Source organism: Scardinius erythrophthalmus (genome assembly GCF_964197995.2).
Source record: "Scardinius erythrophthalmus genome assembly, chromosome: 4".
NCBI classification, from domain to species: domain Eukaryota; kingdom Metazoa; phylum Chordata; class Actinopteri; order Cypriniformes; family Leuciscidae; genus Scardinius; species Scardinius erythrophthalmus.
This window is the reverse complement of record NC_138224.1, coordinates 19266705-19338793: the sequence shown is the minus strand read 5'-3', so window position 1 is coordinate 19338793 and position 72089 is coordinate 19266705. Positions and strand designations below refer to the sequence as shown.

The 72089-nt window shown below is 40.7% G+C and overlaps 2 protein-coding genes and 1 pseudogene across 5 annotated transcripts in view; all 3 read right to left on the bottom strand.

The window, feature by feature from the left end:
• The window catches only part of lamb1b (laminin, beta 1b), a 38598-nt gene extending 32635 nt beyond the window's left edge, over positions 1-5963 (bottom strand). The window contains exons 1-3 of the mRNA XM_081364091.1: positions 5825-5963; positions 4561-4733; positions 2497-2632 (exon numbers count right to left, since the gene is read on the bottom strand). Of these exons, the coding sequence (XP_081220217.1) occupies positions 2497-2632; positions 4561-4733; positions 5825-5858 (343 nt within the window). The 5' untranslated portion in view covers positions 5859-5963. The remainder of the gene's footprint in view (positions 1-2496; positions 2633-4560; positions 4734-5824) is intronic.
• A 701-nt stretch (positions 5964-6664) lies between these two features.
• On the bottom strand, positions 6665-18446 carry LOC308689058 (peroxisomal succinyl-coenzyme A thioesterase-like). Of its 3 annotated transcripts, none has more exons than XM_081362609.1 (12): positions 18335-18446; positions 15482-15585; positions 14503-14705; positions 13393-13492; positions 12927-13117; positions 11821-11984; positions 11531-11650; positions 11359-11441; positions 10878-10974; positions 10682-10762; positions 7483-7624; positions 6665-7375 (listed from the first exon to the last, which is right to left on the bottom strand). In XM_081362609.1, the coding sequence occupies exons 2-12, from the start codon at positions 15496-15498 to the stop codon at positions 7248-7250; spliced, it is 1326 nt and encodes a 441-aa protein (XP_081218735.1). In that variant the 5' UTR covers positions 15499-15585; positions 18335-18446; the 3' UTR covers positions 6665-7247. The 3 variants fall into 3 exon arrangements, with proteins under 3 accessions (XP_081218735.1, XP_081218733.1, XP_081218734.1); XM_081362607.1 differs by lacking the exon at positions 18335-18446 and adding an exon at positions 16213-16447; XM_081362608.1 differs by lacking the exon at positions 18335-18446 and adding an exon at positions 15822-16122.
• Positions 18447-39756: 21310 nt separating this feature from the next.
• LOC308689261 (peroxisomal succinyl-coenzyme A thioesterase-like) lies at positions 39757-71281 on the bottom strand (annotated as a pseudogene). The gene is made up of 11 exons: positions 71260-71281; positions 71181-71206; positions 70983-71057; positions 67637-67849; positions 67195-67214; positions 65552-65755; positions 48452-48535; positions 47208-47398; positions 46842-47005; positions 40138-40257; positions 39757-39843 (listed from the first exon to the last, which is right to left on the bottom strand). The product of its transcript is annotated as a peroxisomal succinyl-coenzyme A thioesterase-like (transcript).
• Positions 71282-72089: the final 808 nt, after the last annotated feature.

Here is a 72089-nt window from a genome sequence, read left to right as displayed (position 1 = left end):
GTCCGCCGTCCAGCAGAGGGCGGGCAAAGGTGTGTCGCTATCGCCTGTTCCACCGGCGGCAGAGAGAGGTAGCCTCGGTCTTTGGCATTATCCAGCGAGGAAAATGCAGGCGACACAGATGAGCGCGTCCGCGCAGAGTAGGGCGCGTTCCAGGCCTTCGCAACTTCTTCATGTAGCTCAGGAAGAAAAGGAGCGGGCTTTGATTCTGGAGAAGAGCGCTCACCGGGGAGGAAGCTACCATCTAGCCGGGTGCGAGAGGGGGGCTCCGGTGCAGACCACTCGAGGCCGAGGCTCGTCGCGGCCAGCGCGAGTATCCGCATGAGCTCCGTCTCGATGCTGGCTCTCACCGAGGGCTTTTGGGCAGGAGGCGCGGGATCCTCAGAGACCGCCCAATCCTCGCTGTCCGAAGCCAGGAGAGAACAGGAATCCTTATCCGCCGACGCGGCCTCTGAAACGGCTCCCTCAGATGAAGCGGCGGCAGACTGCGGGCGCTGAGCATCGGGGAGTGATTCGAGCGAGGCCGGTGAAGCTAGCGGGCGAACCGGCGAGCTAAGTCGGGCTGGAGCGGGTTCCGGGATCCGCTGCGAGCGCCGTTTCTTCCGGCGCGGCATCGCGGCGGTGAATGCAGGCTTCGCGAAGGATGCCAGGCGGGTCCTCAGAGCCACCATCGGCAAAAGCTCGCAGTGAGGGCAGCCGCCGTCAGCGAGCGCGAGCGCTGCATGGTCTTCACCGAGGCAGGAAACACAGATGAGGTGGTTGTCTCCCTCGGCGAGTGGGGCTCTGCACGAGCCGCAAGAAGGCATCTTGAAAAAGACGCAGCTCTTTTAGGGGGTGAGTGTACTGAAACACCACACGCACACACAGAAAAACAGAGCAATAATGAAAAGGATATGATGCGTCGGAAAGCGCAGTAGGTACGGCTGTAGAAGGCGGCGTTGGCCAGCAGCTTCGAGGGCACGTCCCGCTGAGATGCTTGCTTCGACGACGCTTGCTTCCGTGATCCAGCGATGCGTGTGCTCCGCTGAAGAGAACAAAATTGAGTGAATCAGCCTTTTCGAGCTCCTTTTATAGGGATAAGCCACGCCCGTTTCGGCGGGAAGTGACGAGAAGGGCGCGAAGCGCCCTCATTGGCCTGATGTTGCATCAGCCTGCGCTCGATAGGCTTATGCAGTTGCCGCAGAGCAGCCAATGAGCAGACAAGCCGTCTTGCTTCAGCTGTCTGCTGCTGCCGCAACGCGTTTTACATATATGAAAATTAAGGATAATTTTTTGCTTCAGTGTTTTCGCGAAAAGAGACTTTTCCCATAGCGTTTTTAGCAAAACGCAGTACGAGAGAACTCTCGTAAGAGAACTTGACTTACAAGTGGTCCATTAATAAACTATCGCCACTGTTAACCAAAAAAACATTCATTGCTTTTAAATTTAAAATCACAACAAACATCCTTGAAACAGTTCACATTCTCAATCTCAGTCTCACATTCGTTCAAAAAAATCACATTTTCTTTTTTACATTTACAGGGAACAAGGGCGTAACAAAAGTGCAGCACTATGCCAAATAAAGCATCCAAAATCATAAATTCCCTAAATTAGTGATGCCACGCCACACCCATGGATTGAGTCTGGTAGCGTGAGTGTTGTGGAAGCCAGTCGCTAGGGAGAGAGCAGGCCAGCTGTTTCCCACGCCCAGCGGTTGCATTCATCCCAGCTCTCACTTTCTCATTCCCACTATTTCCTGTCAGTTGAACTTTCTTTTCCTTTTTCTCCATTCCTCTCTCTATTTGTCAACCCAAATTCCTGCCATGAGACACAGTAGGTTCTTTTGGGACCAATGATATGAGAATGAGAATTGTGACAGTTTTCAGAATTTTTGAGTGACAGTTGAAAATGTTATTGATCCTTGATAGCCCAGGAGATTTATGTTTCATTTATCAAATTAATGATCATTTACTCACACTAATGTCATTCCAAATCTTTATGCATTTCTTTCTTCTTTGGAACACAAAAGAATACATTTTGGTAACATTATGGTAATATTTTGGAAGAATGTTGGTAAGGAAACAATTTTGGTGACCATTGACTACATGTTCAAAAAACACAGACATTTCTCAAAATATCTATATAGATATAGAATAGAATTTTCATTTTTGGGTGAACTATCCCTTAAAGTATCAACTTGGTCTCAGGAGTGTCCTCCTAAAATTCCTGATAAAAATACACACAATTAAGACAACTGCTGACATACTAGTCAGAATACAGAGCCAAAGCTCAGTTAATTTGGCCTTGGAAGAATTTGAAGAGAAATATTTGCTTTCTTATGAGATCTAACTTTTGAATGCAACTATCTTTGTACATCTGAGCTTAGTTTGAGACATTGTTGAAATCACTTCTAAATGTCTAAAAGAGGCATATGAAAATCTGAGGAATCTGTGTAGGAGAAAGAACTGAAATACCGATGAGATTATTTGTGATTGTTCTTATTGTTGTGCGAGAACTCACCGTTCTCGGACTGCCACCAGGTTTTGAGGCGGTTGGGAGTGAAGGCAGTCACCACATTCTCAATGGTGTGGCTGTTGGGGGAGGTGAACTCATTGTACATCCGTCGGGAATCGCATTCAAAACATTTCTTCTCCTCCTGACAATGGACAGAGATCGAGATGCAGATGTTATTGGGGCATATGAGACATATACAGTCTTTTGGGGGTTGGCGGAATGAAAAGCACATTCATGCGGACAGCAGGAATCCAGATGTTCTGGATGTGCACCTGTTTTTATCACCCTCTCATGCGCATGACTCACCAACATAAACACATGTATACACAGTAAAACTTACACAGGCTAAATCTAACTAACTTGGTCAAGCAAAACAACATAAATATAAAAAGTAGTCATTTTCCTACATTTTTTTCCCTACAATGAAAGTGAATAGACACTAGTGCTGCACAGCTCCAAAACAGACAAAAACACACTATAAAAGCAGTCTAAATTAATATGTTTGCTATTTAATGAACTGTATTCTAGTTTTTAAAGTCATTCAACCATGTCTGGATTTTGCTGTAATATTGATACCACCCACTGAAGATGTGAAATATTATTCATAATTATGACAAGTGCCATTGGTTCTCTTAAGTCCGTTTGCAAGTTTGAATGTAAATGAGATTTGAAATCAATGGCAAGAGGGCAAGATTTTGACTTAAATCTGGGTTCTTTCCTCGCAAAAACCTATATTGTATGACTATAAAAGAAATATAGTGCATGAATGGACTAATTAATGATACTTTGGATACTTTACATTTTCACTAAAAGAGCAACCAGGGCAATACATCTCCTTCTGCACACAGAAGAAAGAAAGTCGTAAGGATTTGTAATGTCATAAAGCTAAGTAGAATTTTTCTTTTTGTGTAAACTAGTTCCTAAATTTTAAGGTTTGATAGCATCTCATATTTACAAATCCAGATAACCAAAATTGCATATGCTAGATGTGTTGGACGGTTGAGTTCCAGATCCTATCTAGCCTACACATAGTTCAAATCACAAGCATATCACTTGTTGGCATTTACAGTCAGACTTTTATTCTGATGGCCACACAGATAGTGTAAAGAGCAAAACAGTGGCCTAAAGGGGTCTGGAACATCTGACAGGGTCCTTCATCCTCCCACCACATACTCTTCACACAGTGATCCGATTGTTCATCAGACAGTGAATGTGGGAAGACAAACCGAATGCTGTGTTACCCACCCAACAACATATATAAAGATTATGATCAAATCACACAGATGGTTTTGGGTTATATACGGCATGTGTACGACATATATATATATATATATATATATATATATATATATATATATATATATATATATAAATATATATGAAGAGTTCAGATGCAAAAACCTCTAAGTGCCATCTGAAATTTTCTTCTAGAATGATCATTTTTATCAAGCTTGTATATTTAAGTTAAGTAATTTCACTTAAATGGCAATTAATAGGTCATTTTCATTGAAATTTAAGTGAAATTACTGAACTTAAATATACGAGCTTGATAAAAATTATCATTCTAGAAGAAAATTTCAGATGGCACTTAGAGGCGTTTGCATCTGAACTCTTCATATATATATATATATATATATATATATATATATATATATATATATATATATATATATATACACAGTACTGTGCAAAAGTCTTAGGCATGTTAATATTCCCAATCATTACTGCAATGCGTTTGGATGTGTTTTTCTCATTATTTTCAATTGTTTTCAATCATTTATATTTATTATAATAACATTTTTGTAAATAAGTCATGTACAATAGACAGAAAAATAACTTAAGAAAACAAATATATTTATATAAAAAAGTCTGGTTGTATATTACAGAAAAGTTTAAGTGTTACTTTATTTCACGTTATTATTCACATTAGAATTATATTGTGCATTTAAATAAATAAATATCGTTTTTCATTAGTGTTTTGTGTTAAAACCAATTTAACATATCATCGGTGTGTGATATATTGGCATGTTTGACTTTTATAGTACATGACGTAGCTTTGTTGCATTATACCTGCAAATGGCTCACGATGCAGAATTCCTCCGGTCCGTCCAGTCCGCAGGTGGAGGAAGCAGTGAGCCGATGTGCTCTCCCTATCAGCAAATCACCCGTAGAGGGGTAACAGCTCCCCTCTGCGCACTTGTCATTGTGATCAGGTAATTGTGCCAGGGTGTGCAAAACAAAGGCTAGGGGAATCATATAGATATTATCACATTATGCTAAAATACAGTACAATGAAAGTTCATTTATAGGGGAGACTTGAGGTCAGTTGTCACACATATTGCCTCATATTTCTGTGGGTGTTTTTTTTTTTAGTTTACATAGTCACTTACATTAAAGTCTAGATAGATAGATAGATAGAGAGATAGATAGATAGATAGATAGATAGATAGATAGATAGATAGATAGATAGATAGATAGATAGATAGATAGATAGATAGATAGATAGATAGATAGATAGATAGATAGATAGATAGATAGATAGATAGATAGATAGATAGAACAGAAAGATAGTTATGTAACTCATCCATTCTATTTCATTTTAATGTGTAAACTATTACAACACTGAAACATTGTGTGAACTATGCATGGTTAATCATTTTGGCTTCTGGTTACAGTAGAGTCTGTTCCTAATTATTGAAATGAATATCACATGGGAACGCTTATTGACCTGATGGAGAGTTAAATGTGGCATGCAGAAAACCGGATGAGATGCACATTAACCTTTAAACACTAAACCTGACACTATATAAATACATTCATAATGGATGTTGATTTTGGACCAAATAAAATTTCACAAATGCATACTGAACCATTCTTCCTCAACTATTATACTTAAAATTAGAAATAATAAGAAAAACAAAGTTTCAAATTAGAACTATAAATAGTTTGAAAACTTGAAGACATCAAACTTGGCTCTATGCAACAACAAACCTAAAAAAGTTTACATTGAATGCTGATTTTGGACCACACATTTTATAAATACTGCATACTGGACCTTTCTTCCCCTACTTTTATACTTGAAAATAATGAGTGAGATTAAGTTTCAGGTTACAACTAAAATTTGTTTTGAATCCTGTTAAGAACTTGTAAGCACCGTAAGCAACTTTGTAGGCTACTCCATGTACTGGTACCTTACAGAACCCAAAACATCTGGTAATGTTAAAAACAATAGTAAATCATGGACACCATCAAACTCTTAGTCAAACATAAGCTGTATCAAATGAAAACCAGTGGCAGTTGTATTTATGGAAGAATACTGATAAACAAAACTTACATATCATAAGAGCTGTAGTCTGGAAAGTCCACATTGTTGCTCTTGTTCTCGAGCAGTGTTTTCCAGAGCGTTGGAATAACTGTGTGTGAGTGTGTGTAGCGTGGGAGAAGCGAAGCTCCCGCCCATTATATTAAACAACGCTGATTTACGCGAGTAGTGCTGCTGCTACAAACCCAGTATTACGCCAAACACACTGGCGGTGTCTCAAACCATTGTGAGTCAAAACAATAACGCATTTGGGGAAAGAATGTCTTGGGATAAACGTGAATCTTAAGGCGCGAGCAGCATTTTTTTTTTTGGCATCATAGGCGCGGTTCCAAACAACACACAGGATGCGTTCTTGCATTTTAAAAACAGCTATAGAATGAAACAAAACATGTACACTTTTAGGCTATGCTTTTCACACAATTCTTAAAACTGTTATGACCATAAATCCTCTTAGCTAAAATAGCGACGTTACTACAGGTAGCCTAATGTCAATACAGTAGCCTAAAACTAGTTATTAGCTACGAAGTCGTTACATTGGTATATCTATGTTTTAGCCTACTCTAAAAAAAAAAAAAAAAGTCAGCATACATCTTTAAAAACTGAACAAATTTAAAATTACTTAAACCGTTTTTAAAACTTAAAATAATTTCAAATACACATTACAATTATGTTGCTCTGCTTTTTAGACAGTTAAACTAAAAAAAATTCTCTTACACATTTTACATTACCATTTCATATTGTCAGTACCACCAAAGCCAATATTACAGTATGTGACATCTCTGGATTTTATGGAGAGAAAAAAACAACTCACAACTAAAGATACTTCAAACGCAAACACTGCACTCTTTCAAACTTGTTAAATGAAAATGATTTTAATATAGTATATTTATTCATCCACAACTGATCCGTGAATAAAAAAAAACAAGTGATGTAAAATTCATTTTTTACAGAATCACAAAAATATTTTAAAACCTTAAGGCTTTTGCATCAATTCTTTTGTTTAAAATACTGACCATCATAATTATGTAATAATTATGTCATTCACTTTAGAAAATAGAAATCATTCTTTTTAATCAAAAGAAACAAAGAAAGTTAAATGAAATAAAATGAAACAATGAAATCATCTAAACGCCTGTTTAGAAAGAGGTACAAATTGAAGAAAATGTAGTGTGATCACTGGTATTTAGTGTGCCAAGAAATCTTCCCCAAAAAACCTAAACTGTGTTTGAAACTCCTTTATTCAGTGTTATCAAAACCATGAAATGGTGCTATATTTATAATCCCCTTTTATTGCAAACATCATTAATGAATTATGTAATTTCTGCAACTAATGTATTACATAAAAAGTAATACTTACTGTCCACTTTTGTTTAATACAGATACCAAAGCAAAATGTAACAACAAGTGCTGGCAATCAATGTTGTAAATGACAGAACTACAGTTTGGCCTTTGCAAAGTTTGAACTGAAGTAGAGGTGCTGCCGCAGAAACGCTAATATCTTGTTCCATGCGTCCTCTTGTGCGTAAGCGTGCGGTTTGGTCTGTCCACCCCATAGCATGACAACTGCAGCAACAATAACAACAACTTACATTCAGATCTATATTCAAACAAATGAAACATTTAAAAAAAGTTCTAAATATGTTGATCCTATATGAAATTTTTTTGCTTACTTTTCTCCCTCATTTCTTGCAGCATGAAGTTAGTTGCTCGGAAGTGAGGCGAGTACGGAGGTTCGATCAGATGACCCGCATCAGGATATGTCAGGACTGTCAACAAGTGCCGATTTCCTGCTTTCTCCATCATCATCTCCATCTGGGTATAAAAGATCCAAATCAAGGATCCAATTCACATTAAACCATTTGAATCATAGTTGAGAACATTACACGGCGTGTAGGCTATGACGCAAGCTAAAGGTGCTCTAAGCGATGTCACGCGTTTTTTAGGCCAAAATTGTTTTTGTCACATACAATCTCCTCACTATCCGTTAGCTGCCTGTCCCCTGAACAACACTGTAAAAAAAAACACGATCTCTGTAGACAGCCCAGGCTCCACAAACGGCAAGAAAAACAAACTGGCCCAGCCTTGGCCACGAAACATAACAAACAGTGTTCCAGCCAATAACCAACAAGAATGATTTGGGGGTGGGGGTTGGGGGGTTAGTGCACGTGCACATGAAGGGGGTTGTGGCGAGTGGATGATAGTAGTGGGAAGTTCGGATCATTTTACTGACTCGGATCTTTGAGTGTCGTTCAGCAAAATGAACTAATCTTTTTTCGAGTCATTTCGTTCATTTCAGCATAATATAAATAAAATGGCATGTTAAATATCCCAGCACATCTAGTACTTACGAAAATGTTGATTACATTTGTAAAAGGAATAAAAATAAACTATAGGGTAATGCAGCCAAAGCCAAATTATAAGAAACCTAAATATTTTATTAATTGATTAGTTGTTGGGTCTTAAGTTCAGGCTATTGCAGTCTGACTCTGTTAGTTCACCTCACCTCCTGATCTGAGACGTTCTTTCTTTTGCAACTTCATATTTATCACGTTTGTTCTCCTCCTCTCGTGTCTCGAGACGTTTGTCGACTCGTCAGTGTCTGACTCTGATCTGTCTGCTGGGCCATGCCGTGTGTGATACAGCAGGGCCGGAAACAGAAACGATTAGTTCATCTTTCGAGTCTCGAGTTCGGGTTCGAGTCTTTCGTTCTTCCTGTCACTCCCATAGAGGCTATGCTGTCAGTACCGGAAACAGAAATGATTAGTTCATCTTTCGAGTCTCGAGTTCGGGTTCGAGTCTTTCATTCTTCCTGTCAAAAAAAAAAAATCACTAAAATAACACTAAAATACATAGTGAATGACTCAAAAATAGGCATGAATCCAAAATACATAACACTTCATTTCAATTTTTTAAACTGATTTTTATTCTTTAATAACACAAGGACAAAAAAAAAATCATATAACAACTCAATAGAGCAAAATAAATTACAGTTTATTCAAAATTAGTAATAGTCTAAATGACTTGAATTTGTTAAGTTAGACTTGAATAGTCAAAATATTTCCCATATTTGTATATGTCTATGATATTAACTGAAAATTATAATCCACTCTAAACAAGTCTCAAAGAAATTCACAAATATAGCCTATACATTTGAGAACAGAAACGCATCACGTAACTGTAAAAGTAAAAATAAAAAAAATAAAAAAATAACTACGCGCTTGTTTGTAAAAAGGTTGTGAATTAGTAGCTATTTAATACGGTGACTGACAAGTCACGTGACAAAAGAACGAAGGACTCAAACACGAAGACTCGAGAGATGAACTAATCATTACTCTTTCCGGTACTGACAGCATAGCCTCTATGGGAGTGACAGGAAGAACGAAAGACTCGGACCCGAACTCGAGACTCGAAAGATGAACTAATCGTTTCTTTTTCCGGCCCAGCAGACAGATCAGAGTCAGACACAGATGAGTCACTAATTCAATTTCAATTCAATTTATTTAATTTTCCCGGTCCTCACAGACAATCAATCATAAAATAAATAAAGTTATACATAATAACCGAAAAGGTGTAGGCTGAAGCCTCTGCTTATTAAACCTACCCTTTGTACATAATTGTCAATCAAATGAGCGGCACTTTTTCACTAATAGTGATTAATACAATACACACATACATATACAAAATGTATAAAGAAAAAATAAAGAAAAGGAAAAAAGGAAAAAATAAAAATATTTTAATACCCATTAAATTAAATAATTATTAACCACCTTGTTTTTAAAAATTTTCTTGAATTTACAAAGTGAATTACACAATTTTAATTCCGTATGCAAATTATTCAATAGATTAACCCCTTTGACAGATATGCATCTATTTTTTGTATTAGTTCTTGCCCTTATTTTTTTAAACATATGCATTCCCCTTATTCCATACTGACTTTCTCTTATTTCAAACAGCCTCTGGATACAGTTTGGAAGCAAATTATTATAGACTTTATACATTATCTGTACAGTATAGAAATTTACTAAATCAAAAAATGTTAAAGTATTTAAGTATGACTAACGAGTCACTGACCCATATGTTGCATAATGCGCAGTCAACACAAAATGAACGAATCACTCTCTGAGACAACTCGGTAGTCCCGAGTCATATTAAAGATTCGTTCAAAATGAACGAAATTACCCGAATTTACATCAGAAAAGCGTTCAAAAGGTGGCGAGAACTCCGCCGACAGAAGGGCTTCCTATGCGACATTCAGATGGCTCTGTTTTTGCTGGACAGGTGGGTAAATCCAGTTTGGTTTTTCTAAATGGTTCATGACTGTTTCAGGAAGCATGGAAGGGAGGGGGAGGGGACAGGATGAGGAGGAGGGAGGGTCGAGCTAGCTTCCGTTTTGTTTGACAATACTTTGAACGTCAACAAGAAGTGACTTCACCCAACATCGCTTAAAGCACCTTTAATATGCAAGTATATATATATGCATTCAGTTTTTATATATTTCAGCTTATCATTGTAATTCGTTTTTTATTAATTTTAGTACTTCAACTTATTTTATTTCGGTTAGTAGTCAAGGCAACATTTTTAAAAGTAAGTTTATTATCTAATATTTACATTTTATTTTATTTCATCTTTTAATATATAGTTAGTTACTAATACAGTTTAATATTTAGTAAACAGTTATATAGCAAAATATTTGTTTGTAGCTTTTAGTAATCAATAACACTGTTATAGAGAGAAAAAAACTGAAAGGAATTTTCATTTTTGGGTAACCATTCCTTAAATATTGTCTCATTGTCTATTGTTAATATTGTCTTACATTAGCTGTCCTTTTGAGGTATCATGTTTGGACAAAATGAAATGTATATAACTCACATCTACAGCAGATTCAACAGAAGGCCAGTTCTGATCATCACCACCATTCACCAACAGAATAGGACACTTTATTCTCCCAACCTGTGCATTTAAAAAAATATATAGAAAACTGGCATTACAAATAATAGTAATTATAATAATTATATGCAAACAAACTGTATAAATATGAACAAATAAATGTCAAAGTCATACTCACGTCTACTTTGAGAGCCGGGTCTGAGGGAATCGGCAAGATGACGTCTCTCTGTATTACTTGGTTCTCCTCATTCATACGTACCCTACTCGTATAGCGCCTGCAATGAACGTCATTTGTTACTGAAACATCCAATTATATTTCCCAAACTGTAGGATGTCACATGACCGGGCTTGTTATGGTCCTCTGGCACTTGTTAAATTAGCTTGACTGGAAGACAACATTAATTGTGTGCAGAAAAGGTCAAATATCCACATTCAGTAAGTATTTTTTTTTCTTTTTTTTTACTAAGTTATAATGTGTTTAGTTTGTATTTCGATCAGCTCCATACTGCATTGGTTAGAAATACCTTGCCAGTTCCTGACTTTTTTTTTATTCACAATATAATTAAATATGAAAAGAAAGAATATATTACTACGATTGCTATTACTATTGCATTAGATGAGGCTCAGTCAGGTTGTGAATTAATGTTTAATCCACTCACTTTTTAATCTCCTCAAAGACTTCAAAAAGAGATTTATCAAAAGGAACCACATGACTTCCACTGATACACACACAGCACTGGGGCTACAAGACAGTAAAAGGATATGTAATAAAAAAAAGCTGCATTTAAAAATGTAGATAACTGTACATTCGTGTATGCTGGTCAAGCGAACCTTGATGACTTTTGAGTAGGCCGCCATACTGAATGTGACGGCACTTCCAAAAGATAGCCCAAGCATTGCCAGATTGTCCTTCTGTACCTTTGGATGATTTTGCAAAATCTGGTATGCTTCCTACATGAATAATATATATACAAAGTAAGTGGGATATAGAGTTAATCTGGAAACAAACGCAATCCACAGGGAACAAATTAAATGACAAAGTCTGATGGCAATTGCAGATCAGCAAGCATGTCATGTCAAATTTGATCTACATTAGGAGACTGTCAAAAGTTCTGAATTACCTCAAAGTACGACACATCAACATCAACTGTTTTCAGCTCTTCTGGAGCGACGTACTCAAGTGCCATGGATGCAAAGCCATGAGAAGCAAGCAGGGCAGAACGATACTCGACCAAACCACCACCTCCTCCCCACAAGTCCAGCACTCCTGGGTACGGCCCAGGGCCTAGAAACACACCGCAAGTTATTTACAAGCAAGTCGTGATTTAAAGAAAGCAGCGACAGATCTTTTCTTCCATATTGCCCATATTGACCTGGTTCTATACATCGGTTATTAATTGGATGGAGGCAGATCTAAATACAAGACTGCAGTTGATTGTCAGTCACCATGTCACTGGAATATCAAGTCATGATATTTTAATTAATCATAAGGTCGAAAAAAGAAAAGAAATTATACCGTTGAATATTTCACAATAAGATCAATAACCTGCATTTAAAAAATAGATAGGGAGAATTTTCATTTCAATTATCAAGTAAAATGTAATACATATTTTCCTTAAAACCTTGAGTGTAAGTTGGCAGTTGTATCACCATTTTTGTGACTTTGCGCCCTGCAAATAAATGTTAATTCAGAAATGAATAAACCGTCTGCACACGGGCGACCCGCTAATATTTGATGTAACGGGTGGAATAATATTTATGTGTCTGAAGACTGTTAAAGGCTTCTAATAACAGCATTATTTGCAGCACTGAGCATTGTAGTCAATCGTGATGAATCTGATTGAAAGCTATAGTGATTATATTAAAGGGAGCGCGCTTTGCTCGCTTTATAATGCATTTAATATATTCACAATTTGAATAAAAGTTTTAGCCTATTTTTTGTGCTTCTACAAAGAGGACCAGCAAGTCCTGAGTTTTGAGTTTCAGAAGAGACAACCGCGCTAAATGCTGAGTGAATCTACTAAATATTTACTAGCTTTAAGCTTACAGTTAAATAGGCCTACTAAAACATTCTTTGTTCTATTATTTTACTTGTGTTGTTTAATGCAATGTTTTATTAATTGCATCGGCTCAGAATACCTAATGTTGGTTTTATTGCTTGTGTTTGGATACATGAGAAAATGATTTGTCTACCTCATGTAAGAGATTTAATGCGAATTGTGAATACCTGGAGGAAGAAATAAAGTTCCTCGTACTCCTTTCTCCCTGATGTTCACCCTCTGAACACCTGGTGCAACGTACCAGCGTTCTGAGACACTCGTCGCCAGGGGTGTTTTCTCACTAAATCCTTCAGATAGATGCCCACTGTATACCGAAATGTGAATCACCATCGGTGTAAGAACATTTGTCTTACGTAACCTTGAATGAAAGGGACCGGAAGGAAAGGTTAATAGAATACATGAGAAAGTGATAACTTTAAATAAGACTAACATTTCACAATTTTTGATTCAGTTGGCAGAAAAAGAACAGAGAAACAGCAATAACCACACATTGAGATTTTGCTAGTCTAAGTCCAATATGTCCTCAATGCAGCCTGTATCGCGATGACATAGTGGATTAAATCCAATGCGTAGTGGACGTGTGATTTTTTTTCCCCAAACCAGATTAGGGTGTAGGGTAGGTTTAGGGGTTACCTGAGTCCAGATCGACTTCCTGGTACGGGTCTCATGCTCCATATCAACCCCATCTGCTCTCTGCCTTCATAGGTGCCTCCCAAACTTTTATCTTTTGCCACTACATTTCAACAAAATACACATCATGTTATAAAGGCACACTGCAACAATGTTTTATGTAATTATTGTCTAGATACTTTTTTACTCTGCAAATAGTCAAGTTTGTGAATTCCATGATTGTATATTTTTATGACCAGCAAAAAATCCATCTAAAACTAGCTTCATATTGTCTTTAGTTGGTCAAAGAAGGTTATTTATCATCATCCAAGGTAGTTTAGGTAGTTAGAACAGACAGATTACCATCTAGCCAAGCTGAGGATTTCTGTTCATTATCTCCCTTACAACAATTCACACACACACACACACACACACACACACACACACACACACACGCACACACACACACACACACACACACACACACACACACACACACACACACATATATATACACATACATACACACACACACATACATTTTATATTATATATATATATATATATATATATATATATATATATATATATATATATATATATATATATATATATATATATATATATATATATATATAGTAAAGACTTTTAAATTGTTATAATTTTTTTTATTTAAAATAAAAGCTGTTGTTTTGAACTTTTTATTCATCAAAGAATCCTGAAAATGTATGAAAATTTTATCATGGTTTCCACAAAAATATTAAGCAGCACACTCGTTTTCAACTGATAATAATAAATGTTTCTTGAGCAGAAAATCAACATATTAGGGTGATTTCTGAAGAACCATGTGATACTGAAGACTGAAATAATGGTTGCTGAAAATTCTGCTTTATCCATCACAGGAATAAATTACATTTAAAAATAGAAAACAGTTATTTTAAATTGTAATAATATTTCATAATATTACTGTTTTACTGTATTTCTGATTATATAAATTAAGCCTTAGAACCCTTAATAGACTTCTTCAAAAAAGTCTCACCAACCCCTAACTTTTGAATGGTAGTGCATGTTGGTAAGGACTCTGTTTACTGTGGTAACTTTTCTAGGGGTCATGCAATGGACTGTCCCACGCACCTGTCACTATTCCGTCTTCATCACTGATGTAGTGTCCAAACGCCTGCCAGAAGTCCTTGTCTTCTGATTGATGTAGACAGTATATCGTCACCTCTTGATTTGGCAGTAAATTCATTATGACAATCTGAAACTTCTCGTCCACCAGCCCTCGACTGGGCTGGACAGAGAGCAGTGGACATGTCCCATTATCAGTGACCACAGTCCTAAACAGAATTAAATAAGACATTGGAAAGTGTCTGAACAATGTCATGTATTCTCTATTAAACTGCATTGTTGTGTAGAATAGAATGGAATAATCTATAGTACTGTCATTATACACAGGTACAATGAAACTCTATTTGGCTTCTCCCTGTAATTAAATAAGAAAAAACAAATAAGAGCAATACTCATAATCATTAAATAAATATCAAGTAAAAGCAGTACAAAAACACTGCAGGACATTGAGCAACTGCATCTCAAAGTGACTTTAGTGCTCAATGTTTAGTCATTAATCGTTAGTGCATGTGTGTGTGTCGCAGATCTTTATTGAGTGTGTGTGCATGTCTGTGTGTACATGAGTATGTGTGTGCAAATTTAAAAGAGATCTCAGTTTCTTCTCACTGCTTTTAATGTCCTGGCCACTTTTATAATAGCTCTGGTGCTTTTCCATCATTTTTTAAACTTAACATATTCAGTCACCATTTAGTGTCTTGAAAAGGAAAAATTAAACGTCTCACTTGATTAAAAAAAATCAAAATTAGAATAATGTTAAAGTAAGTCAATTATATTAACTTTGGTTGCTCACCACATCATGGTAATTTTATATTTCCCACAGCAATATTGCATTTGCCATGAGCTGTTAATAAACTGTCGTTAAGTTACTTGATGTTATTATTAGCCACAACTGTCTTTGAAAAAAAAAAAAAAAAATTGGCAAAAAGGAGGTACCACGTTGATTTATGGGTTTGCCCTATTTTTTGCCCTGATGAAATGTCTGTACCTAACAGGTGCCAGCATGATACTGTAGTCCGATAAGATCAGATCAGGTGTTTCTTCTGTGATGGGTTTCAGATGATCCAAACAGCGTAAGTACAAAAATAATGTCTGAAATAAACAAACAACATACAAAACAACAGATGATAAATGGCAGCTATGGTCTTTACCCGAAAACTTGGGTAAAGTTTGTTAACTTTGTTAACAACATGTTACGTTACCACAAAGGAAATCCACAGTTCACACCATCACATATTGTGGCATGCTACATGATCTGAAGTTGTGCTCGGTGGTGTTTTAGTGAGACCCAACCGGAAGTGGTTTAATCCAAATTATTGAAATCTTACCTCAAGGAAAATACGTGTTAACAATACGAATGTAGATGGAATATGATATATCTAACTTAGTTATCAGACTTTCGCCCAAATCCCTGGTTGAGTGAGCAGCTCGGGGACTAATGCTGATGACGAAATGTTACCTTTGACACAGATGTTTATGCGCTTACATCAGCAAACGTCGTTTAGAGCTCTTTTAGAGGGCGTATATTTTCTATTTAACTACTTTTTTTTAGATACATTCTAAAATCGTAAGTTAGCATGTTGAAAGGGGGAGACACATCCCTATAACTGCAACCAGCTCCACCAACACACTGTGGCAATAAAGGAAACACGTTTATAGCCTATCATTGGAATAATCTGCACATTTTTAAATGACAACATGAAACGTCCAGTTACATACCACAAGAATGCCATTCCACTCCACGTGTATTCCGGTACCAGTCCAGTTTTTCTATGCTTCCGTCCAGTGTTGACGCAAACAAAGCATCACGCAACCTCGGGGATGCCAGATTGGTCGTATACCCGCTCAATTGCGCTATTTTTTTGTTTGAGTAGTGCTTGCTTGGGAAAGTTATTGTGCAGTGCAGGTGGACAAAAGACTTGGGTGACTTTAAAGGCTAACTAAACCCCTGGTCAGAGCCTGACTCCACCCACTGGCAATATTTGAAAAATGCTGGAAAAGTGGCCAGACCTCAGTGGAGATAGAGGGGACGATGTGGTGCACCTGAGACCCGCAGTGACGGAATAATTAACAGCTGCTGTCAGACTCTAAAATGGAGAGTGACCGGAGTGACGCAAGTAACGTTAGCTTTGCAACAGAGCTGTCATTTGAAGTCGAGGACTTTTCTCCCCCACCTTCACCTTCACCTGAAGTGGAGGTGGGTGAATTGTCTGTGGACACAAGGCCATTTTTTACAGTCAAGCCCTATTCGCACGGGATTAGTATTACCTAGGGACCTCCGGTAATTTGTAATAATCGCAGAGGTCGTCTGTGATTTTTATCCCGTGCGAATCTGCCATAAAAATGTCTGTAAAAATTCCCCAAAAAATTACCTACTGTATTTCGGCCAACACAGGGGTCCTCTGATAATACCAGTCCCGTGCGAATCCCAATGTCTGTGATTTGGGCTGGTTTTCTGTGAGCCTATCGTTTCTTAAAGAACGTAATAACCATTATGGGCCGTTTAACAGTCCATTTTACGTCTGTATTAAAACTATATTAACAATAAAATCTCTCGATTTGCTCTACTCCAATCTGATTATAGTTTTTCTCCAATAAAAACTATGAAGTGCTGCAAAAGAGAAAACAAACTAACGTTACAGTAAAGACGTGATCCGGAAGCTCGGACCGTTGTCATGGAAACGTCAAATTAAGCATTTTGGCGCAACATGGAAGCTCTTTTGGAAAGTTTGGACGCTTTTTGTGGTAGTGTAATTTAGTAGTCTGTATCGTGGAGCACTTCTTTGTCTCACACAGCCTCTAAAGACGTCCATCCTGTAAGTATCTCAAGAAATCAAAGTGTGAAAGAGTAAAAATGATAAAATGAAATAAACCAAATAAAATGAATAGAAAAAAAAGCCTATCGTGACGTTTCGGTATTTATAATACCTTCTTCAGGCAGGCTTGTTGTAAATATGGACAAAGAATAAAAGAAAAAGAAGATATATTATATATTTATACAATAATATGATATTCTATAATATATATATATATATATATATATATATATATATATATATATATATATAATATATTTCTCTAATAAATTGGTTTTAAATAAGTTCTTTTTTTGAATTGCAATACTGCGCGCGATCTTCGTTTCAGCACGTTCAGCTAGTGAAGTGTGAATGGGTGGGCGCACGCTGCAAAGTCCGTAAACTCGAGAGAATTACAAACATTTATTTGCCCGTGTGAATGAGCCACCAAAAACACAGACGTCAGGGGGTAATTTCTAAATTACAGAGGTCCAGGGGTAATACCAATCCCGTGCGAATAGGGTTTATGAGGGGTTATGCGCAACATACTTCCGGGTTCTACAAAACAGATAACTACTTCCGGTCGTCAGCTACTGAGGTAAACCAAAGGGTAAACGCATAGACAGTAAACAGCGTAGGAATGGCGACCTTTTATAGCCAGTGTTTACAGGAGCTACCCATTCTATCCATTTCAGATGTACATCGTATTGCCAAACGGACTTCCAGAGCCCCGAGTACTCCGTTAGATAAAGGATTTAAGTTTTTACGCCTCCTTATTTATTCATGATTATGAAGGTATGCAATTTAGTATGTAGCTTTTGCTAATGGCACCCGATGTAGTTAGCTAACTATCAGTAAGTTAGTTTAGACTTGTATGCTATCATAGTTGTTTAACCTTTTATATTTGCTTGCAGACGATTAAAACAATCAAATGAAGACTGCATTTTATTTTTTTATAATTTTTTTTTATGATACTTAAGCATTCGTGACATTTGAATTAAAACAGAAATAAGAATTGTATTCTAAAAAAGCGAAAAATAAGTTACCTCAGAGATCACCTACCACTGCAGATGCGTACGGTATCATGCAAACCGGAAATGCTTATACCTGTTTTCCGGTTTGAACGTTGGGCAATCCGCATAACCCCAGAGCCCGTCTACGGAGAGCCTTCCCACTCCCTATTAAGTCCTATTGTACCGAATTTTGGTTGTAGTTCCACCAGAGTTCCACTGGGGGCGATCGCCCATGAGTGCAAAATGAATGGGAGTTTATGGGGCTAGACGGCTAAATTTGTATGACGTCATTGACACTTTAAAAGACTTTTTAAAGCAAATAAGTGACTCTAAAAAATCTAACACCCCGCAATGTGTAATTTCTTTGCATCTCCTTTTGAATATAACATTCAAATTACTAGACAAAAAATTATATCCTGAGAAAAGTGGATTTTGATGGTTATTTCACCATAGACCTCCATTCATTCTGCACTCGTCCTGTGAGCGCCCTCATATGGAATCAGAGAGGAACTGCAACCAGTTCAGAAGCCGGAAGTGTACTGAGAGTGAAACTTCTCCCCTTATTAGACATTGTCTGATAACCCCTATTTGAGCCGCTGGCTCAAGCTGCGGTCTTAAAGGGATACTCCACTTTTTTGGAAATAGGCTCATTTTACAACTCCCCCAGAGTTAAACAGTTGAGTTTTACCGTTTTTGAATCCATTCAGCCGATCTCCGGGTCCGGCGGCGGTACCACTTTTAGCATAGCTTAGCATAGATCGTTGAATCGGACAAGACCATTAGCATCTCTCAAAAAAATGACCAAAGAGTTTCGATATTATTGGTAACTTATTGGTAACTACAGTGTTGAAAAGCAAGAACCAGTGTTAAAAAGGCTGATTCCATAAAGAAGAGAATGTGCTTGGTGTACAAGTGATCATAACTTCATGTGCTGTTTCACGATTAGAGATTATCACAGACCTCATGTGTTTTTAAAGAACCTTGACCTGTGTCTGCTCACTACCTCCTCCTTGTCGGCCAAATAAACTAAGCATACAGTTTTTCTGGTACAGCCATTTGTCCAATGAAGTCTAAAAAGCTCCAGCAGTTTATCTTCATAAACAATGTACTTAGTCACTTTGTGGGGTAATACTTCATTGGAGACTCTGTAAAAAAAAAAGTTAAAACAAATTTAAATAAAAGCATAAATAATCATAATTTGGTTATGTAATGTGTATGTATCAGAAATAACTTAATGACAATCAAACAAAAGTATTTAAAAATAAAGTAATAGCTAAATTAGACCATTCAAATATAGCCTAACTGAATGAACCTAACGGGACTAAACACATTACCTTGTACAGTTCATGGTGCCCTCACTTCCATCTTGATGGTAGCTGGAGTCATCAGTGGACAACTCACATCTTTTCCTCTTTATTGGTGTAGAGGTTGCCCCGGGACACTCCCGGGAAAGGCTCCATCAGTGTGCCTGTGTCACACGACACACTCCTGTTAGGCATTCTGGCCTGGGTGGCTGCACAAATTAATAATAGATTTGTTATCAATAAGCAGCGAAAGTTAGCCTGGCAAGCCAGACCTACATCAAGATGTTTGGTCTGGCAACTCACCATAGACACGGCTCAGTCCGAGGGGCGGGATAAATGGCTCTCTTTCAAATTCCCTCTGCACACAATAGGACAGCCCTTAAACCAACCAGAGCGTTTTCCCAACAGCGGAGCTTAGTTGATAGATTCAACTTTTGCCATATCTTGCCGGCAAAACGACAAGCACATCTTCCTTTTTTTAAGAATGACTTAAGTGCCGTTCTTTGCTCTTTCTCAAAGAAAAACTTAACTCCAAGTCCTCCAGAGTCGCGGCCAAAGCCGATTCGAAAGACCGTTGTTCTCCAGCAGCAGCTCTTCTTTGTTTTCAAGTAGCAGCTGCGCAACTCTGTCGTCATATGTTAAGCCCGCCCCCGCCTACTCTATACACGACATGATTGGCCTGACCCAATTTAGGTTTTTGCAGCTATTGAGAGTTGCTAGACCCCCCTGGCTGCGAAATACATTTTGCTGCCGCTAGGGTGCGTCTAGATTTCTAGGCTAAGCGAAAGTACAAAACAAAATTATATAATCTTGACTATATGATGAAACATTCAAAAGCTCCATAGTATTCAAAATCACCTTTGCTTCTCCTCATGGGCTTCATGTTAGCCTGCAGACCTGCAGATCTGGAGCTGACTGGTTCAGTCTGGCACCCAATTTATCTGGTCATAGTAGGCAAAAAAATAAAAAGTTGTGTTGTGGTTTACATTCTTATATTCAGTAATTTTAGAGATTTTAAAATGTTTATAAATACTATTAGTTAATTAACTCACAAACGTCTGAGGTAATTTTCTCCAGGATTATTATTATTACGTTATTCCTCACAGGGTCGCAAAACGATGTAAAGTACATGAATCTGATGAGTTTTATCGAGTTGATGACAATAGCTCTGTAGGCATATTCATATTTTACCGCTATGTGAAAAAATCCAGCAAAATGCACCGGCGCGTTTATCGAGGATTAACTTTAGCCTTAGGATTAACCACGATGACGAGCCATTCTCTCCCAGATGTTAGCAGGTGGCAGGATTTTGATGCTCATTCTGCTGAGTCCTGAACTGGCCAGTTCGTTCTGTCACGGGTCTATGAAGGAGGACTCAAATGCAGAACGAGTGTTAACCGGTTTATTGACAAACAGTAGACAGATGACAAGATGTGGTGGGAGAGGTGAACAGTCCAGACCATAGGCAGGGATGAGACACAATGACAGCCGTTGTAACTAGCCGAGCAGCAGTTGTAACTAGCACAAGAAGACTGTAGGCTGGAGATTAGTAATGGCAGAGAAGAATGAGACCTGAGAATACCAGCAATAGCCAGACAGGAACTTCAAGTACACCAGGCAAAGCACTCAGGGATATCAGGCTTAGCACCAGGCTTGCTCCAAAGCAAAGAGTGTAAGCAGCCAGGGACGCTCTGCTAGCAGGACAGGACTGGAACTAGACACACAGGAGACAAGACAGACAGGACCGATGGCAGAACTAAAGCACTAAAAAACAATAAGAAACTTCTTCAAATAAAACACTATAGACCTTAGTAACAAGAAACAAACTATGTAGCACAGAAGTACACAGTAACACAACATCTAATGAACTGGCCACACATGAGGGAAAGAGCACACATAAAGGGAGCTAAGAACAAGAGGATAGGTGAGCACACTCAGACAAGGAACAGGTGAACACATTCAGGTAAACAAGGACTCAAACAAGGGAGCAGAGAACATGAGGAACAGGTGACAACACTCGGACAAAGAACAGGTGACAACACTCAGACAAACGAGGACTCAACTAGACAAGAGGGCGTGGTAAAGGGAAACGAGGCAGGAACAGAGGAGCACATGGCCAACACAAACAAAGACAGAGCCATATGTTGAAGTACAACACAAACATAGATACATGAATCAAAGACACAGACAAAGCTGCCAGGGCAGAACCCTGACAGATCTAGCAGATTTTAAGGCCTTTCTGTACGCAATAATGCGAAAAACCTTTAGTTTTGTTTTATTCCAGCTATGTTTCATTTTTCTGGATGCTCTCTTAAGTGCCTGAGAGTGCTATGGACTATAGAGTGGACTATTTTCTTTCATATTTAAGCGCAAAGGAGCAACTGTGTCTAAAGTGCTGGGAAAAAGAGAGTCAATAGTTTCTGTTGAAACATCGAGTTCTTCTAAGCTATCTGGGATACTGATTAGATGAAACTGATCAGGAAGATTATTTATAAAGAAATCTTTAGTGGAAGACGTGATAGTTCTACCATTTGTAACAGGGAGTTGGCTTTGCAGCTTTGGCTAAATGAAATATATATGAGACTAGATTATGATCTGAGATGTCATCGCTCTGCTGCAGAATTTCAACGGCATCAGCATTTAATCCATGTGACAATATAAGATCTAGAGTATGATTACAATGAGTGGGTCCTGACACGTGTTGTAATTCTCCAATGGAAACTCCAATAGAGTGTCTCTTAATGCCAGTGTCTCTAAAAGTATGTAAATGCCAATCCCAATGCGTCTTTTTCATTATCAACATGGATATTAAAATCACCAACAATTAGGACTTACTGTACTAACTCTGATAGAAAATCAGCAAATTATTTTATAAAGTCTGTGTGGTGCCCTGTATACAATAATCAGCACAAATGTCAAATGGGATTTATCATTTATGCTAGATAGTGTTACATTAAGCACCAACACAAAATAATTATATTTGAAACTAGACTTCTCAGTAATACTGAAGATATTACTATTACAGCAACTGTAATTTGCCTTTGACCATTGCCTTTCAGACGAGGCTCATGTTTATAACAATATTCTTGTGGGGTGGACTCATTTTAAAGTAATGTAATCATTTTAGCCAGGTTTCTGTCAAACACAGCACAGTGATGATCTATGCTTTATCTATGCACATGCTTTATCATTTGTTCATCTGTATTATATCTGTTCTTTATTTGTTGAACATCAATTAAATTGTATCCTCTAAATGGGTTTGGGAGTTTTTTGTATTAACTAATTAGGGGAACAGAAACAGTCTCTATGTGATAAAGAGACTCATGCTGTTAAATGTACTGCACGTGTTAAGGGTATTATTTACATTGCAATAACCATAAATGAAAACATAATTTATTAATATAAGACTCAAGGCCCCGGCATTAGTTAGGGGGGTTCGGGGGCATGGTAAAAGAAAATTTGGATTTTTCTGATCTAAATATGTGCAATGTAGGACTTTTGAAGGCCAAAAAATTACAAGACATAGGCTAGCTTTAAAACCTTGTCATTCGATTATTTGTCAATACCTGCTCTCTCCTCATCTTCATATTTCTTTTTCTCTCAGTCTTCTTATCCTGGCCTATTTCTTCATGTTTAGGGGCGTGACAATATAATGTCGATGTCTCTACAATAACAGACCGGTGTGCATCTAATAAATTATTCATTCAAGGACTTTGCGCAAGTTTACTGTGTCAATGGAGCCACAAACTTCACATACTTGTGAAATTCCAGTGTTAAATTGTAACTAAACCCTAAACCAACTTTTTTTAGTTAATGATCTGTAAAAATGGGGCTTTATTGGTGCTGTTCATTGATTCGAGTAACTTTTTTGACATTTGGGTATAAAGTGTTTTAATTCTACAATATATGGTGTAAAAACGTCTGAGTGCTGCCCTCTTCAGGTTGAACGGTGGCTACTGCAGTTGAATTTTCCTATTGGATGTTTGCGGTGGTGTGTGACATAAGCAGGTTCCAGCTCACCATGCCCTTGTTGTTGTCCACTGAGTGGCGCTGTGACTGAGTATAATTAGAGCACTTGAGCAACAAGTGTGTGAGTTGGTAATTGGGAAGCACACAGTTTTTGACCGCACTGCAGGGTAGCATACAAAGTGGATTTTAATCTTATGCAGTGTTTACAAGGTATGGTTTTGTGTATATGTGTGAACAAGGAAAGGCCAAGGCCAAGTTTTGAGACCATGTTTAATGAAGCACAAGTAATAAAGAAAGATATTTGTTTGCATGTACATCCGTCTGCATGGTAAATGGACTGCATTTATATAGCGCTTTCACAGACCTATGGCCACCAAAGCACTTTACATAGCCTCACATTCACCCATTCACACACCGACGGCGGTGTCAGCCATGCAAGGCGCCATCCAGCTCGTCGGGAGCAGCTGGGGTTAGGTGTCTTGCTTCCGGTGCATTCAGCTCCAGGGGGATAAACGAAGGCCTTCTGAGGGTAATCCGTGCGGTTTTGTCGTAAAAATATACATATTTAAAACTTTATAAATTAAAATAATTGGCTTCCGGTAGCGGTCGGCGCGCGTTCACAGAGATGGATGCTGGCGTATGACGTAGGACGTAGCGTAGGAAGCGTCGTGACGTAGAACGAACGTGACAGCACAGCCAGAGAGCAGAGCAAAACAAAACTTTACGTTCGTTCTACGTCACGACGCTTCCTACACTACGTCCTACGTCATACGCCAGCATCCATCTCCGTGAACGCGCGCCGACCGCTACCGGAAGCCAGTTATTTTAATTTATAAAGTTTTAAATATGTATATTTTTACGACAAAACCGCACGGATTACCCTCAGAAGGCCTTCGTTTATCCCCCTGGAGCCGGATGGATTACTTTTGTGAAGGATGCATGCACATTTTGGGACTTGAAGGAGGTGGACCCCATTACTTCACATTATAACCACTAAAAGATCTAAGACATTTTCTAAAATAACTGAAAATGTGTTTGTCTGAAAAAAGATTGACATATACATCTCGAACGGCTTGAGGGTGAATAAATCATGGGTTAAATATCATTTTTGGCCGAACTATCCCTTTAAGCCAATAAAAAAAAACAAATGATCATGCATGCATACATTATACCTTTCTGTTTTGTCAAGTGTAGGTTGAAGTTAGTTGCACGAAAGTGAGGTGAGCATGGCGGTTCAATTAGATTACCAGAACCGGGATAGGTCAAGACTTCCAACAAGTGCCGATTTCCTGCTTTCTCCATCATCATCTCAATCTGGGTTGAAAAGGTAAATACCAGGGATCCAAATCATGTCAAACAATTTAAATTAAAGCTTTTTAATAAATCAATAGTTAGTACATTTTTAATTTTTTATTACATAAATGGTACAAAAGGGGTTTGAAATGCCTTTTATTTTTAACTCTTTCCCTGCCTTTTTTTTAAGTTGACGAAGCAACAGCATTTTTGATAATTTTAACAAATTTTGTTGTATGACTATCTGAACAGGCAATAAAAACATTTTATTCTAGCTTTATGCATTCTTTTCTTATCAATATTAAGTAAGCAACATTTTGAACAAAAAGCAGAGAAAATCATGTTATTGTCAAAGTATTTGGCCAGATCACATCCCCAAAGCTTGCACTGTCCTATACCACTTCCTGGGTTGACATTTCATTCAGAAACGTTAAGCAGTTTTGATTTATATGCTGTTTAATGTTTGATGATCGCATTATTTTACTTGTGCATACGCAATGCTTTTATCTCTTGTTTCTGCTTCTGTGTTTTGATCCAGAGATTCTGTTCTCTTTCAGAAGATGCGTAGTAACACCCCTACTGTATAACAGTGGAAACATGGTTTGCATGAAATTTCTGTCGATGACGGGGAAGCATTGTGTCATAAATGATGGAAAATTCCGCCAATGGTGGGGAAAGAGTCAAAAAACATTTCCGTTGTTTAACCTTCAAAAAACTCTTGCATGTTATTCAAATTAAGGCCATTTGAAAACAGTTTCAAAAGGTTACTACAACAGTTTCAGTAAAGTTATTATCTTAACAGCAGACAATATAATACATAAGAAATGTAACTCACATCTGCAGCAGATTCAACTGCTGGAAAAGCCTGATCATCACCAGCAGTCACCAACAGAAGTGGACATTTTGTTCTCCCAACCTGTGTGCATTTAAATAAAAGCAGACAATTGACATTACAAGAAAATAAAAATAAGCAAAACAGACTAAATATCAACATATCCATAATATCAACATACTGTGTATACTCACATATACTTTTACTGGTGGGTCTGGGGGAGTCGTTAAGATAACATCTCTGTGAATTACCTGGTTTTCCTCATTCACACGTAGTTTATCTACATTCCTGGAATAAATTTTAGTGCTTTATATCATTAGTAAAATATTAACATTGAACAAATATACTCAATATTACTGTTGTTTACAAAAATGAGCATGTTATTACAAATATTTCAGTTTACATTGTTTTATCATACTGTGGCCCCATAATAAATCTGAACACTTAGGTCAAACCTAAAAAAGTTAAATTGGCCAAATTGGCATTAGTTTTAAAGGAAAAGTGTTTTACAAAAATAAGTTTTATAAATAGACATCGGTACTACACTCACCTAAAGGATTATTAGGAACACCTGTTCAATTTCTCATTAATGCAATTATCTAATCAACCAATCACATGGCAGTTGCTTCAATGCACTTCACGAGTTCACACTTACATATAATTGAATGGGTAAGTTTAATGCGTATATGGCGTGCTGTCCGGAGGGAGGGCTCCGAGCTCAGAGTTCAGCCCGAACCCAGAGTACTCCCCCCGTATGTAAGTGTTTAGTACTAGAAGTGTGGAGAAGGGGTGGTGGAGGGATGCTGCAAAAAACTGTCAATGGAATGAGGTGAGACTGCTGAGTATTTATACCTCTCACCATTGATTGCTGAGTGCTTTCCACTTGTGTTAATTATCTGAACGTGCTCCTCCCGAACCTTGTTAATAAAACATCATTTCACGAGTTCACACTTACATATAATTGAATGGGTAAGTTTAATGCGTATATGGCGTGCTGTCCGGAGGGAGGGCTCCGAGCTCGGAGTTCAGCCCGAACCCAGAGTACTCCCCCCAAAGCTAAAGCAGAGGACAGCCGCCGGACTAAAGATCCCCCAAATGAGTGCCGAGTTGGCGGGCTGGTATCTCAAGAAGGCCTGGATGCTTGACCGGGAAGGCCCGTAATGGTGGCTCCCTGCCCGGCTGACGTCCCCTGTTGGTCTGTAAACGGGGAGCGGTTGTAGTTTACAGAAACAGGAAGGTGGGTGCTTGCCTCTGAGATTTCCTCACACTGCGTCGCTGGAAGAAAAGAGAAAACATTAGTACTCTACTGGGAAAGTTCTCACTCCATCCATTGTGAGACCAATGCTTGTTGGACGGAAAGGAAACAGGAAAGTGAGTGCTTGCCCAGGAGATTTTCTCACACTGCATCATTGGATAAAAGAGAAAACGTAAGTGCTCCACTGGGAAAGTTCTCACTCCGCCCGCTGTGAGACCAATGCTCGCTGGACGGAAAGGAAAACAGGAAAATGAGTGCTTGCCCAGGATATTTTCTCACACTGCATCATTGGATGAAAGAGAAAACGGAAGTGCTCCACTGGGAAAGTTCTCACTCCGTCCGCTGTGAGACCAATGCTCGCTGGACGGAAAGGAAACAGGAAAATGAGTGCTTGCCCAGGAGATTTTCTCACACTGCATCATTGGATGAAAGAGAAAACGCAAGTGCTCTACTGGAAAAGTTCTCACTCCGTCCGCTGTGAGACCAGTGCTCGCTGGACGGAAAGGAAAACAGGAAAATGAGTGCTTGCCCAGGAGATTTTCTCACACTGCATCATTGGATGAAAGAGAAAACGTAAGTGCTCCACTGGGAAAGTTCTCACTCCGTCCGCTGTGAGACCAATGCTCGCTGGACGGAAAGGAAACAGAAAAGTGAGTGCTTGCCCAGGAGATTTTCTCACACTGCATCATTGGATGAAAGAGAAAACGTAAGTGCTCCACTGGGAAAGTTCTCACTCCGTCCGCTGTGAGACCAATGCTCGCTGGACGGAAAAGAAACAGGAAAATGAGTGCTTGCCCAGGAGATTTTCTCACACTGCATCATTGGATGAAAGAGAAAACGGAAGTGCTCCACTGGGAAAGTTCTCACTCCGTCCGCTGTGAGACCAATGCTCGCTGGACGGAAAGGAAACAGGAAAGTGAGTGCTCGCCCAAGAGATTTTCTCACACTGCATCATTGGATGAAAGAGAAAACGTAAGTGCTCCACTGGGAAAGTTCTCACTCCGTCCGCTGTGAGACCAATGCTCGCTGGACGGAAAGGAAACAGGAAAGTGAGTGCTTGCCCAGGAGTTTCTCATACTGCATCGCTGGATGAAAGAGAAAATGTAAGTGCTCCACTGGGAAGTTCTCACTCTGTCCGCTGTGAGACCAGTGCTCGCTGGACAGAAAGAGGAGACAGTAAAGAAGAGAAAGAGGTTTTTTTTTTTTTTTTTTTTTTTTTTTTTTCTACTCGATGAGGGTTTGGTGAGCTTTTTAAATATGGAACCGGTTGGTCCTGATGTAGCTTTGGAAAGCATCGGAGGACCATCTCCCAAGGGCTTGAAATGATGTTTTATTAACAAAGTTCGGGAGGAACACGTTCTAATGATCAAACAATCAAGTCATTCCAACCAGCTGTCAGCAATCAGTAATCAACAGGTCCACTCAATCAGCATGATTAAAGGCCTATAAATACTCACAGTCGACTCACCCATTATCCTTGACAGTTTTCAGCATCCCTCCACCACCCCATCTCCTCACACTTACAGTACCTGGTTATCTTCCTAACCAAGAGATACGGGGGGAGTACTCTGGGTTCGGGCCCAATTTCCGAGCTCGGAGCCCTCCCCCCGGACAGCACGCCAAATACGCATAACTATTTATTCTCTGATCATTTGTAAGTGTGAACTCGTGAATCTGTTGTTGGGAGAGGCCTTTTTGGGCTGCTGAAGTTGCTGCCCCGATGCGGAATGAGTGACTTGAAAAATTCTTGCTGGAACGCCTGACTGTTGGAGAACGGATTTGAGGTGTTTCTGGAACCAAAAACGTGTCACGGGTTTTTTGGATTCATCTAAGAACAGGGGTTCCAGAGGAGATTTAGCCTGAGAACTTCTCCATTGCAGATATGCCAGAATTGACTGGTATGGTTGGATTTGCGAAGCGAGGTTAAAAATGTAGATGAAGTGACCTTTTTTGGTTTGGTCAGTCTTACTTTGTTTAATCAAGTATTATAGGAGACATCACTGCTGTGGCAGTGGAGACATTAGCCAGAGTAAAAGAGCTCCAGTGGGAGCATAGGAGACATCACTGCTGTGACAGTGGAGACATTAGCCAGAGTAAAAGAGCTCCAGTGGGAGCATAGGAGACATCACTGCTGCGGCAGTGGAGAAGATTAGCCAGAGAAACAGAGCTCTAGTGAGAGCGGAGGAGACATTACTGTTGCAATATTAGAGAAATTACCAGAGAAATTGAGCTCCTCCAGGACCAGAGGAGACATCACTGCTGCAGCAGTGAATAAACTTACCTGGAGAAACTGAGCTCCTGCGGTGTGTGGCTGAACAAAGGGAGGAGGAGAGTGGGGCTTAGCGGACCGACGCTCGTCTTCTTGTGCTTAGATCAAAGACGCGAGAAAAAGGAGGCGAGATGAAATGCACATTGAAGTTTAAATGACCGAGCAATGATAACAGTTTGCGTTTAGAACAATTTTGATTATCTGAAGTTTATTTAGTTAAGTACAAAAGAGACGGTTAATGGTAAAAGACGAAGCTTGCATAAATGTAGGCATCTTGTATTTATTTAACTGTGTTTCAATTAAGGATTACTAATCTCTTGGCATGAAACACATTGCTTGTATAGCCTTTTTTTTTTTTTTTTTTTTTTTTTACGAGATTTTGCAGATAAATTGCAGGACAGTGTTAACGATAGGTTCTTAATGATTCTGTGAACAATCTGCACGTAACGTGCGACCTACTGTATGACAGTAAATCATTTGTACGGAAACAATTTAAAACGTGCATTCCCCCGATCAAATTTGTATACAGATGGCATGACTGGCTCGTGACTCAAACACCTGAAGCAATGTCAAGCTCAACCAAGACAGACACGAAAAGGGGCCGAGCTGAGCACTCACTGAGTTGACCCGGCAAACGTTGAGTATGGACTGGCCGGAACTCAATCTGCGGCGCGGCACGGCGCGGCTTACTTTAGGGCCAGCTGTGGCGGCCTGGCGTAGGAGGAAGACCCTTTCCCTCGCGTGAAGAGGGCGGCATTGCCTTACTAACCAGTTCTCTAATGGCGGGAATTGTTGTATGGACCGGTGTAGAGAAATACGCGGAAAGAGATCGCGGATGTTTCGCCCGTGGTTATGATCCCTTTTGTTAAGCCTGACGCCCGCGATGTTGGTCAGAGGATTGCGGCAGAGGTTCTTCAAAGACGAGAGATTATTCATCGGACGGGAATTGCTTGATTCGGACCTGTTAGGACGATACTGTCTGGCTACATGCTGCAAAAAACTGTCAATGGAATGAGGTGAGACTGCTGAGTATTTATACCTCTCACCATTGATTGCTGAGTGCTTTCCACTTGTGTTAATTATCTGAACGTGCTCCTCCCGAACCTTGTTAATAAAACATCATTTAGGGGTGTGGTCCTGGTCAAGACAATTTGTGGTCAAGACAAACATTTGTGAAGCCACAACACGCACAACCTTGAGGCGGATGGGCTACAACAGCAGAAGACCCCACCGGGTACCACTCATCTCCACTACAAATAGGAAAAAGAGGCTACAATTTGCACGAGATCACCAAAATTGGACAGTTGAAGACTGGAAAAATGTTGCCTGGTCTGATGAGTCTCGATTTCTGTTGAGACATTCAGATGGTAGAGTCAGAATTTGGCGTAAACAGAATGAGAACATGCATCCATCATGCCTTGTTACCACTGTGCAGGCTGGTGGTGGTGGTGTAATGGTGTGGAGGATGTTTTCTTGGCACACTTTAGGCTCCTTAGTGCCAATTGGGCATCGTTTAAATGCCACGGCCTACCAGAGCATTGTTTCTGACCATGTCCATCCCTTTATGACCACCATGTACCTATCCTCTGATGGCTACTTCCAAGGGGGTCAAACGCAGTATTAGTATGGTGTTCCTAATAATCCTTTAGGTGAGTGTATGCTCAAAATGTACATACACAAACTTTCTGTGTCAGGTTTAGTGAAGACTCAAACAGGGGTTGGAAGCTTTTTATTCCTTCATCAAAGCAAAAACCAGGAGATGTTGGGATATCGTTCAAGCAGAAGTTCTTTATTGAGCGTGGCTGCAGTCCAACAATCTAACTAACGTAACTTTACATGGTTTCTTATAGGCATTTCAGTGGGCTGTCCTTAAAGGTGCTGACCTTACACACAGCCTTAGGGAAGACCACTAAATCTAATCATCTAAAGACAATAGAGGCAATTACCCCAAACTGAGATAATGGTACCCCCCAAATTGTATAAACAACAAATGGTCAAGTCAAGTATATTTGTATAGCGCTTTTCACAATACAGATTGTATCAAAGCAGCTTCACAGTATTAAATTAAAATAATACAACAAGGTTTGTTTCAAGTGGAATTTATTGATTGATAAAATAAAATAAAATATCCCCAAAATATCCCCAACTGAGCAAGCCAAAGGCAACAGTGGCAAGGAACCGAAAAACTCCATCAAGTGACCTAATGGTGTCCTAAAACTCCATCAGGTGACCTAATGGAGAAAAAAAAAACCTTGGGAGAACCCAGGCTCATTCGGGGGCCAGTTCTCCTCTGGCATTTATGAACTAGAGGCCGGATTGTATAAAATATTATATGAATGCCTGGCCGAAAAGATGCATCTTTAATCTAGTTTTAAACTGGGAGAGCGAGTCTGAGCAACTAACAGTATCAGGAACGCTATTCCAGAGTTTTGGAGCTAAATGTGAAAATGATCTCCCTCCTTTGGTTGATCTGGATATCCTAGGTATGACCAAAAGCCTCGAATTTATTGATCTTAAAGAGCGCGATGGATTATAGGGCGATAGAAGATCCGTTAAATAGACTGGAGCTAAGCCATTTAGGGCTTTATAAGTCAGTAGCAATACCTTGTAAATAATACGGAACTTTATAGGTAACCAATGCAGTGATGATAAAATCGGTGTTATATGATCATATTTTCTTGATCTAGTAAGAACTCTAGCGGCTGCATTTTGGACTAACTGTAGCTTGTTTATTGAGGATGCAGGACAACCAGCTAATAAAGCATTACAGTAATCTAGTCTCGAGGTCATGAATGCATGAACTAGCTTTTCTGCATCAGAAACTGATAGGATATTACGCAGCTTAGCAATGTTTCTAAGGTGGAATAAGGCTGTTTTTGTAACATATGAAATATGATTTTCAAAAGACAGGTTACAGTCGAGTATAACACCCAGGTCTTTTAATGTAGAGTATAAAGTAACAGGACATCCTACGATGTTAAAGTTGTATTGTAAGAGGTTTTGTGGGTGGTTTTTTGAACCGATAAGTATTACCTCTGTCTTGTCTGGATTTAATAAAAGAAAATTACGCGTCATCCAATCTTTTATATCTTTAACACACTCTGTCAATGTGGAAAATTTAGCGTTTTCATCCGGCCGTGATGAAATATAGATTTGAGTGTCATCAGCATAACAATGGAAACTAATTCCATGTTTCCTTATAATATTTCCAAGTGGCATCATATATATTGAGAATAATAGAGGGCCCAACACAGATCCCTGTGGCACTCTATAGTTTACTGAAGTTATGATCGATTTTTCTCCATTCAAATAGACAAAATGGTAGCGGTCTGATAAGTATGATCTGAACCAGCTTAATGCTTGTCCTTGAACACCAGTATAATTTCGTAGTCGATTTAAGAGTATTGTATGATCTATAGTATCGAACGCAGCACTAAGATCAAGTAAAACTAGTATTGAGATACAGCCTTGGTCAGAAGCTAAAAGTAAATCATTTGTGATTTTAACGAGTGCAGTTTCAGTGCTATGGTGCTGCCTGAATCCAGACTGAAACTTTTCATAGATGTCATTTTCTTGCAAGAAAGAGCTCAGTTGAGCGGACACAACTTTTTCTAGTATTTTAGACATAAATGGAAGATATGAAATGGGTCTATAATTTGCTAGATTATTATGATCTAATTGTGGTTTCTTAATGAGAGGTTTTATAACTGCCAGTTTAAATGTGTCACATGAAGTAGACAAGAGACGTAGATTCAAATGCAGAGTGATTTATTCGGATGCCAAACTGGAAAGGTACAAACTCCAACCCTAGGCATAAATGAGAGGCTACAAACTGGAACACGTAACAATACAACGAATCGGCACCAGACAGCAAACACAAGGCAATTAAATAGACTAACAAAGAAAAGAGGTAACAAGGCAAGCAGGTGGGGGAAATAAACCAATAACGAAATAACAAGATGGGCGGGGTTGACAATTAGACGAGAGCACATGGCACAAGAAACAACAAGACACTCATGTGCTCACACAGGACCAGACTGAACATAAACACATGACAAACCGGGCATGTCACAGCCCTGTCACAAACCCATAGGAAAATCCAGACCGAGGTGACAGAACTGTGACAAAATGTTCTTGGAACATGACCTAAAGATAAAGACGAGTTAACCCTCTGGGGTCTGAGCTGTTTTCTGGGCCCTGGAGGTGTTCTGACATGCTCTGACATTTGTGCTTATTTCTGTTACTTGTGACATTTTCATGGCTAAAGTCTAATTACACTGTATTCAGCACAAACTCTGCTACAATAATATATCAGCAGCATGTGTGTAAAAGTTTGTTGTTTTGGGATAATGACATTTATGCGTGGTTTGTGAAAATACAAAAAAAAATTCTCACTGAAATAAGGTCATGAAACCCATACTGATTATTTCTTCACAAGACTTTTGAAAATTGTATGACGTAGCCTAGAATATTTGCTCTAAAACTATGTGAAAATCACCCTGACTGCTCATTCAGATAAGACAATATATTGATTTAAAAATTTTACGACGTGTTTTGTGTGAAAAAGCGGGAGCTCATTAATATGTAAGCTTTTCACACCTGAGAAAGACAAAGACCCTCCCCTAACGGCCCTATTAGGAGCTATCAGGCCCTATCATTCTGAGCAACCTTGCACAAAGAATGAGGAGATTTAAAAAAGAATGGCTTTTAGATTTTTTGGATTTATTTACAACACAACATAATCCAAAGATACAAAACAAATGACAAAAAAGCACTTATTGAACACACAATGATCCAAAGACAGAGACCTTTGTGCCATTCCTAAAAACAGGCCCGGTTCTAGAACCAAATCACTGAGGGTGCTTCTGAATATAGTGAGGGTGCTGTTTACATAATCGTAGGAAATAGCTCAGTCATCAGTCTGAAACATAGTAACTCAAAATTGGGGATGTAGTATACAACAATACTGCTGAAATTGCTGTTAAGTTAAACAATATACGATCTGGCAGTAAATTATAGAATAGCATGTAAACAAGCAGCAATCTTCACTTTGCAAAACATTAACACATAGTCTACCTACACTGTGGTAATACCTTTGTTGTAACCAACTTCAACGACAATTGAACACTCATTGAAGTCACTGCCTTACACACGTCTCTCTCCATGACGGTGAGAGACACATTTTTACATAACCAGGCAGAAAATGTACCAAGAACATCCAATCTAACTTGAACATAAACACACGTAACTTTACTAACACAAACCCCAACCATATTGCTGTAATAACGCATAAATCAACTCCCAACAAACAATTACCCATAATGCACTAGCGCTGACTGCCGGGTCTGTACAATATGACAACCATGACAACACATCAACACCCAATCAGTCATTCATTGTTAGCGTTATGCATAAACATATTGATAAAGCACTTCTGCAGTAACGTTATTACACCAAGGTATTGCTGCTATATTCTTTATGACAACTCCAATAACAACGACAAGCAGTTCAAAACAATTGACAGCAAAAGACCAAGAAGCTGCGCTAGCTTAACGTTACACAACACACATAACGTTACACAAAATACTTATTGAGCATGCTACAATTATTAATAATAATACTTACAGGTTGTGATTCGGAGGAGAAGCTAATCCAAATATATTCAGTACTGTAACCTTCCTTCAAACGGCTTGCTTGAGCCATTTTCTTATGTCCATGATGATTAAAAATGGATCGACACTTATTTTTACGTTACCTAAAGCCCCGTCTCAGAAAGTCAGCTAACAAAATTTCTGAGCGGGAAGCACGCACGCAAGCAAAGTGGGCAATTAAAGAGACAGCTTCACCTTTTGCGTATCGCGATCACGAAAGGACAACTACTACAATGCATTAAACATGAAAGCATAACGAAATAATTTATTTAATATATATATATATATTTGTTTAATTTTATTAATTAATTTATTTTGTGTAGGCTATCCTATTATAGGCAAGAGTGTGAAATCCGTCTGTGTTTTATTTTCGGCAAAATCTCGTTTATGTGTGCTATTAATAATTTTTCATCTGAGGGTGCTTTCACTTTTATTTGAGGGTGCTTAGCACCCTCAAGCACCCCCGTAGAACCGGGCCTGCCTAAAAACATTGTACATACCTTTCTTTTCCAAGGTGTTTGATTTTCACTTTAACATGTTCATGTACAGAGACTCATGTGAATGTTGAAGTCAGCAGGACTCGGTGGCATCTGGGCCCTGAAAGGAAAAAAAAGTGAACATACTGATATCAAGAGAAAGGCCTGCACGATTTTGGGAATAAATTTTAGATTTTTCTGGTTAAAATTGCTTTTTAAAATTCACAGAATACTCACACACACATAAATGTTTCGAACAATATATAATATAATGAACACCAGGTTTGTTGTGCCTTGTAGGCATAGGCTATTCGCAGTGCTGCATAAAATAATAATAACAATAACCTATAGCAGCCTATAAATCTTCCAAAATATTTCAGTAACAACTAAGCTAGAAAAAAATATATTGATTATCATGTTACTTCATATGTTTCCATTTCCATTCCAAATGTTATGATGATATAAAATGAGATAATAGTAAAAACGTGAAGCCGTTTGGTGCTTTTCAAACGCGATCGCGATCCAAAATATGATACATTCAAACGCGATCGCGCACAAATATAAAAAATTATGGTTACCATATACATATCTACATTTGAGCAGATATCCACAAACACAGTAACAGTAAACACGGGTCTAAATATTATAATATTCACCATATATCTAGCAACAGTTCAACTGCAATGTTAAATTTATGCAACAATAACAAACTAATATGTAAGAATTTCTTACCTTACATCTTTCTTGTCTTCAAATCGCGTTCTTCTTTTCTGAGGTAATTCCAATGTAAGCTCACGGCACGTCTTTCAAACCCGACGAAAAGCAGAGACTTGTGAAGTATTTTGGTGTTTTGTTTTTGAGGTAATAAGCGCGTTCGCGTTCCATGTGGAGATTTGCATGTCAATCTCTTTTGCGCGAGTGGGCGTGTTCAAATTAAAAATAATTAGGAAGCGTTTGAGAAGCTGGACATCTTGTTGGTTTTATACAAATTACTTAAACAGAGAATATTTGTTTTCAGTTTGAATCCGATCATTTAAAAGTACACACTTAAATGTTTATAAAGGTATATGGCTCATAAATGTGTGATAAGTATTCGCTGAGTTTTGTTTCAGTTTATAGACGTGCTCAGGAAAAAAAAGTTCACCGCAACGGAGAGGCAGAACGCACACCCTGTTTATTTTCTTTATTTTACAAAAGCACAATGTTTTGATTTGATTGTAAGTGGACACATACAAAAGTAAAAATATCACAGATTCTTTTTTTATATTTCTTTTTTCTGTTTGACCATAAATGATGGAGTAATTTAAGTTTATAGTGCTACAATGTGAAGAAAATCCAGCAAAACGTGCCGGTGCGTTTGCCGACCTCAGAGGGTTAATAATATTGAGGAGAGGCTCTTCCACTACAGGTAACACTTCTTTCAATAGTTTAGTTGGTATAGGATCTAATAAACATGTTGTTGTTTTAGATGAAATGATAAGTTTATTTAACTCTTTTTGTTCTATAGTTGTAAAGCACTGTAATTGTTCTTGTGGGGTGATAATTGAGGCTGAATAATACAATTGTGGTTCTGATGTTTTCTATTTTCTCAGTAAAGAAGTTCATGAAATCATTACTACTAAACTGTAACGGGATATTTTGTTCGGGTGATGTCTGTTTATTTGTTAGTCTAGCCACGGTGTTAAATAAAAACCTTGGATTATTTTGGTTATTTTCTATTAGTTTGCGGAGGTGCTCAGCCCTGGCCGCTTTTAGGGCCTTTTTATAACGTATATACTGTCTTTCCACGCGATTCTAAAGACCTCTAAATTAGTTTGTTTCCATTTACGCTCTAAATTACGGGTTTCTCTCTTTAGAACACGCGTAGTATTGTTGTACCATGGTGCTTTAATTTTCTCTCTGACCTTTTTTAATCTAATGGGTGCAACAATATCCAGTGTTCCAGAGAGAATGGTGCTCATAGTGCTAGTTAGTTCTTCTAATTCATCTGTTTGTTTGGGTTCAGGCAGCAGCTGAGACAGATTAGATAAGCAATTTGAAAAAATGATCTATGGTGGATGGAAGGATTGTTCTGCCTGGTCGATAACGCGGCGCCACATGACATATTACAGCAGTATGTAATATGCAAGTTACCATATAATGGTCAGTGACATCATCACTTTGTGGAATGATATCTATATCGGTTGGATCGGTTCCATATGATATAATTAAATCGAGTGTATGATTAAGACGATGAGTTGGTCCGGTGACGTTTTGCTTGACCCCAAAGGAATTTAATAAATCTGTAAACGCAGCCCCTAACGCATCATTTGGATTATCTACGTGTATGTTAAAATCTCCAACAATTAATGCTTTATCGACATTGACCAATAGATCTGAGAGAAAATCTGCAAACTCTTTTAGGAAATCAGCGTAAGGCCCAGGCGGTCTATATGCGGTAGCCAAGGCTAGAGATATTAGGGATTTTTTTCTAACATCTAAGAGCGTAACATTTAGTACAAGTACTTCAAACGAAATTAACTTATAACCCGTTTTCTGAGTAACATTGAGAATATCTCTATAGATTGTTGCAACACCGCCGCCACGACCAATCAGACGGGGCTCATGCTTATATGAGTATCCAGATGGAGTAGACTCATTTAGACCGAAATAATCATTTGGTTTAAGCCAGGTTTCAGTAAGGCAAAGTACATCGAAGCTATTATCTGTGACTATTTAATTTACAATAACTGCCTTAGGTGTGAGTGATCTAATGTTTAGAAGACCTAGCTTTAGAAATTGTTTTTGTTTACTAATAGCAACATTTTCTGTTTTAATAACAATTAGATTTTTCCTAGATCCTGCAGTAGATTTATTATTTGATCTCACTAAACGAGGAATAGACACAGTTTCTATGCAATGTTCTACACTAGTATTTATATCAGTTAAATTGGTGCAGCAGAGAATATGATTTGGACTTTTGGTAACTAGTCATCTAACGGTAGATTTCCTAATGGTAGATTTACCGGTCATGAGAACTAAGACTATGTAACATTCACACATAGTTCAACTCTTAGTAGGAAGATCAAAGACTTAACAAAACCCCTTCAAGGGAAACTATGTTAAATCTAATCAGTAAATGGATGCCCTCATGTTCACCTTGAATGCCCAATACAGTATAGTTCACCTTAGTTTTTTATGTGATGTTATGTAAGGAAGTGGGATCAGCAGATCTAAAACATATTCTTAAATTTGTAATCCTACACAGGTAAGTAAATAAAACAATGTTTATTGAGAACAGAAGCACAAAACCAGTAGATGCTATGGTGAGTAGGTCATGCAAACTTGAGATGAAGCTAGAACTTAGCTGAATAGTAATATGAATGTATTTGCAGGTGGAGTTGAAACCGAGGATGAGGATGAGGATGAGGATGAGGATGAGGATGAGGATGAGGATGAGGATGAGGATGAGGATGAGGATGAGGATGAGGATGAGGATGAGGATGAGGATCTCAGCTTGGTAGATCAGGTAAGTAACAGGTTGTGAGTCTTGTGCATCCATGTAAAGACAAGACCAGACACTGAACAGAAGGTGAAGGGTTGTATTTAAAAGGAGTGAATGATGAGGTGATGATGAGGTGCAGGTGTGGTGAATCAGTATTCCGGGGAGAGTGAACGAGTGGGTGGAGTCTGCAGATCTGGTGAATCCCTGACATTCTAGTTGCCAAAGGTTAAAATACACACACACACGCACGCACGCACGCACGCACGCACACACAGACTTTGGTTATCAAAGAATAGAAGAACATGTCATCTTGTGCAGTCACTGGTTTCTTCTAGTACAGGGATGCCAAACTCAGCTCCTGGAGGGCCACAGTCCTACAAAGTTTATTTCCAACCCTGCTCCAATACACATAACGTAGCTCTCAAATAATCCTAAATGACTTGATTAGCTTGATCAGATGTGTTTAATTAGGGTTGAAGCTAAACTCTGCATGAGTTTTTCATTGGTGTTCTAGTCACCCCACGGTTGTCAGCCAGGCCTATATCATTAAGTGTGGGTCCCACTTAATGATATATGTGCAGAGGCTACCTGGTCATCCCCATCCACTGTTTTACAGAATTTCTTAAGCATCATATACAGTTTTTGTTCCTGCAGTTGTCCCAAGTATAGTTTTCTTTCCTGATGGACGTGTATCTTTCACTCTTTCCTATGCTGGTATGTGGTCATCCAAAAGCCTCACTGACAGTCAGGAGGCATAAAATAAAATGCAAGTTATGAATGTAACTGTGGTTCTATGAAAGCCAATGACAGAGATGCAGTACTTGTCAAGTTCTTACACTTTTTAAGTGCTCAAATTTTGGGCCAACACTGAATAACAAAAATTGCAAAACACTTTATAACACCATAACTTATTTTCTGTGTCTTACTTTTTCATCTCCTCATTGAGTTCAAATAGGTTTTTGTCAAAAGGAATCAGGTGACTTCCTTTAATACACACACAGCACTGGGGCTAAAAGACAATAAATAGAGACTGATCAACATACCAATGTAATTCAAGAAAAATATATCTGCATTCAAAATGTAGATTCATGTGTGTGGGTCTCCAACCATTCTCCTGCAGAGCTACTGTCCTACAGTGTTCAGATTTATCCCCAATCAAACACACCTAAACCAGCTAATCACAGTGTTCAGGGTTACTTGAAAATTACAGGCAGATGTGTCCGAGCATGGTTGAAACTGATGTCTGCAGGACAGTTGTTCTCCAGGAGCAAGGTTGGCGACCACTTGTGTAGGCCAAGCAAACCTTGATGACATTGGAGTAGGCCACAATACTGAGTGTGATTATACTTCCAAAAGACAGCCCAAGCACAGCCAGGTGATCCGACTGTACCACTGGATGATTCTTCAGGATCTGGTATGCTTTCTACAGGAAATATTTACACACAAATCTAAACGCACACATCTGTAAAGATTAATCAACTGTTCACCACATAACCCAATTTAGATTTGCATATACTCAAACCCAATGGATTCTGCTTTTTGGATGAAGGTTGGAGGTTTGTTCCACCACTTAGAGAAAATGTTTATATATGAATACATTTTAACTTTCTGCCTTTGAAAGGGTAGTTCAGTGAGAGACAGGAAACAATGAGAGAAGGGAATGGGACCATAAGCCAGGACTTTTACTCTGGTCAGAGCAATAGCCTTGTGGGCATATATTAGAGTGCTGCACACAAGGCTTTTTTTTCCTGACATTTTTTTAATTTAAATCTTTCCTTTTCCAGCATTTGTCCAATGTGTGATCTCCATCCTTTCGTGGATTAAAAGCCAGTCATGACAAACTTTACACAGAATTTGGAGTTGACATAGAGTGAAATTTGGCAGTATAACAACTCCTTTATGGGAAAACAACTCTGTTATATCTGTCATGAGTTATTAACCAATAAAGCAGACGAAACAGGAGAAACAAACGGCATCCATCTTGTTTACTCTTTCACTTCTTTTCTTACACACATTATGTCAGAACAACTCTTCGACAGTTCTGGCTCCCTTTACAAAATAGTAGTCAACAATATAATTCACCCTTTTTTAAGAACATCAGATTTTAGTAACATAGTCATTTAACCACCTAGGCTTCTGAACATAACGTTTGGATCTAGTGGTATAAGTGTGTGTGTAGTGACTAGTGAGTGTTCTCAGCCAGAGTTGTTGGTGTGCCTGGAAATGCAGTGAGATGGGAAGCATTCTGTGTCTTTCCATCACTAAAAACATATGTACACCCCCCCATTTTTTTGGCCACCGTGAGAGGATCAGTAAACTTTGTGTCCCTTAGGAACATGCAATGGGTTCCGTACCCTCACTTTATCCCCCTTCTGGAAACAAGGAGTGTAAGCACTCTGCTTAGCATCAATGTACTTTTTCATTTTGTGTTGCAGTCATGTAACCCTTTGGCGAACATTCAAGTCAGTTGGTGTGTGCACAGGAGCAGATGGCAAAATAGACAGATTTGTGCACATTTGCCAGCCATAGAGGAGCTGAAAGGGTGACGTACCAGTTGCAGCATGGTTGACACCTACAAGAACTCAGTTACTGCAGGTTTCCATGGCTGATGTAGCTGGATGGCTATTTGTGTTTGAGCACACGATTGAACGTCTCTACAGCACCATTAGCTGCAGGGAAGTAAAGAGAGGAACAATGATGACGAATATTCTTTCCTTCCAGAAAAGCAACAAACTGTAAACTGAACACCGTTATCAGTAACAATACTCAATGGTTTTCTATGGCGGCTGAAAACTCATGACAGAAATGAAACCACAGAATCCATTATGACAGTGTGAGTAAAGGAGATCTCAGGCCATTTGCTGTAATCAGTTAAAGTTATTGCAAACCTGCAGTCGGATGCAGCAGTGTCAAATGGCCCAAATATATCTACAGCCAGCAGCACTGGCTGGAGAGGAGCAGGGTGTGACTTGACAGTTTTGTCATTGAGCTGACACATGTGGCAGGAACGAACAGCAGCATTAACCTGAGCATCCATCTCTGGCCAATAGAGATCACGAAGGCATTGTTTGGTTCTCACCTCGCCTGATTTCCTTAATGCGCTATGGAGACCAGTACAGATCCAAGAGCAGCAGGTGCAATCGGCCGTGAGCCTCGGAAGACAAAAATGTACTTAACAGACAATTCCAGACACTGTTCATAGTATATGGCAGCAAATCAACTTCCAGTTCCTTGGGTGAAGAAGGTCAACCATTAGAAATCTGTGTATGAAGTTTGTTTGGTGCAGGGCAAGAAGCACATGTAGCATCAATATCAGCAGCAGACAGAGAATTTCAGGTGGTAGATACAAAAGCAAGAAACTCATAAACATCATCAACTGGAGCTGGTACAACAGCATTATCTGAAGCAGAAGCATAAAAGGGCAAAAGTGACAGTAAATCAGCAGCAGCAATTTGAGAACCTGGCTGGTGTACCACATCATAATTAAATGACATTAAACGTGCAGACCACCTTGCTACACAAAGTCCAGAACAGCTGACACCCTTAGTGGTTAGCAGGATTGTCAGTGCCTGATGATCTGTACGTAGAGTGAAACACCAGCTCCACAGATATGTATGTACCTCTTGACGGCCTACATGCATACTAGCACCAATGCATAAAGGCCACAGTTTGTTCAGTGTCACAAAGGCCACAGTTCTTGGCTGACCTGAGAATGTATGGCTCCCACACCATAGTCATAAGCATCTGTGGAGACAATTGTGTATAGTGTGGGGTCTTGTAATCTTGTAGGAATGCACGTACTGGAGCTACAACAGTGGCAAAATCAGGAATAAAAGTCCAAGTAAGGAGCGCAAAGTAGATCAGCATCAGATGACTGAAAAGTGCTTTGTCATGCATAGACATGTCATTTCCATGGATGATAATGTCGTCCAGGTAATTTTCAACCCCTGACAAGCCAGCCATGATGATGGTCATCATCTTCTGAAATGCTGCAGGCACCGAAGCCAATCCGTAAGGAACAAAAATATGGAACAGTCCATCGTGAGTAGTAAAGGCCGTGAGGTCATGACTGTCCTCATTCAGCGGCACTTGGTAGTTAGCATTAGTCAGGTTGATATTAGTGAAAACAGTAGAACCTTTTAGAGTAGAGAGTATTTCTTCCGTGTGTGGCAATGGAAAAGAGACCATGATCACTTTATTGCACATCCTAATTTTACCCCGCTTTTTCTGCATAAGATCAATTGGTGTCACCCATGCAGAGGCGTCGATGCGTTTTACCACCCCAGCTGCATTGCAAGCAATTTAATTTTCTCTGACACAGCACTATGAAATGAGAGTGTCAGACAGCAACGTTTTTGACACATAGGTGTGATAGTTTCATCCAGCTTTACGCGGTGTATAAAGTTTTTAGCACAGATACGAAAGACCCAGTGTCAACCACTAAATTCACCACACAAGTCTGTGTGTCAGAAGTAGATATAGTCACTGTGCTTGTAATGCTGGGAGTACGAGCTGAATATTCTGTGTACAGTACCTCGCGCATGTTTGATTGCACATGTTTCTTTTTACACTTTATACACAGCGAAAGCATGACTTCCTCTTCCCCACCTGAGCAGAAATAAGAGGTGCATGTGACGGTTTTCCCCTTGTTCTGTGTTTTACTGTGTGCTGCACCGCTTGTATGGGGGCGGGAATGGGATGGGATGCGGGAATAGGAACTTGTTGGGAATTTTAAATAGATTTAGCCATATTGGCTAAATTAGATATTGGCTGCAGGATCAATCTGGCTTGCTATCGTAACAGCTCTGTCCAGTCTAAGATCTGTTTCTAGTAAAAGCCTACGTATTTGTGAGATAAGCATATTCTTGTCTTGTGAGGCGCCTGACAGCGATTACCAGCTACTATGTTAGCTTTTGGCACAAAGTAGGCTTTCAATGCTTCCTCTGCATCCTTATTTGTTGTACCTGTTATAGGTTATGAGTAGAAATTCCATTGCCCCTTTATGCTAAGGCAGTGAAGCAGTACAGCTCTCTGTATTTCGTTCGGCCAGGCATCCCCTGTAGCTTCAATTATTTGTAGTTAATTTTATTTTTGATTATTTTATTTAAATCAAATTTTTGTAGGTAATTTTATGGCATAGCAGCCTCACCGGGGCAAGGCAAGAAAAAAACTTTGGAAAGGCATATTAGCAACAGCCATCTTCTTGACAAACGAAGTCACTATTTGTCTAGTTTAGACTATTTGTCTATAACACTAGACACTATTTGTCTAGTATTTGGCCCTTGTAAAAATCACTCAGAACTTCTCACTTGCCCATTTTTCCTGATTCCAACACATGAAATTCAAGAATTCCCTGTTGAAAAAAACAGCTAAAACTAGCCTAAGCTGGTTGGCTGCTCTCAACTGGTTTAAGCTGGCCTCCCAGCCTGACCATCTAAAGAAGTGTCCAAAAAAACCTTTTCTTCAGCAGGGCTGACCATTCACTTGCTGCCTAATAAATCCCACCCCTTGACAGGTGCCATTGTAATGATATAATCAGTTGTAAGAAATTGTAGTCTGCCTCGACCCAGATTCCACTCCTAAATATATTTTAGAATGAGCTCATCCCCAAAATGGCTTAATTATCATAGAGATTAAGGCAGTCAAGTTATATTGTTTCTTGACCATTTGGGTTGATCACATCCTGAGCAAAATGGTAGTCAACTGTAGAATGGGAATGGGTGTGGGACACAGAGAACCTTCACAGACAATGGGGTGTCTCAACTTCATTAACATATATAGCGAATACGACTTTGGGTAAATTTGAATTAGCTCAATAATATAGGGAATTTTGGAAATATTAATAATTATGACTCATGGTCATAATTCATAAGTCGCCTATACATTTATTTTATCAATTATAGAGATTAACTGGTTCTGTAACTGATCTAATCGTTATTCGTCCAGCGAATAACGGTGAGATTATCACAGTTAAGAAGGGTTATCTCTTTACAAACTCCAAGAAAGTTTGATCTCCTGGCCACGGACATCAAACCTTCTGAGTTTATTAATTAAAACTACTGAATGTAGTCTAATATCGAGCTTGTAGCTTAAGATCTTTTGTTTCATTGACTTTAGAATGGTGGGTTTTCAAACACAGAGACAGTGAAAAGTATAAATGGATTTTAATAAATGTGACTAAAGATTATATGAGCTACGAGTAGAAACGTACGTAAAAATGCAAACAATAAACACAAACAAACATTTAAACAATAATAACATACGTGATAAGAATAAAATGAAATGAAAGAAAGAAAGAGAGAAATAGAGAGAAGGGAAAAGCTAGTAATTGTTACATACAGAAACCTAAACGACGGACCCCAGAAAAGCAGCTTTTATCAGATAAATATACTTGCACGTCTGTTCTCTGTTTGGTTGATGCTGAAAGCGCGGACGAGGTCCTGTTTCGACTGCGTCTTCCGGTGTCGCGGGAAGCTTGAAAAGGCTCACTGAAATGTAACGTTACCGAGAAAGTTCGTCTTCATCTTCCGTGAAGGAAGAGGCAAATATAACTTAGTTGCAAAGGAACGGCTGCTACGACTCGAACATGTGTTTGTCCGAGGCCTTCCGGGATGTTCCTCGGGGAAGCGTCGCGCCGGTAGAAGAGGAGGAAGGATGAGAGCGAGGTGAGAGAGAGAGAGGTGAGAGAGCCCGCTGTGTTTTGAAGGAGCTCAAGTCACGCCCCCTTGCGTGCGTGACCCAATCGCCTGGGAGGACGTATTGTGGTCATGTCCTTTCATTTGGAAAGGTACACGCCTCTTCTAACTAATGCTGGCAGAATAAACTTCGTTCATAAACATTTATAAAACTGGTATTAATCAAATAATGCATCCTCTAATATTCTGTGCTAAATATTCAACACCGTTGTGTTCTTCTGAACAAAACAATACCGCGAATGACAATTCTGTTAGTCAACAACACAAAGAAACAGGATTTCTCGTGATTACATGCATATTAAACTGATTACATATCAATAAAGCTTATAGATATCGTATTTCGGGTATAAGGATCATAAGCACAGCAAGAAATACATTTTAAACATTTTAAAAAGGTAATTTTGACCACAAGTGGTCGGGCATGATAAGGAGTCTGTGTTTTGTGTGTGTGTATGCAGAGTCGTGCACACGTGGAACCGCGTGGCGAACTTTGTCCTTCCTTTTCAGTGTGAATATCTTCTTGAGTTGATGAGATTAACTCAGGGGACCTGACCGAGCATCTGCTAACACTGTTGTTTTGTTTTGAGGGGTTAATCAGTACCTTTTGTTTGTTGATTAGATTTGATTAATCAACAAAAAGGCAGACCTGATCATCTGCTTTCCGTTACACATACGAAGAGTTCAGATGCAAAAGCCTCTAAGTGCCATCTGAAAATGTCTTCTATAATGATCATTTTTATCAAGCTTGTATATTTAAGTTCAATAATTTCACTTAAATGGCAATGCAAATTACCTATTAATTGTCATTTAAGTGAAATGACTGAACTTATATATACAAGCTTTATAAAAATGATCATTCTAGAAGAAAATTTCAGATGGCACTTAGAGGCTTTTGCATCTGAACTCTTCATACAGACCACAGCTGTTACAACAAGGGCAACTTAATTTACATTAAGAGTTGTAAACTGTAACAGGATAAAAGGTTTAAGATTTGGATGTTCTGGGTTCATTCTGACGCCGGTGAGCCCAAGGTGCTTTGTGTACCTTGCCACTGCTATGCTGTAATAAACTTCATTTTTGAGAACTTCAACGTCCACATCATTTTTTCTTACACAATGTTATTGACTTAAACTTTTGTGTACAATGTTGTGGCTAATCAGTGAGTACCTGACATTATCACATTTGCTTTGATGGCCAAGAATTTCTTTTGAGTGTCTCCTCTGGAAATACAGGCAATTAATAATGCCAGATTACATCAAATGTAATGCCAAGGTTGAGCCACTTTAGGAGACTGTCAAAAGTTCTAAATTACCTCAAAGTAAGAAATATCAACATCTTGCAATCTCAATCCTTTTGGAGTGAAGTAATCAAGTGCTATGGATGCAAAGCCATGAGATGCAAGCAGGGCAGAGCGGTATTCGACCAAACCACCACCTGCTCCCCACAAGTCCAGCACTCCTGGGTACGGCCCAGGGCCTAGAAACACAGAGCAATTAATTTTTACACACAAGTAATTATCATGACTTCTTTAACAATATAAATTGACCCCTGGAAATACCAGAGAATATGAACCAATGGCAAATTGAACTTAAATAGTTATGAGTGATTACAAATCTGTTATTTAATGTGTGTGTGTGTGTGTGTGTGTGTGTGTGTGTGTGTGTGTGTGTGTGTGTACCTGGAGGAAGGAATAGTGTTCCTTGTACTTCTTCCTCCCTGATGTTTATCCTTTTCACACCTGGTGCTACATGCCAGCGCTCTATGACACTTGTCGCCAGGGGTGGTTTCTGGCTGAAGCCTTGAGATAGATGCCCACTGTAAACTGAAATGTGAACTACCATCGGTGTAAGAACATCTCTCTTGCGTATTCTGGAGTAAAGAGTATGTAGTTAGGTAACAAAAGAGAGTGTTACCCCTCAAATAAAAAAGAAACCTGAATTTATACTTGGTAATAAAAAGCACACACTATGGGCCCTATCTTGCACCCAGCGCAATTGACTTTGTACACCGACGCATGTATCATTCCTATTTTGCACCCGCGCAAAATGCGTTTTTCCCTCCACAGAAGCACGTCGCTAAACTAGGGAATGAATTTGCGCACCCTGGGCGGTTTAGCGCAAAAAAGGAGGCGTGTTCCAGCGCAAACGTTCCTTCATGCTATTTTGCAGGTTTAGAAAACAATTGCGCTACTAACCAGGAAAAAATAGTTTAAAGTCAGTGGCGCGTTGCGCATGTTATTCATATGCTATTTTAAGGGCGCATGCTTGGCCATAATCAATGTAGCGTGTGCACAACGCGCATACACTTTGATTCTCTCATCTACACAGAAGCAGCAGTTTTCATTTTTGCAAATCATACATTATTACGATAGATAGATAGATAGATAGATAGATAGATAGATAGATAGATAGATAGAAAGATAGATAGATAGATAGATAGATAGATAGATAGATAGATAGACAGACAGACAATTTATTATAAAAGCATACATCTAGCTTACACATTTACCCAAATTATCATAAGCCTTTTTAACCGAAGTTAATTTGGGTGGGTTTCTCCATCCCCAACGTCCCTGACGAGATCGTTGCTCTCCTTGGCTGTGAACCGCTCCTGGCGCGCGCCTGGCAAATCCGCCGTTATAATAGGAATCCGCTTTAGAACAAACGCGCCTGCTCTTAAAGGGAATGTGAGATGACGCTCTGATTGGTTTATTTCACGTTACGCCCAAACCACACCTATGAATAATGAAGCTACTTCAGACCAACCCATTTTAGATTTGCGCCTGGCGCAAGAGTCATTTATCCCGCCGGGAAAATAGCAACAGCGCCAAGACCCGCCCACAAAGTTACTTGCGCTTTGCGCTTTGACACTTGCGTTTCAGATCGTTAAAATAGGGCCCTACATTGTTCTAGTCTAATCTACCTGAGTCCTTGTTGACTTCCTGGTACGGGTCTCATGCTCCACAGCAACCCCATTGCCTCTGTTCCTTCATAAGTGCCTCCCAAACTTTTCTTCTTCGGTCACTAAGGTAATATAATAGGGCATATCCACATCATGTACTTAATGTTTTGAGAATTGTTCGCTCAATAAATATACTGTAGAATTCTATATCGGTAGAAATGTGCCAGCCCAAAGAGTTGGACTTCCATGCTGAATCATGTTTCCTTCCAAGGTATCCTCCTCATCTACCTAACTGTCTAATGCACTATACAAATAAATGGAAATTATTGCTGTGAAGGTACAGTAAGTTTAATTAATTTATTGCACAGTTTGGAAAACTGCTAGAAGATCCAGCTAAAACCAGCTTTTCATGCTAAGTTTCTAGCTACTTCAGCTGTTCGTCATTTATGACCATTGGCTGGTCCAATTAGTGGGTTGGTTGTCAACCTGACCAACCTCGTTGAGGCCGATGGTGAAGGTTACCGGGGGCGGTTCCGGCGCAAATGTTCCCTGGTGCTATTTAGCAATTTCAGAAAACAATTCTGCCACAGACCAGGAAAAACCTAGCCTGGCGTCGTCATACTCAGATTCTAGTCAGAATGTGAGTCTGATACTGCTCCATTGGGCTGTGATTATGGGGCGTGTTTCAACCGAACCAGGAAAGAAAATGCCTCTGCACTCAGTTGGATAGACCTACAACCAATCAGAGCAACAGAGTAAGTGACGAATGTTTTTCATTCATGTTTCCAATCGACAAATGCCTTGATCGCGGTTCTCTGTTCATCTTTTAAAATTAATGCGCTGTCAATATCTTCTATAACAGACGCGGTAGCGGAATCTACACATGATGTTTCATAAACAAAGTTCGGGAGGAGCACGTTCAAATAATCAATCCAATCAACTTCATCAAACAATTACCATGTCTACCCTATCAGAGAGGAAGCATATATTTATTCACACTGTCAACTCACCTAACATTCCTTGACAGTTTTCAGCATCCTTCCACTCACTCTTGGCTTGTTCTTCCACAGCCAGGAATACGGGGGGAGTACTTTGGGTTCAGGCCGAATACCAAGCCCGGAGCCTCTCCTCGGACAGCACGCCAAATATGCATTTATTCTATCTGACTTATTTGTAAGTGTGAACTTGTGAAATCTCAATTTTCCAGCGGCAGTCATCTTTGTTTTGAACAAATTCAACCCAAGCGCTCGTTGGTGACATGGATAATTACGTTACTGTTGATCATCTGTCCATCATCGTATAAAGCATGCCCTGACATTTTGATTGGTCCGAACAGGTTTTGTTTCGGGCATAATAGCGCCACAACGGATCAAGTCCAGACCGAACTTCCGACCTAAAAATTTTGTAGGCGGGGCTAAGTTCGGCTGGCATCCAGGCTAGGAAAAACTTAGTCTAAAGTCAGTGGTGCGTTAATCAGATGCTATTTTAAGGGTGCATGCTTGGCTATAATGTAGTGTGCACACGCGCATACACTTTGCTTCTCTCATATAAACAGACGCAGGCAGCAGTTCCCATTTTTTGTAAACCATACATAATTACAAGGAAAAATATTACCACACAAGGGAAATCATTGTGGTGTCCATGAAGATGTGAAAAAATAGGCATAAATCCAGCTTACACATTTACCCAAATTATTATACGCCTATTTAACCGAAGCTAATTTGGGTGGGTTTCTCCCATCCCCATACAGTGCCACTTCTCTGTGTTTTACGGCCCTGACGAGAACGTCGGTCTCCTCTGCTGTGAACTGCTCCTGGCGTGCGCCTGGCAAATCCGCCGTTATAATAGCAATCCACCATGGAACAAGCGAGCCTGCTTTTAAAGGGAATGTTAGATGATGCTCTGATTGGGTTATTTCAAGTTACGCCCAATCCACACCTATGAGTAATGTTGCTACTTCAGACCAACCCATTATAGATTTTAGTATGATGATAGATTTAGTCATTTATAACGCCGGTATAATAGCAACAGAGCAACAGAGATCTGCCCACAAAGTTACTTGCGTTTCGCATTTGATACTTGTGTTTCAGATCGTTAAAATAGGGCCCTTAATGTTTTTTTTATATGATTTCATAAATTAACATAAAGGCAAGATAAAGGTTTTTAGGCTATTCATTTTGTTCTGCAAACAAAAAAAGTGGAACTGCATTCTGAATAAAATCAAATTAGGCAGTGATTTCTCTAATTTTAAAAATCCACTACACTATTGATACTTTAATTCCATTGAAATATTTACTACTCTTTACTTGTGGTGGTTATTTATGAGTGTATTGTTAATCGTGTTTTTCTGTTTCTGTTTTTTATTTTTATTTTTTAGGTTTAAGTTGATCGCTGTTCCTCTTGTGTGTTTTTTCAGCTGGCCAGTCTTTGTATGTGCACACTGTATGCCTCCAGCACAGATAGTTTTCCTGGTTGTTGTAAATAGGACTTAAGTCTGACTCATTGTCAGTTGATTTGGTTCCATAAAGCAAATTTAACATAGCTCGATTCTGGCAACACACACACACACACACACACACACACACACACACACACACACACACACACACGCACGCACACACTACTGTATACATACCTCTCTCTCTCTCTCTCTCTCTCTCTCTCTCTCTCTCTCTCTCTCTCTCTCTCTCTCTCTCTCAGCTAGGCTAGTAGTTTTTGTTGTCACAACATATATATATATATATATATATATATATATATATATATATATATATATACTGTATATATATATATATATATATATATCATATCATACATTTATATCTCATACATTTCAAATATTGTTAAAGACAAACTGTCAGTAATAAAATAAGAACAAATAATACATTTTTGAGCCATAGCACATGTTCAATAGAACAAACACACAAATAAAATAAACACTGCTTTTCATATTTTTCAGGGAAGTCTAACAGTAATTTTCAGGTAAAGAAAATTAATAATAAAATGTAAAATACCACTGCATAGTCTTCACTGTATAAATTAAATATTGATTAATCCTTATTAAAGTTACATAAGTTATTCAGTCAAAACCAGTAAGCGATTTTGGTAACACTTTACAATAAGGTTCATTAGTTAACTACCTTTGTAAACATGAACTAAGAATGAACAATAATTCTTCAGCATTTGTTAATCTTAGTTAATATTAATTTCAACATTTATTAATACGTTATTAAAATCAACGGTTGTATTTGTTAACATAAGTTAATGCACTGAACTAACATGAAAAAACAATGAACAGCTGTATTTTTATTAACTAACATCAACAAATATGAATAAATACTGTAACAAATGTATTGCTCATTGTTAGTTCATGTTAGTTAATAAATTAACAAATGTTAACTAATGAACCTTATTGTAAAGTGTTACCGTGATTTTTGTTGTTGTCCTTTGTTGTCAAGACAGCAGCAGGTTTATTAGGCTGCTGTTACTTTAAGAGCAGCATGGATCCAATATACTGTTACTGTTATGAACTGCTCTGAGACTCAAAAGGTTGGAGATCCAAACGCAGCTTTTATTAAAGGGATGTTCCAGTCAAGTAGTCCAATGTACCGGCAGCAGGTCAAAACACAGGCAGGCAGTCCAAACAAACAAACACACAAAAATGGGAACAAAGGCAAACATGTCATCCAAAGGCAGGCAGAGACTCCAAAAACTGAGACACATGAAACCAGAGAAAATGCTCAGAAATGCAGAACAATGACAAACAAAACCTTGCAGTGAGAGAAAAAATGAAATAGGCTTATATAGACAGGGCTAATAAGTGTAATTACAAACACCTGAAAACAATCATGGCTGTTGAACCGGGGCAAAGAACTATGGAAAATGGAGTCTTTGATAGTGTGGTAATTGTCTGGGATGGAGTGCCCTCTGGTGGTAATCACGGGCACTCTCACTGGTAATCGTGACATAGCCCCCCTCCTAAGGAGCGGCATCCGGACACTCCTATCATAGCTAGAAAAGTCCAGGAGGGGGGCAGAGCGGAGGCGGAACAGGGGGCGCGATGGAGGGCCAGGGCCATGAAGTGGAAGAGGGTCTGCGGACAGAGGCAAAGCAGGCAGCCAGGGCGGAGTGGTTGTGGTTGTGACAAGGCAGACAGGAGGATCAGGTACAACCACTGTGGTCTCAACAGGGCAGACATATTGGCTACCATGGAAGACCTCTGTGGTTATATCAGGGCAGACAGGGAACTCATTGGTGACCTCCGTGGTCGAATCAAGGCAGACAGGAAGTTCATAGGTTACGAGGCTGGGTTCTAGGACTGGAGTGGACTCATGGGCTGGATCAGGCTCTGGAGTAGACTCTTCAACTGAAACACAGTGCACGACCCAAACACACCAAATAGCCATCGCCGTAACAGGGAGTATAGTAGACAGTGGGACCTCCTCAGAGACTACCAGGCTTGACATTACTGCTGAGATGCCAGCTGCTCGCACCGACGTCTGCTGTGTGTTCTCCAGACTTGAAGCCAGTCTCAAGTGCCTAGGGAAAGCCTTAATGTCTTAATGTGCAGCGGTCATGACAACCAGGAACACAGATGTGAAGTCCACGATGGATGAAGACTCTAATGTACATGATGGCTGGAGATTCTGGCAAAATGTCTGTGAAAGTTGAGGCTCTGGTATGGCGGCCATGTCGTGAAGAGGCTCTTGAGTGGCAGCCATGATGGCAAGAGGCTCTGACATGGTGGCCATCTTGTTTGAAGACACAGGTGTAGCGGCCATCTTGTCTGAAGACACAGGCGTAGCAGGTATCTTGTCTGAGCATTCTGGTGTGGTGGCCATGTTGTATACTGGCTCTGGTGCTGGAACTACAGGACAGGAAGGTACATAAAGCTTGGGGCTAACAACCATCAGAACTGGGCATGCTAGTGATCGTGGTGGACCAAGCTCCTTGGCCACTGTATGGTGCCCTTCCCCAAAAAAAGGTTTAGGGGAAGAGTCCTCTTCAACTTCCCCAACAGTGAAAGAGAACCAATCTAGCATTAGCGCATAGTCCATATAGTCGCATAAACTGTAAGTGATCTCACCTCCAGGGAGCCATGATTTAATGGGTTCATTGAGTCCAAACCTGAAAATGTCCTTGAGTGCAACTTCATTAAAGGGTACAGGATAAAACAACTCACAGAACCATTGCACATATTCCTCAATCGACAGACTTCCTTGATGTAGCTGCAGTGACTGGTCAGCCGGGTCATATATTGAGGAATATGTGCAACTTCATTAAAGGGTACAGGATAAAACAACTCACAGAACCATTGCACACATTCCTCAATCGACAGACTTCCTTGATGTAGCTGCAGTGACTGGTCAGCCGGGTCATATATTGAGGAATATGTGCAACTTCATTAAAGGGTACAGGATAAAACAACTCACAGAACCATTGCACATATTCCTCAATCGACAGACTTCCTTGATGTAGCTGCAGTGACTGGTCAGCCGGGTCCATATTGGCTACCTTTACAGGCACAACTTTTCTTTCAATCGGACTGAATTCATTATGATTGATGAATCCGAACGTAGTGTTTACATGAACGCTAAACATGTGATCGGGTTGATGTGCGCGTTGGCTATGTCACAAGCTTCAATTTGGGATTGATTTTTTGACATGCGCACACGAATATACAGAGTTTCCAGCTGTTCCTGCAGTCCTTTCAGTTTCGGTTTTCAATCCGATCAAGTGTTAATATCGATCGGATCGGATTAGAAAAGGAATAAACCACCCCTTTCAATCCAATTGAAATTTAATTCAGATCGAGCTCAATCGGGTCGATTAAGGTGTTTACATGAAGGCTTTTCAGTCCAACTGAGCCTTCAATCTGATTACTAACGGATTATTTGGTTGCATGTAAACATAGTCACTGAGTATGGGTCTCCTTCGGCTGCTGGATCTGTTCATGGCAAGGTTTTCTGTTAAAGAAGTTAAATTTCATTACTCAAGAATGTAAGTACAGATGACACATGAAAATACCTGGATATGTTCTTGATATCGGGAATGGATCAAATGCAGACTTTAGAGAATCAAACTGTTAGAAATCCCAGAGGATACTACAGGCAGTTGTTGAACGGAAGCTTTAAACTTCTTATTCTCACTTAAGATATTCACTTTGCAAGCTAAGAAATACATGACAGCTTGTGAAAGTAAACATTTGTTCATTTGCTTAGTTTAATTTTAATAAAGTGGTAACCTGAAGAAAGCCTGTGTAAAGGGTTAAAAAAAGTGTTCACAGTTAGGCATAAGAGATGTAAAAAAAAAAAGTAATTGAGTTAGTACAGTTAATTATACTACCATTTATTACTAAAATAAACAACGTGGAAAAAAATAGACACCCATATAATTTTTTTTCATTATACTGTGTATTAAATAGTTACTAAAAGGCCAATTTCATTGTATTGTACTTGTTATTGTGGTGGGGCGATACTTAAAGAGGTCACTTAAAGCCCTTAAGGAGGCAAGTGCTGCAGCCTGCAGAATGAGTTCAAGTTCAAGTTCAAGTTCAAATTTACTTTATTGTCCTCCTTGAGGCAATTTGTTTTGCAGCAAAACAGTTTAAGTTTGAAAACATATACAATCATACACACAATACAAATACGAGAAAACTCTGCCTTCTTATTGGCGTTAAAAAAAAAAAAAAAAAAAAAAAAAAAATACAGCAAACATCAAAAGCGTGATATGTTATATACGCTTTGATGCAGAATTAAAAAGTAGAATAGCCGCGGGTACAAATGAGTGTCTATACCTATTTGTTCTAATTTTGGGAAGTGTCATTCGTAGTCCAGATGGCAACATCTGAAATTCAGACTGCAGGGGATGTGAGTTGTCTGGCAGAATAGATTTAACCCTATTTAGCATCTGCAGCTGATAAAGTTCCTCCAGACCCTTCTGCTTAGAGCCTGTAATACTGCTGCTCACCTTAATTACCCTTGAAAGGGAGTGTTTTTGTTTTATAGTCGTAGATCCGTACCAGCAGATTAAAGAAAAGGTGACAACTGACTCCACAAATGACCTGTAGAACAAGGTCATCAGGGACTTGTCTACGTTAAATTTTGCCAGCTTTCTAAGACAATACAAGCGCTGCTGACCTTTCTTACAGAGCAAACTAGTATTTGGCTCAAAGCACAGCTTGTCGTCAATAATTGATCCTAAATACTTGTACTGTTTGACAACATCTATTTCCTGATCATTTATTCTAGTTGTAACAATATTAGGGATGTTTTGCCTGAAATCAATACACATGTCCTTAGTCTTTGATGCGTTCAGTTCAAGAAAGGCTTCCTTGCACCATCTTACAAACTGGTCAATGACCGGACCGTGTGAATTTTCCTCATTGTTTAACAAGCTGACAATCACCGTGTCGTCAGCAAATTTCACAAAGTGTCTATTTTCAATCTTAGAGCGACAGTCATTTGTGTACAAGATGTAAAGGAGGGGGGAAAGAACACACCCCTGCGGTGAGCCAGTTGATGTATTTGTCCAGTCGGAAAAATGGCCATTTACTCTGACCCGCTGAGATCTGTTTGTGAGGAAGTCTAATAGCCAGCCCACAAGGTTGTCCTCCAGTTTAAACTGGTGCAAAAGCTTCTCAGTCAACAGGTGGGGCTGGATAGTATTAAAAGCTGACGAGAAGTCCACGAACAGCAATCTAGCATGATTTTTGTTTCCCTCCAGATGTTTAAAAATGAGATTCAGTACTGTTGCAGTTGCGTCCTGAACTCCTCTGTTAAGTCTGTAGGCAAACTGTAGTGGATCGAGAAGACAGTTTGTCCTAGATGTTAATTCAGTCTTTATCAGCTTTTCAAAGGACTTCATCACAAGTGATGTAAGAGCTATGGGTCTATAATCATTAAAAGTCTTTGGGTGACTGTTTTTTGCAACAGGGACAATAACTGACTGTTTCCATAGGTCAGGGACCTTCTGGAGCAACATAGATTGATTAAAAATGTAATTAAAAATGGGGCCTAACTGTTCCGCACAACATGAAAGAACACGGCTGCCAATGTTGTCTGGACCCGGACTTTTTTTGGCTTTACAATGCTTAAAAATGTTCACAACACTCTGTGCAGAGAAACAGATATTATTTTGGGGCTGGGACAGTAAGGACTGTTTTTTTCCAGCAATTTCATCACTAAAGTCATGATTATCAAATCTTGAGTAAAATTCATTTAGTTCATGGGCCAGTGATATGTCAGAGGAAAAGCCTTCTAATGCCACCTTTTTCTTTGATTTGTCGTTTAGACCCACCATAGATTTAACACTGTCCCACGCTGAACCGAGAAGGTTTTGGCTTAATTTGTGTTCCACCTTAAGTTTATAGTCCCATTTTGCCCTTTTAATTTCACGTTTGATCTCCTTTTGAACGATATATAGTTCCTGAGAGTTCTTTTCTTTAAATGCTGACTTTTTCTTTTTTAGCAGGTCTTTAAGTTGTTTACTCACCCATGGCTTGTTGTTAGGGTATATTTTGACAACTTTTTTAGGGATTACAGTTTCCTCACAGTATGCAACCCAAGAACTAACCACTTCAGTCAGTTCATCAATGTCTTGTGAAGAATGAACAAATTCCTCCCACAGGGTACAGTCCAGGCAGCCCCGCAGGGCCAGCGTGGCCTCCTCGGACCAGACCTTCACTTGCCTAGTTTCCACTTTAGCCCTCTGGAGGCAAGTGCGATACACTGGTATGAGGTGCACACAGTTATGATCGGCAGAACCCAGGGGAGGGAGAGGGACAGATTTGTAGGCACCTTTGATGGAGCCATAACACTGATCAAGAATCTTCCCTTTTCTCGTTTCACAGGACACATATTTATAAAAACATTTTAAGATTTTGTCCAGTGAACAGTGGTTAAAATCACCTAGTATTAGGTTAGGGGCGTCCGGGGACACTGCCTGCAGTTTCTGAACAGTGCTGTGTATTGATTCTAGAGCAGCATTTTCATTTGCCTTTGGATGAATATAAACAATAGTTACGAAAATCTGCGGAAATTCTCTAGGAAGATAAAAAGGGCGCATGGAGACTGAGAGCAGTTCAATGTCTTTTGTGCAAAGTTTTTCTCTTACTAGCGTTGTTTTGCTCCAACGCTCGTTAACATACAGGCACACCCCCCCTCCTCGCGACTTACCGGTGGTCGCTACAACACGGTCCATGCGTAAAGGAACACCAAAACCATCCAGTGCAATACCAGCGTCTGAGTCCGCTTCTCCCAGCCATGTTTCTGTCATGGCCAAGATACAGGCTTCCTTAAATTCATGTTGGTATCGGACATGGGCTTGTAATTCATCCGACTTATTTCGGAGGGACTGCATATTTGCAAGGATGATTGAGGGCAGAGGAACGCGCGACAGAGAGCGTCTTGCTCGCTCGCGTAATCCACCTCTCCTACCCCGCTTCCTTGTTCCCCGGCGAGGTGCATTGGTAGGGCTCCCGTTTTTTCCGTACTTCCATTTAATGTCAGCGGTGTTCGGGATGGTTAGATCTGGAGGTGGGCTAGAGTTCGCTTGCAGATCGAACTTCAACAAGGTGTCCCGGCTGTATAAAATCCGAGACCGAGAGGCTTCCGTCCAGCCCAAAGTTTCCCATAGCAGCACCAGCAGTATACATCCAACAGTCCACTCCATTATAACGAACCAAGAAGCAATCGCCACAGAGGTAATCAAGTAGGGAGTTTTACGGATGTGTATGAAAAACAAAACAGTTGCATTTAAATTAAGCTTAAATGGAAGGCACTCCAAATAACTTTAGACGAATTTTACAAACAAACAAGCAACAGACACTCCTCACACTATTTTGCTGCCGGTCGCTGCGTGCGCATGCGCCCTGAGCTCACTTGATTACATAATATTATAAAAGGTTTGTTCCAGTCCTATGAATAACATTACTGCAGTTGAGTTGAACGCAAGCTAAAGTTTCTGTCTCATTGTTTCTGCATACCCCTCCTTGAACTGCCACCTTACCGTGGTGGAGGGGTTTGAGTACCCGAATGACCCTAGGAGCTATGTTGAGCTATTTGCCCCTGGTAGGGTCTCCCAAGGCAAACTGGTCCTAGGTGACGGGTCAGACTAAGAGCGGTTCAAAAACCCTTATGATGCAAAAAAAAAAACAGGACCGTGACGTCGCCCGGTATGGCGCAGCCGGGGCCCCACCCTGGAGCCAGGCCCGGGGTTTGGGCTCGTATACGAGCGCCTGGTGGTCGGGCCTCCCCCCATGGGGTCCGGCCGGGCTCAGCCCGAAGGAGCGACGTGGGGCCACCCTCCTGTGGACCCACCACCTGCAGGAGGGACCGTAAGGGGCCGGTGCTAAGTGGATCGGGTGGCAGTCGAAGGCGGGGGCCTAGACAAGGGTTTGCTTATAGCCCCCCAGCTCAGCCGCCATGTGTTGGAGTTCACCCCAGTGAACGAGAGAGTCGCTTCCCTGCGCCTTCGGGTCGGGGATAGGTCTCTCACTGTCGTTTGTGCCTACGGGCCGAACGGCAGTGCAGAGTACCCGGCCTTCTTGGAGTCTCTGGGAGGGGTGCTGGAAAGTGCTCCGACTGGGGACTCTGTCGTTCTACTAGGGGACTTCAACGCCCACGTGGGCAGCGACAGTCACACCTGGAGGGGCGTGATTGGGAGGAACGGCCCCCCTGATCTGAACCCGAGTGGTGTTCTGTTATTGGACTTCTGTGCTAGTTACAGCTTGTCCATAACGAACACCATGTTCAAGCATAAGGGTGTCCATCAGTGCACATGGCACCAGGACACCCTAGGCCGGAGGTCGATGATCGACTTTGTGGTCATTTCATCCGACCTCCGGCCATATGTCTTGGACACTCGGGTGAAGAGAGGGGCGGAGCTGTCAACTGATCACCACCTGGTGGTGAGTTGGATCCGATGGCAGGGGAGGAAGCTGGACAGACTCGGCAGACCCAAACGTACTGTGAGGGCCTGTTGGGAACGTTTGGCCAAATCTCCTGTCAGAGAGATCTTCAACTCCCACCTCCAGCAGAGCTTCGACCAGATCCTGAGGGAGTCTGGAGATATTGAGTCCGAGTGGACCATGTTCTCCACCTCCATTGTCAACGCGGCCACTCGGAGCTGTGGCCGTAAGGTCTCCGGTGCCTGTCGAGGCGGCAGTCCCCGAACCCGGTGGTGGACACCGGAAGTAAGGGATGCTGTCAAGCTGAAGAAGGAGTCCTATCGGGCCTGGCTGGCTTGTGGGACTCCTGAGGCAGCTGATGGGTACCGACGGGCCAAGCGAACTGCAGCCCGGGTGGTTGTGGAGGCAAAAACTCGGGCCTGGGAGGAGTTCGGTGAGGCCATGGAGAAGGACTATCGGTCGGCCTCGAAGAGATTCTGGCAAACCGTCCGGCGCCTCAGGAGGGGGAAGCAGTGTTTACAGTGGAGGTGGGCAGCTGTTGACCTCGACTGGGGATATCACTGGACGGTGGAAGGAATACTTCGAGGATCTCCTCAATCCCGCCGTCACGTCTTCCATTGAGGAAGCAGAGGGCTCGGAGGCGGACTTGTCCATCACCCAAGCTGAAGTCACCAAGGTAGTCAAGAAACTCCTCAGTGGCAAGGCACCGGGGGTGGATGAGATCCGCCCTGAGTACCTCAAGTCTCTGGATGTTGTGGGGCTGTCTTGGCTGACACGCCTCTGCAGCATCGCGTAGCGGTCGGGGACAGTGCCTTTGGACTGGCAGACCGGGGTGGTGGTTCCTCTTTTCAAGAAGGGGGACCGGAGGGTGTGCTCCAACTATAGGGGGATCACACTTCTCAGCCTCCCTGGGAAAGTCTATGCCAGGGTACGGGAGAGGAGAATCCAGCCAATAGTAGAACATCGGATTCAGGAGGAACAGTGTGGTTTTCATCCCGGTCGTGGAACACTGGACCAGCTCTATACCCTCTACAGGGTGCTGGAGGGTTCATGGGAGTTTGCCCAACCAATCCACATGTGTTTTGTGGATTTGGAGAAGGCATTCGACTGTGTCCCTCGCGGCATCTTGTGGAGGGTGCTCTGGGAGTATGGGGTTCGGGGCCCTTTGCTAAGGGCTATCTGGTCCCTGTACGACCGGAGCAGGAGCTTGGTTCGCATTGCCGGCAGTAAGTCAGACTTGTTCCCGGTGCATGTTGGACTCCGGCAGGGCTGCCCTATGTCGCCGGTTCTGTTCATAATTTTTATGGACAGAGTTTCTTGGCGCAGCCAGGTGCCGGAGGGGGTCAGGTTTGGGGACCACACGATTTCATCTCTGCTCTTTGTGGATGATGTTGTCGTGCTGGCCTCATCAAACCAGGACCTTCAGCATGCACTGGGACGGTTTGCAGCCGAGTGTGAAGCGGCTGGGATGAGAATCAGCACCTCCAAATCCGAGGCCATGGTTCTCAGTCGGAAAAGGGTGGTTTGCCCGCTTCAGGTTGGTGGAGAGCTCCTGCCTCAAGTGGAGGAGTTCAAGTATCTTGGGGTCTTGTTCACGAGTGAGGGAAGGATGGAACGGGAGATTGACAGGCAGATCGGGGCAGCTTCTGCAGTAATGTGGTCCCTGTACCGGTCTGTCGTGGTGAAGAAGGAGCTGAGCCGCAAGGCGAAGCTCTCAATTTACCGGTCAATCTACGTTCCTACTCTCACCTATGGTCATGAGCTGTGGGTCATGACTGAAAGGACAAGATCCCGGATACAAGAGGCCGAAATGAGCTTTCTCCGCAGGGTGGCTGGGCGATCCCTTAGAGATAGGGTGAGAAGCTCGGTCACTTGGGAGGAGCTCAGAGTAGAGCCGCTGCTCCTCCACATCGAGAGGAGTCAGTTGAGGTGGCTCGGGCATCTTTTCCGGATGCCTCCTGGTCGCCTTCCCGGGAAGGTGTTCCGGGTATGTCCCACCGGGAGGAGACCCCGGGGAAGACCTAGGACACGCTGGAGAGACTATGTCTCCCGGCTGGCCTGGGAACGCCTCGGTGTCCCCCCGGAAGAGCTGGAGGAAGTGTCTAGGGAGAGGGAAGTCTGGGCATCCCTGCTTAGACTGCTGCCCCCGCGACCCGGTCCACGGATAAGCGGTAGAAGATGGATGGATGGATGGATGGATGTTTCTGCATACAGGTGGGTTAATGTTCCTCAAAATTGCATACATGTATCCCAGTATAAGATATAAGAGTGTTGTGAATACTTAGTGAGTACGTGCAATGTTTAGAGTTGAGTAGTTTTGCCGTAATGTGTGAAAGAGTGATGTTCAGCTAACGTTATACACTGCCATGCTAGGCTAGCGGACCTGTTGCTAATGAGTAACCCACAGTATAACAGAAACGCTAATGGTCTCGTTTTGTGTTGGTAACTTATCTGAAAATGCTTTCAGTGCTAATGTGTGTATAACACATCATGTTAAACGGTTTTCCTGTGTGTGTAAGCATTGTAGTTGACTTTAAAATTGATGGAAATTTAGTGATTTGTGTAATGTGATGGAACTGTCGAACTTTGGAAAATGTTTGTTACAATAACCAAATGAGAACAAGTTAGTTTTTTTGTTGTTCGACTGGTCAATATGTAATTCACGTCAAAAGAAAATTCACGTCAAAAGAAGCACAATGAAAAGTATGGACATGGATATGGTTTATTTTACTGTGCTTCCGTTATTAGGCTATGTATTCACATATGTAATCATTACTTTGGTATTTTCTGAAGATATGGTGATATCTTACATACTTGAAAGTACTGTGAAATACCTGATGCTACAACAAGCATTTTGTTTATTACCTCAGGGAGTCGAATATGAATTTTTTTCCTTTGTTGAAGCAGAATAAAAACTGCAGTTGAGCTGAACGCAAGCTAAAGTTTCTGTTTCATTGCATACAGGATTTAAGAACACACCCACCCCCCTGACACCCACCAGGCCAGGGGTGCAACACCTGCAGTATTTTTATTGGCATATTAAAAAGAATCTTGACATCCAAAGCATAGGTAGCACATAGGCTACTTGTTTTAATAAATACACACGGTAAAATTATATGAAAATAATGTCTATAATAAATATAAAAGAAGTGTTTTAATAGGTTGTGACATTTGTTTGTGTTATGTTGTATTAATTGTGCATTAGCTGCTACTTATGCTGGGAAGGTCTGTTAAGCAACAAGATCTCAGCACATCTCAATTCTCACAAGGATGCATTTTATGTCCCAGCATCCTTCCGAGTTTGTTATTTCAAGGTCACTTGGCAAGACTGGTCTCCACGAGAACGCAAGTTTGTTCTTTATGTTCTTGGAATTGAGAAACAGCCAATGTGAGAGATGCTCTACTCTGTTCACCTCTCATGAGAGGTTTTGTCACGGGGTGACGATCAAGTGGAACTGCCCCACTCTATACTTGTTTCCAGGGGGAGCAAGTTCGATGTAACACCGGAACGGTTCTGGGTCTTCCTGTGTAAACAGTCTGACAGAGCTCGCTGATTAGGAAAACGAGTGACAGCTGGGCGATGAGCAGAGATTGAGCCACGAGGGGGATTATAAAAGGATCAGGTTGATGGGCAGGAAGGGTAGTCCTTTTGAAAAGTTCTTTTGTGCAGTTTGGCAGCGAAGTCTAAGTTTTGTGCTGGAGTTTTGGGGTAAGAAGTCTTTTGGGCGGACGCAGACTGGAGGAAATCTGTTGTTGTCGATTCACTGATCACATCGGGCAGTACACGAGAGGGCAGAACGATAAAGAACGGAGAGGACTGTGAGTAAAGAAGGAAGAGCTGGAACGCAGCGATATGATTGAACTGTGCGAATTCAACGAACAGACAAGTGTTATCTGCCAGTCCTATTAGGAAGTTATGCCTGTAGCGCTCGCCAACTGCTAGTATGTGGTGAAACTGCCCCGGCGTCCGGTGAGTTCTATTCTGAAACTTTTCAATGCCAGTTGTGTTTCCACAGTCAACCATCTACACAGCTTGGATGTACAGTTTGCCAGTGGAGCGGAGAGAGTCTGCTGGGACCACGACAAGAGACCCTGTTCACTGTGAGTTGCAGTGCCTAATGTGAAGTGAACACGTGTGATCATTTGAAGTGACTGAATTGTGCACTGGTGTGGAAACTGAAGTTTATGTCTGCCTGTTCCCCAGTCGTCTACTCGTGGGTTCTGAAGGCCAAACTGAAATTAACTAATTGCTGTGTGTTGAGCATATGCTGTGCAGGAATGCAGCTCGAACTCATCTGAGTGGAAGAGGATTTATGAGAGATCTATGAATGCTGTTGACGATTGAAATCTGTATTCACTTCTGTGGTTCTGTGAACATAGAGAAACTGCCCTCTATCATCGAATACTGCCATCACTGCTCTGTGGTAAGAAGATCCAGTTGCTGATTGTTAAATCTTCTATTCACCATGATTGTTCTGTGAACATAGAGAAACTGCCCTCTGCTATTGAATGCTGTTGTCGCTGTCCTGTGGAGAGAAGGCTCAGCTGTTGATGATTGAAATCTGCATTCACTTCTGTGGTTCTGTGAACATAGAGAGACTGCCCTCTGTCATCGAATATTGCCATCGCTGCTCTGTGGTAAGAAGATTCAGTTGCTGAATGTCAAGTCTTCTATCCACCATGATTGTTCTGTGAACATAGAGAAATTGTTCCTCTGCTATTGAATGCTGTTGCTGCTGTCCTGTGGAGAGAAGGCACAGCTGTTGCCGATTGAAACCTGTATTCACCTCTGTGGTTCTGTGAACATAAAGAAACTGCCCTCTGCTATTGAATGCTGTTGCTGCTGTCCTGTGGAGAGAAGGCACAGCTGTTGCCGATTGAAACCTGTATTCACCTCTGTGGTTCTGTGAACATAAAGAAACTGCCCTGTGCTATTGAATACTGCCATCGCTGCTCTGGGGTAAGAAGATTCTGTTGTTGAATGCCAAGCTTTCTATTTGCCATGATTGTTCTGTGAACACAGAGAAACCGCCCCCCTGCTATTGAATACTGCCATCGCTGCTCTGGGGTAAGAAGATTCTGTTGTTGAATGCCAAGCTTTCTATTTGCTATGATTGTTCTGTGAACACAGAGAAACCGCCCCCCTGCTATCGAATACTGCCATCGCTGCTCTGAGGATTGCCCTGTTAGTGGAAGTGGCCAACACCGTTCTGTGGGGAAGAGAGCGACTGTTGTTGCGACTCAACGGTTGTGGAGGGGGAGCTGCCCCCAGCTAGTGAGTGTCCCGTGGAGGGAACGAGAGAGTTCCTCGGTGGTCATCTGCGACGAAGTGCTGGAGCGCGGCTGACGCTTCCCCTGCCCGATCCTCCCCTCTATCCCAAAGAGAGGCGACACTCAAATAATTGATGCTGTCCTGCGAGATGAGTAATCCCCTTCCTTTGCTGTCAATTTCCCACTAGCACGTGCTCCAGTACTTACCTCCAGCCGAAGAGGAGTCGCGGTGTAAACCCCTGCCAGTGCCTGAGCCATTACTTGCCTCCATCCGAAGAGGAGTTGCTGTGCAAATCCCTGCCAGTGCCTGAGCCATTACTTACCTCCAGCCGAAGAGGAGTTGCTGTGCAATTCCCTGCCAGTGCCTGAGCCATTACTTACCTCCAGCCGAAGAGGAGTTGCTGTGCAAATCCCTGCCAGTGCCTGAGCCATTACTTACCTCCAGCCGAAGAGGAGTTGCTGTACAAATCCCTGCCAGTGCCTGAGCCATTACTTACCTCCAGCCGAAGAGGAGTTGCTGTGCGAAACCCCTACCAGTACCCGCCCCATTACTTACGTCCGGCTGAAGAGGAACCACTGTGCAAAACCCCATCGGTGCTTGCTCCATCGTTTACCTCTGGTCGAGAGGAACTGTTGGGTGAACTACCCACGCGACCTGCTGGATTTAAGTGGAGATTGGACTTGTTTTTAACTAAATAAAATATACGTTTTTGATCAATATCTTGTCTGGTCTGTCGTGTCTCTGGGTAACTCCTCGAGGTGGTACGTTGTGAAGGGGAGGGAAGTCCACCCCGACCTGTGACAGATTCAGCAACTCAAAGTAATAGAGATTTGAGCTGTGTCATCTGCACAGTAACAATAACTGTCGTAACCATAGTATTCCAGTGAAACTGTGGTTACCATTGTAACTTTTGTAAGTCATGCATTAGACATTAGACTACCATGCAGCTGTAACTGTTCCGTGTTCATCACTGATGTAGTGTCCAAACGCCTCCCAGAAGTCCTTATCCTCTGAAGTAGAGAGTGTAGTGTCACCTTTTGACTTGGCGGTAAATTTGTTACAACAATCCGAAACTTCTCATCCACCAGCCCTCGACTGGGATGGACAGAGTAGTGGACATGTCCTCTTCTGAGTGCTCACAGTCCTATACAGAGATTACAGGAGAGATTGAAACAGTCATGGTTACTATAAACTTGCCTTTTGTTCACTTCCACCCAAAGAAACATTTGAAAATACCACCAATCTGAAAGTTACTTCTGGTTTACCTTAATTTAGCTTGTGTTTATAAGGAATATGGATGAGAGAATACTATTCCAAAAGCATTTGAATTATTTTTCTCAGATTTAAGTGTCAGGCTTGACAATATCTAATAAATCCAACCTCATTTAGTTTCCAACTGGGTTAAGCAGTATTACTTGTTTGCTGAAGATCAAAAGATAATTATGCAAAAATATGAAAAATGTAAACAAATTTCAATGTCAGGACTTGCGTTAGAAAATAAGCAACTGAGGAGTAAATGCTTCCCACATCTATACTTTATGTAATTTCTCTTCCGTATGATTAGTTTAATCTATTAATGGCAATGTGGTGATATGCCACCTCCAAATCTGGTTTGAGGGTAATATTATCACAAAATATATTATCACCTCCATTCGGATTAATTGACTGTAAATGGTGCCATACAGTATACAACTCTGATCAGGTGTTTTAGATGTCAGACTCTGATCATTGTGTTACAGTGTCCATTTAGAAACTGTCATATACAATTACATGTGCAAAAATTAGATGGTAAAAGGTAGCCATGGCCTTTACCGTAGGTAAAAAACATTAAAAAAATATATGAGTTAAAGTTGTATGATAGTATTTAGTGGGTTTAACTCCAAGATGAAATGTGTTCAACAGTGAATTTATACAAATCAAATGACTTACCTTAAGGATATCAGGTTGCTCACACAGTTTATTTGTTTTAATGCTGTCACACGTGCCATATACAGAAGTTTATAATTAAAAAATGCTGCAGTGAAACTCATAATTGTTGTGACAGTTCTTCAGGGCAAGGAAAAGACAGATGTGTCCTTTTTTTCCAACAGTTCTCTCAACAAAACAAACACTGACCCTTCCAATCTAACAGTTCCTTTGGCTTTGTTCTCCACAGAGACGCACACAGACATGAGTTCACCAAGTTCTCTCGCACCTTCTCCGGTTACTCAGTGGCTTTTATCCTGTCGCTCCAAGCCAATTACTGGAATGAGAAACTAGCATTGACCTTCTTACTCACCACTCCTCTCCTGGCTCAGGTCCCCAAGTGGGTCCAAAAGAACAGGATTAAAAACCTCTGGACTAGAATGACTAGGAAGCATGAGCAAACATGAGAAAATAATCTTGCAATGAAACAGAGACTAAATAGCAGAACAATCAAAGGAAAGAAGAAATGGGTGCTCAGCAAACAAGCAGCAATCAGAGTGTGACAGATAGAGAAAAATGATAGAAAAAAGAAGTTTAGGATCTTAGCTATAAAAGGTACATTTAAAATAGGTCTAAAATGAAATAAAACAGCAGTGTACAAATTTGTCATGTACTCACCATGGCATGTTTACAATGAGCTGTAACAGAACCAGAGAGAAGGCTTTTGTTCACAGTTGATATGGCCCATGTCCCAACACTATCGATAATCTGTTTAAAAATATGGGTAGGAACAATGCCAAGAGAAGAAGTGGTAGGCTTCAGCTTGGCAACTATATCCATTAAATAAGGCATAGTAGTAGGCTCAAAATAATTTAAGAACTTGGTGGCATCAGTGGATCAGCAGGATCAACAATTGAAGGTGAAATAGTCTAACTAATTGCTGCTATTTTATCCACGAAGAATCTCAAGAAATGTTCACACCCATTGGCAGATTCAGTAAAATACGGTAGACATTGCCTATAGGATTAAAAACAGAATTTAAGATAATAAACAGGGTCCTAGGACTACCTAAGAAATTGAAGACTGTCGCAAAGGACACTAATTTTTGTCCGACACAGACCTCTGCTGTGTCAGAGGCAGAGCAGACAGAAAGTACATAGATGACCTTCGTGGTCGTATCAGGGCAGACGCTGGGACCACTGGACTCAAATGCGCTGGGATCACCGGACTCTGGTGAGCTGAGCGTGGATACTGCGGGAGGGCTGCCTTCATTCTCAGCGTTTCCCACAATTGATGGAGAGCTGCTCAGCTGTAACACTAGATCAATGTAATACTCCAATGTCCAATCAGGATTCAATAAGGGCATAAAGAAGCTGAGAGGCTCAGATATATATATATACAGGGCTTGACATTAACACCCGCCAACCCGCCAAATGCGGGTGGATTTTGCTCGTGGCGGGTAACACAATCACTCCAACTAGCCACTTTGGCGGGTTGAATAATTGTAGTCTTTTCAAAAGGCATCTGAAATAAGTGTGACACTACGACACTACAACTCCCATATAGGGCTGTCAACGAATATTCTAAATTCGAGTATATATTCGAATAGTTTTAAAAAACAGAATTTCGAAGGTGAAAATTAATATTCGAATGTGGAAAAACGCCCGCGGTAGCAGAGGCGCGGCTGTCTGCTTTGCGTGTGGGCGCGCTGTCTGAGGGATCAGGTCATTTTATTTAACGTTAAACAGAAACATTACTAAAGTGTAGGCTACTGTACTGACTGAATAGATATTGCATGAATAAGGTAGGTTAGATACAGCAGTTTCATGCAATGCAGGCTTCCACTGGTTTGATTATTTACCGTTTCATGTCAAGGAAAAGTTCCATGTTTACCACAGCACAGCTCACTCGGAGCGTTCAATGTCGGTTCTATAGTACTGTAAAACTCTAATTAATGTTAATAATATTTGTTTCAATCACTGAATGAAGCCTGCTATATAAGAGTCGCGACCTTAAATTGCTTGCACCAAACTCTTGATCAGCACTCAACATTTGCTTATTCTTGTTGTTCATTTAAACTGTTATGCAAAGAGCGCGTGACGCCTCATTCACGCCGCAAGACCTCCAGACGCGCGTAAACGCGTCTTTACACTCGCGCCAGACGCTCTGTTCGCGTTTGGTGTGCACGCAGCATGAGGGTGAGGGCGAGAGAGAGAAAGAGTGTCTGCGAGTGAGCGAGCGAGAGTGAGTGAGGTCTGCGGTCTTGGCCATTAGTTGATTTACTTGTTTTCGTTTAGGTAATACGTTGTCAAATATGTTTAAACTTAAATAAACTACCTATACAAGTAGTTATGTCTCTTTGTATTAATTTGTCCTGTTATTGACGTAATGCGCGTCATTGACAAAATGCGCAACCAGATGTTCGAATAGTTCGAATATAAGCTATGTCTTTTTTTTTAGAGGGAATATTCGAAGGTCATTTTTGAGCAATTTTGACAGCCCTAGTGAGTATTGTCGCTAGTGACCGACAACAAAGAATCGAAGAGACAGCTAGCTGCCCTGCTGGAGTTATGTCGTATGCCGGTGGAGCAATGTGGCGACATATAATACATGGTTTTATTTAAAAAAAGGAGCTTTACACACAACCTTATCAGAGCTAATGATAATGACCTGTATTGTTATATATTTATGTAGTCTTGATTTGGGTGTGTACAGTGGTTTTACATTTAAAAGGGTTGTAAATCTAGTTCAAGTAAATTTTAGCACGCCATAGTCAACTTTTATCAGGTAATTTCACAACAACAAAAATGTGGCTAGTAAAAATGCTGTGTGGCTAGTAACTTTGGAAAACCACTAGCCACATTGGCTAGTGAGCAAAAAAGTTAATGTCAAGCCCTGTATATATATATATCATTTTTTTTTCACAGTAGGTGTATTTAAAAGTAGTATACAAGTAAGAAAATATAAGTTAAGTTGATCATTAATAAAGTATGAAAATACAGAAATTAAACATTATAGATATGCTTATAAATCAAGAATAAAGCATTTATAGCTGTATTTATAAACTGCTTTATAAATGATGAATAAAATACTAGTAGTATATTCTTATGATAGTTATACTGACTCAATTACAATCTTATTTGGCTGTAAATTCTCTTCATGAAACATTTCAATCTGGTTGTAAAGCTTTACACAGTACTGCGGGAAATCAGTGGCTTTAGTTTTATTAGATCTGAGTGCTGCATTTGATTTGGTCGACCACGAGGTCCTGTTGAGATGCCTGGAGATATCTGTGGGCCTTGGTGGTGCATGTCAGGACTCAGGTTTGATCATTGCTCTTCCTGCTTTGTCTCTTGGTTATGTTTCCCTGTATATTTCCACAGCACCACAGCTGTGCTGCATTTCTAATCAGCGCTACTGCGCACCAATCTCTCACCCGTTTCTCCGTTTGTTAATTTTCCCGCACTTTGTTTCCATGGCAACCACCGCTACGCCACATTGTAATTAGCACGCTTGCACACCTCTCTCACCTGGTTCTCCTCTTGTTTGACTTCTCACACTATTTAGATTCCTTCTTTATCTACCTTCTCTGCCAGAGTGTTTTTCTGTCACTCTCCAGCTTCACAAGTATTGTTCTATTTTGACTTGTCAAGTTTTTGATCCTGTTTTGTTTCTCCTAGTCCTGTCCAGCCCTGCAGCTCAGTTTTCCCCATCCCCTTATTGGATTTGCCTCTGTTATAGGCCTGTATTTTGATTATTCTCTGATCTGCTCCTTGGACTGTGTCATTTGCTGGTTCTGACCCTGCCTGCCTCTTGACCACTCTCCTGTCTTGCCCTCTTGCATTGTTTCCTTGTTGGACTGTCTACCCATTGCTGTCCTTGGACTACGTCATCATCTCTTCCCCTCTTGCTCAGTGGCTCGGCTGCCTAATTAAATATTGTTTCCTTTTACTTCGATTTTTTTTGTCCAATAAATACAGATTTAACTGATCTGCTCTTGGGTTCTCTGTTTTTTTTCCCCCGTCCAGCCATTACAGCACAGTCTTACAGTGGTTCAATTTCATATCTGACCATCAGATGGTTCAGTGTTCTAATTGGTCATCAGTCCTCCTCTAGTATACCTCTTCATTTTGGAGTCCCACATAGATCAATCCTCGGGCTGGTATTGTTTTCCCTGTACATGCTACCTTTAGCTTCCATTTTAATAAATACGGAGTATCCTTTCATCTGTCACGGTCACGTTCACGTTCTTCTCCCTTCATCTGCCTTCATCTGTTTGTGTGCACTACATTCCCCAGAATCCTCCGTGGCGCACACCTGCACTCAATCTCTCAATCACTAATCATCAGCATCACCTGCACCCCCTCATCAGTCTCACCCTTTATATTCAGCACTCTCCCTTCACTCCTCGTCTGGTCTCGTCTATACACGTCATTACATGACTCTCAGACCCCCTGAGCACTTACCTGGATCCTTACCTGAGTCGCATCACCATCCATCTGCCAGCCTGCCATTCTCTTCGATCTTCCATCCTTGGTCACCTACAAGAAAGAAAGAAAGAGAGACTTTACCATCCAGCTAAGCATTTTCTGTTTATCTGTATTGCTGTTACTCACCATTTATCTGCATCTCCGTTCATTCTGCAATTAAAGATTTAAACTTACCATCTTGTCTGCTTCATCTGTAAACCCTGACAGAAGACCAGACCACAAGAAGCATGGAAGTTGCTCACTTCACCCTAACCCCAGCTGATCGTCTGATTCATTTTCAAGATGGCTGCTCAATCGAGGAATATGTCGCTGGCTTTCTGGAGCTTTCTGTTGGGGTAAGCTGGACAGATGATGTCCTAAAAACAGTATTTTGGGGTGGACTGGATAACCATCTGTACCAGCAAGCTTCACCCAGTATCTAGATCATGTGCTGTGGTTGAGTGGCTCAAGGTTCACCGTAGGTGAGGTTGAGGACATCGCCACTCAACTACCATCTCCAGCCATCTTCACCACGCCACCCATCATCATCCGGAATTCAGACGCCAGTCCAGCCGAGCCCGCACTTCACGCCAGAGCTGCCGAGACCAAGGCAGTAGGCGTTGTGCCCGCCGCGCCTGTGACTGACAGTGCCTGCCCGCCAGAGCCAGAGCCAGTCGCCTGCCCACTAGAGTCTGTGAGCGTCGTTCTCCCCGAGCCAGAGCCAGAGTTTTCAAAGCCCTCTTCATCGCTGGTCCTGTCCAGCTCAAAGCCCTCATCGCTGGTCTCGTCCAGCTCAAAGCCTTCATCGCTGGTCCCGTCCAGCACAAAGCCCTCTTCATCGCTGGTCCCGTCCAGCACTAAGCCCTCTTCACTGCTGGTTCTGTCCAGCTCAAAGCCCTCTCCGCCGCTGGTTCCGTCCAGCACAGAGCCTTCACCGCTGGTTCCGTCCAGCTCAAAGCCCTCTTCACAGCTGGTCCCGTCCAGCTTAAAGCCCTCTTCGCCGCTGGTCCCATCCAGCTTAAAGCCCTCTTAGCCGCTGGTCCCGTCCAGCACTGAGCCCCCTTCACCGCTGGTCCCGTCCAGCAGAGACCCTTCACCGCTGGT

Excerpts from the sequence above, each read along its gene's own strand:
- LOC308689058 (XM_081362609.1), bottom strand. Across the intron at positions 13,118-13,392 it reads GGAAGTCGATCTGGACTCAG|GTTACGTAAGACAAATGTTC; the intron begins GTAACCCCTAAA and ends CTTTCATTCAAG. Across the intron at positions 10,763-10,877 it reads ACCCGGCTCTCAAAGTAGAC|GTTGGGAGAATAAAGTGTCC; the intron begins GTGAGTATGACT and ends TTAAATGCACAG.